Below are 72,089 nucleotides of genomic sequence, written 5' to 3'. Positions count from 1 at the left end.
CGATACATTTTTGGCGATCCTTATATTATATCATACATGATAAATTCTTTTGCAGAATAATTCCCAATTGAATTCTATTCATGTAACTTTAGCTCATTCAATTTCAGTAGATACTGAATCCAGCTAAATTCTTTGACATGTAATATAGGTTAAGAATCTTACTTAGATTCTTTGATGTTTAACTTAGTAAATTCTTATACATAGTTCAAACATTCATTACTTAGATTTATTCACATGGGTCGAATATCTCAAATGGAGTCTTCCGTGTTTGATTTAGTAAATGCCATTACTTAATCTAAAACAATATTATAAGATCTTAAATAGATCTTAATACCCAGTATGTACTAAGTTTCGCCATGGTCCATCATTGATGAATAATTTCAAATCTAAGTCATTAGCATTTGAATGTTATTTCACAATAGAGAGATATTTGTGTGATACACATAGGACCAATTAAGTTTTACGTACTCCCACTAAACTTCTTATATATCTATAAGAATTATGTATATTTTATGAAACTAAAATACTTATTAGCTTCACTAAGATACATTTCCAATTCCCAATTGCTTGCTTAAATATGTACTTAGATTTCATAAGCCAGCTTTCTATTCAAGCATTTCTTTGGATCCACAAATCCTATGACATACCATGTACATAGTTTCTTCCAACATTTGATTGAGGAATACGTTTTGTCATCCAATTGCCATATGTACCAATATGTAATCATTGCTTGATTTATAGACTTGAGCATTAAGATTATGCATGAGGTTTCAACACAATCCATGCCATAAATTTGCTTGTAACCTTTAGCAACTAATCTAGCTTTTTGTGTGAACACAATTTCATGTTTGATGGTTTTTATCCTTAAAAAAAAATTGCAACCAATAGGTGTGAAACTATTCTTGCAAATCAACAAAATTTCAATTTTGTCATCAAAACATTGAGTATGTTTTATGGCCTCTAACCATTTAAAATATTTGAATCTATATATGGCCTCTAACCATTTTAGGGAATATGGGTTTCGTCATAGCTTTCTTACAGGTCACAAACTCATTAATCTACATGATAATAGTTTGACTGCAAGTTGTAGGTTTCTTCATTATCTAATTAGAAGAATCGCATAACTTCAGTGGCCTGAACTCCATGTTTCTTTACTATCTAATAGAAGAATCTCATAGTTTCAGTGACTTGAATTCTATGCCTATTTGGGTATAGAACATCAAACAATAGAATATCAATAGCCACTTGAAAGTTCTTTGAATATTCTGTTCTCCTTGAAGCAGTTGTAAAGTCTTCTAAGAGATGTCTATTCTTTAAAGCCACTTCTAAAGTTCTTAAAGAATACATGTTCGAATTTTCTAAAGAACTTCGAAAAGCCTCCTGAATGTCAGTTTATTGTTGTTCGCCTCGAAGACTTTCGAGGTCTATTTTCTCCCACTTGTCATTTTGGAAACGAATCTCCAAAAGGACATTATTTCGTGCAAAAAAACATTATGTTCTCAAAAATTCGTGGTAGAAACAATACCCTTGTGTCTCGTTTGAATAAATCACAATGAAACATATATCTATACTTGGGCCTTAGTTTGTTGAACAACAAACACTAAGCTCCCACTGAGTTTAACAACTCTCTAGATATATATTATGAAAAGATATTCTGAAATTACTTTTCAATAGCTTTGACGAATTTGGTTTAGTTTGGTGGTAGTTGAGCATTTTGTTTTAGAAATTATAGGAAAAGTCTTTATGATTCATCATATATTGATCGAATCAAGTACTAATTGACTTCGATCATTCAACTTAGATATGCCATATCTTATGGAGCTATATTGTGAATTTACTACACACAATCATTGATGATCATTTTTGGTCTTCAAGTAATCATCAACATGATCTAACCTAGATCTTTGTGATTTCTTGCCAAGTGGGATTTATACTTCTGAATCTTTGAACTAGCCTAACAGATTCAAACTTATATCACATTGAGTAAATAAACCTATATTCACTCAAATCTGTGTGAAATAATAAAGTCATAAAACCTTTCTTTAGCTTTGAACTCTATCGTCTAGGCGTTCTAACAATAGTTCATATCTTTTGTTACTTTCAACAAGTAAGACTAGTTGTCTTAAATTGATCTAGAAATCAATGAACTTTCAAAAGTCCATCAAAATAGAGCTTTTGAATGTTAACTTGTTGATATGGTCTAAGCAACAATGCCAAAGATTAGTGGAACTCAAATCAAGGGGTTGATTTGAACCTAGTAAAGTTCTTATTGTTAAAGAGTTGTTTGTTTTAATCAAGCATATTGACTCAACCCGTAATTGACCATTTCATTCAAATAAACAAACAAACATTGTTTTTGTTTTTCTTGAATGTGAGTCTTTCTGTGTTTGAAAACAGAAATTTAGGTATGCTGATTATGGAACAAAATAGCCATTAAGTTCCAGCCTTGAAAGGACTTAAAACAAACTAGATGACCCTACAACTAATGTAGCATTGCCATGCTTCATTTCCCACTTGTAGGTCATTAGTGTAGCCTAGCTTCCATTGTTTGATTTATTACCGAAGTAAGAACCTCAAGCGGTATATGATACCAAGGATGTTTGATTGTTAGGTCACAACTCTTTAAACATAAACTTATAGGTAGAAACGGAATTGTAAGTTCCTTTCATTTGTTCCTTTGTTTTCCTATTTCTTGTACCCTTTCTAATAGCCTTAAGAATTGAATTCTCTAGTGTTGACTTTTATACTTTGTTTAGACATGTCCAATGTCACTCCAACAAATTTCTTACCATTTATGTTGAATATTCTGTTTCAACTAGACGATCTTACCAGAAGCTTCTAAAGTTCTCTAAGCATCGATCTATTCGAATATCTAAGGACTAGACTCATTCGAGAATTAAATGGACAAGGATATTAGGTTGTTAACCATTGGTAAAGCTGAGCGTTTAAACTCAATGCTTTATGATCTCAAAACTACATTGTATTTTGAATTCACAAGCACCAATCGGTTTGCCATTCGACTTTGATATTCGAAAACAACCATCAAAGTCGCTAAAAGAAACGTACATTTTAAATTGCTCATTTTCTCTCATTTCCGTGAATCGTTCTTGGATTCACTACCAATCGAGGGAATTTATTGTTACCTTTCTAAAAGGGTTTACTGCAGTGCAAGATATTTAATTATAAACAATAATTAAAACATACATTGAAGTATGCAAAGTCTAAACATTTATCATGAGTAATAACTTGAAAATTAAAGCAATCATGCAATTTGAACAAGTTATTGGCATTTTATTCGAATTTATTGTTCCGACAGGTGTGAATAAAATGATTCCAAGACCCTAAAATCATTGAAGAATTAAGCACATTATGTATTTTGACTCAATTCTAAAATATTTTAGGTAAGCAAAAGCCTTTTGCTAATAGTCTAGAAACTGCTCTTGGTTGATAGGTACGTCTAAGAACTTATTAGGTAAACCTATCGATTTTGCCACGACAAAAAAGGAATCCTTACTTATATCGTTGAGTTTCACCAAAACTAACATGTACTCACAATTTTTTGTGTACCTTACCCCTTTAGTATCGATAAGTAACACCTCTCTATGGCGGAAAACTATTACTAAGATCGATAAAAAAAGGATATCCAACTAAGTGTTATTTTGGCATGGCACCTTTTAACTCAATTTTTAAGTTTGGAACTTAAGGCTCTTACTATGTTGGTTAGATTTTAAGTGTACTAAAATCCTTAATCATGCAACATAATCAAGCTTCGATCTCATGCATATTTAAGACATATTTAAAAGCAATAAATAACTTAAAACATGCATAAGATAAATGTGATCTAGTATGGCCCGACTTCATCTTGAAGCTTCAACTTCAAAGTCCGTCTTGAAAATCTCCGTGGGAGGCGCCATTTTCTTCGAATAGAATAAGCTATAATTAAACTAATTACAACTATTTGATCGTACGCATACCATATTTTAATTGAAAAACAAATTTGGTGCTTTAGACCAATTACATTCAAATTAATGGTACGCAGACCATGTTTTCTATCCTATTTGGGTCATACTAGTCACTTCATAACCTGAAAAACAGTACATATACAATATATACCATTCACCCATTCATTATCATGAATGGCCCACATAGCTGGTTAGTAAAACACGTTATGCATCACATAAATATTTGCAGCAATTAATCAAGGGCACCAATAATCTACCAATTATTCAGTCCTTATTAATTCTAATCAAGTTGTTTAACCTTAAAGGATTTGTAGACCTAATCAAGAGTTTATGACTAAAATTGCTCCCACTTAAACCAATAAATTCATATGCTTTACTAATTTTAAACATAAAAATGTATTTCTAGTCTAACCGGAAACATACAAATTTAATTAAAATTTAAAGCTCATATAAATTTATAATTGAATCCATTTTATTTAATTTATTTTCAGTTGAATTAAATGAATATAAATTAATTCAAGGTTTAATTTTAGTAAAATAATTAGTATAAATAGAATTTATAATAATTATAATATTCAAAATTAAAACTCGAGAAAACAATTTAAATTATTAATTTTAAAATTAATTAAAACGTTTCCGAACTGAAAATTCAATATTAAATTTAAGAACGACTCAATCGTAACACGACGAGGCACTTGGGCTTGCGCTCAAGCCCCATCGAGTGCACGAGGCTTAGCGCCCCTTGACTGTTCGTATAGCAATACGCAAGCAGGCCACACGCAACGCAGCAGTGCAGGCCACGCTGCGCGCGCCCGCTCGCTCGTCGCGCATGCTTGCCTCGCGTCTGCTTGCTTGCTGGGCGTGGCTGCGCGCGCTGTGGCGCAGCACGCTTGCTGCCCACACGCGTCTGCCCGAAGGCTTGCGCCTTGGCCCTTCGCCCTTGCCCACTCGCCCATATGCGCACAGCACTCGACACAGGCAGCGTGCTGTCTTGTGCTCGTGTGCCATGGCTCTTGCTCGTTGCATCGTACCGCATGGGCGACGAACTCCCTTGCTCGTCGTCGCATGCCCGCACTATACAACACCCCTTAAGGGTAACACGTAGCGTCCATTGCTTTGTGCGTGCAAGTTTTATGAGCGAATTGCATAAAAAATTAAAAAATTTTAATTTAAAATTAATGACAAATTAATAGATCATATTAATTTCATAATTTTAGGGCGAAAAATCGAAAATTTATTAATCAATTATTTTCCGATTAACATGGATTCAAATCTAGGTCATAAAAATTAAAAATTTAACATAAATTAAAAATTTTTATGGCGGATTTTAATCATGGATACCTAATTAAATTATTAATTAATTATGAAAAATAAATCAATTCTAAATTATTCGAATTTCAACAAATTAATCATAATTACAAATTAGGTTGTATAATTAACAAGTCTAGGCATTCATAATTGTTAAACATATACAGTAGGTCAATCAAAAACTCAAGATTTATCAACAAGAATCGCAAATACTTAATTTAACATGTAAATTTACAAACTTTTGCTTTCGAAAAACTAAAACCTCCGAAAAGTCACAGTTAGGCTTCGAATTTGGGAATCTGGGTTTCGGCGAAAAATACACTTTTTGTCAAATTTTTATAATGCCTTTTACATGCGGAATTGACACAAAAATCACTCCATTTGGATGAGTAACGAAGAAACTGCCGAAAAACTGCGTACATATAATTAAATAAACGCAATTTGCAATTAATTACGAAAATTAATCACCCCTTTAATTCTTTGCAAATTTGTAAAATTTAACCATGTTCATGCAATTTAGATAATGTGTTAGAATTTCTTTCCCAAGAGAATAGAGGTTAAATAAGAGGCTCGTGATACCACTGTTAGGTTATGATACATATGAATAAACATAAATCATGCGGAAAAACTATAAAGCCAGGAAACATATTATTAACACATGATCATTTAGCATAATTCAGATGCATACACTTTGTAGCGTGCCCTCCCTAGCTGCGCCCGAACCGAACAAGAACAAGTCTTTAGGACTCCAAGTATCGTCCCTCCGTAGATAGTCCACAGCACGTCCGGATCCGCCTTAAGCTTGACCAACTAGAATCACCCTTAAGGTTCCTTAGATTTTCGGCTATTTGGGTGCAAGTGTTTGGCTGATTTTTCCTTAAAAATCTTACCTTGAATACTTCAATAATTGTCTGTTAAATATGTGACCCTAGGCCTATATTTATAGAGTTTATGGAAAGGAATTATAATCCTACTAGGATATGGATTTATTAATTAGAATCCTATTTGAACTCTAAATAATAAATTTAATCTATTAGGATTAGGATTTAATCATTACACGAATTCCGATAGGATTAGGATTCGTTACGAACACGAGTGTCGCACGACCACGAGGGACGCATGCACCCGCGCAGGCCTTGCGGCCCACACGAGTGGGCGCTGCCTCACAGCCCACGAGCACACGCTCCAGCGCGCGCGCCTACGGCCTTGCTAGGCCTGGCCTTGCGCTGGGCCTGGCGAGGCTGTGGCCTTCGTGTTGGGCGCTTGGCTTGCTGGGCGCGGGCCTGGCTTCGTGCTGGGCCTTCGTCTGGCAAGCCTCCTCCGATGCTTAATTCGTACGATGCGCTTCCGATTAAATTCCCGGTTCCGGAATTCATTTCCGATACGACCAATATTTAATATTTCCGATTCCGGAATTAATTTCCGTTTCGAACAAATATTTAATATTTCCGTTTCCGGAATTATTTTCCGATTCCGATAATATTTCCGATTCTGACAATATTTCCGTTTCCGGCAATATTTCCGATTCCGGCAATATTTCCATTTCCAATAATATTTTCCGATACGTACCATGTTTCCGTTTCCGGCAACATCTACGACTTGGATAATATTCATATTTCCAATACGATCCATATTTCCGTTTCCGACAATATCATCGTTTCCGGAGTATTCATTTCTTGCTTATGACGATCTTAGCTCCCACTGAAACCAAGATCCGTCGATTCTGAATATCCATAAATGGAGTATTTAATGCCATTAAATACTTGATCCGTTTACGTACTATTTGTGTGACCCTACGGGTTCAGTCAAGAGTAAGCTGTGGATTAATATTATTAATTCCACTTGAACTGAAGCGGCCTCTAGCTAGGCATTCAGCTCACTTGATCTCACTGAATTATTAACTTGTTAATTAATACTGAACCGCATTTATTAGACTTAACATTATATGCATACTTGGACCAAGGGCATTATTTCCTTCACTTTGGGCCTAAACTTTAGCTTGTCTTATGCATAGGGCTGATTCTGCCACTTGGCGTCGATCTGAAAATCAAAGGTTAGTGCGTCTCGAAGCTACATCACCAACACAAGGTCTAGTAACTCCAAGCTCCATCCGTCATTCTCCCTTTCAATGATCTCCGCTTCTCCAACCTCGATTCGCACCCTCAAACACGTCCATGGAAGAATTACGAGACCAAATGGTCCAAATGACCCAACTTATGAATCAATTGAAAATGGAAAACGAATCCTTAGCAGCTGCGCAAGCAAAAAATGACCTCGATAACGAGAAGAAGATCGAAAAAATGGTTCTGCAGCAAACCATAGGGAGCAAGTATTTCTCCCTCGATCCTAAACCTTTTCCCGGCAAACTACCGGAAAAGTTCAGTTCATCTGACTTACCAAAGTTCAAAGCCACGGACAATCCCCGTGATCATCTCTTGAGCTTTGTGAATGCCATTAACTTGAAAGGTGTGGACAAGTCCATGTATTTGCCTTCCTTTCCTTTGTCCTTGGAACCTGTGCCACTCAAATGGTACTACCACCAGGACCCTAAGCTCTTCCCCACTTGGGAGGACTTTGTCAATGTCTTCGTCAAGCAATAATCGTCAAACATGGATTTTCAAGTCACCATGCGCGAGTTGGAAGTCCTCTTCCAAAAGAAAAATGAAGGTTTCAAGACCTATTTTGCTAGATGGAGAGACCAAGCGGCCCAACTAATCAATAGGCCTCCTGAAACTGAATTGGTCCAAAAATTCATTGATAACCTAGACCCAGCTTATAAACAACACCTTAGGTACTTGGGCCTTGATACCTTCAAAAGGGTTTATGATGTAGGAATAAAGATTGAGGATGACCTCGCAAAAACAGTACAAAGCAAGCCTGCATACAAAAGTAACACCTACAACAGGGGCCACACGCCTCAAGCCCAAGAGGTCCACGCCGTAGAAGAAACCCCAACCCGAAGGAGCCTTGGAAGGTGGACCCGAGATCGAAAGTTTGCCCCACTCGGGTCGACTCTGGTACAAGCCTTCCAAAGACTAACCAATCAAGGAAAGCTAAGGCCCATAGGCCCCACACCCGACCCTTCATTCAAAAATAAATATTGGGTCGAGGGCACCTATTGCAAATTCCATCAGGGAAATGGGCACGATACTGAAAAGTGCTGGAATCTAAAAATCACGATCCAGGATATGATAGAGGATGAAGTAATACCTCTCCCTAACGTTGGCAAACCCAACAACAACAAGACCTCTCCCTAACGTTGGCAAACCCAACAACAACAAGAGCCCACTCGGTTCTTGTCACATCTCTCTCGATCAACCACAAAATAAAAACTTTGACCCTACGGTGTATATTACGCCTCAAGGTGCACCACTCGCCATGGTCCCTATGGATCAAATCGAGAGAGAAGTGTGCGGTGTATGGGATGATGATTCTGAAGATGTCTACCTATCTCAAGTATCGAGCCAGGACCTCTTTACTGAAACTTGGCCCGGGCATGCTCCCATTGACACCACCCCTCAAGAGTCGGAAGTTGACAATCTCACTCGGTCCGGAAGGGTATACCAACAGGATATTCGCCCACCTCCCGGGGACAACATCCCAGTCAGACAGACTTCTGAAAACATACGGCACACCACCGTCGCAGAAGTCATCGAAAATCCTCTCTTGAAGCAACTAAAAAGAACTAAAGCCGAGATTACCATCTGGGATCTCATGTGCACTTCAAAGGAACATCGTGAAAAACTTATTCGCTCACTTGACCTCATCTCAGTCCCTACGGATATCACACCTGACTCATTGGTTAACCACGTCACAAGAGATGTTGAGGAAAAAGCAATAGTTTTTACTGACAAAGACTTACCTAAAGAAGGTGGCACCCACAATAAGGCCCTCTATCTAGTGGTTGGATGCAAAGGACAAAACATCCCCCTATCACTCGTAGATATAGGTTCAGCGGTAAATGTTTTCCCATTGCGAACCGCCCATTGCTTGAGGCTAGGAAGCGATGACTTCCAAACCTCCACGCAAGGGATACGAGCTTATGATAACTCTCGAAGGCTTGTGTTGGGAAAAATCAACCTCACAATACAAACCGGGCCCGTGGCACGTACCACGGAGTTTCAAATAATCGACATCAAGCCCACTTTCAACCTCCTCTTAGGACGCCCTTGGCTCCATGACTTGGGAGGTGTGGCTTCTACCTTGCACCAAATGGTTAAACTTAACCATAACGGGATAATTCTGGAAATACGCGCCCCTCCTCTCGACGTCAGTTGTACTATGGTTGGAACGGCCGAAACTGTAGAAGACCTCTACGGTTTTCAAGTGGATGAAGCCATCCAAGTCATTGAGGACTATAATTTAGCATTTCTAGATCCGCGTGCATCCCAGGTCATCCCTAAAATATTGCTAGCTCAAGGCTATTTCCCGGGAACTCCATTGGGCATAAGGAAGAAGAACTACATGTTCCATCCCCTACCCAACAAATATACTCCCTTTGGCCTAGGCTATGAGCCAACGGAGGAAGATATTGCTGACCACTTGTCTAGGCTACGCCTTAAGCCAGCCAAGACAAAACAAACCACCTTTCTTCCCCCATATCAAAGAACCCTTAACGGTATGTTTGTCCGGGAAGGAGAAGAACACCCATGTTGTGACTTCCCTGAACCCTTCGTTCTGGATGGCCTGCTAAAACCCGGATTTGAAAATTTCCATGATTGTCATACTTTGGATGAGGCACCCCACCTCACCAAGACTGAAACAGCTGAAATATTAGACAACCAAGCTCTATGGACATTGTTTAACGAATCGAGGCCTATGGAGGACGAGACTGTGATGACTACCCTAGCCCTACAAGATGAAAGTTTCGATCCAACTTGGTCAATCGCTCCTACATCAACACTAGAAGAGGCCAGGAACGGATGGGTGAAGACATGTCAGTGGGTCAACGCAAAGGGAATAGAGTTCAAGATGAGTACAGGCGAAGGACCAAGATTCTACGAGATAAAACCCAAGGCTTGAGCCGTAGAGAGCACTTTAGCAAAACGCCTAGTAGTTCTTTAGATGATAGAAAGAATAAAGCTCTAGATATCTTCCTAAGAACCCTTAGAATATTGATTAATTTCAGTGTGTTTTCCTTACTTTCCAAATTAATAAAGGCGTAAAATTTCTCCTAAAATATTATTCTAACGCTAAAAAAGCACTAATCATACTTGCAAATATAAAAATCAAAAAATGTAAGGAAGCGGCCCACTGTAGGCCCAATAGCAAGGCCCACTCGGTCTTGAATCATGACATTGAAACCAATTCCCGAAAATCCACAAAATAAACCACACCATGCCATCCATATTTCCAAGACATAAAGGTCAAACCAGTGCAACCCAAAGAAACCAAAAGAAATCAAATCCAAACAATGCAAATGTTGCTCAAAAAAAAATTCATAAAACATAACCCCATCATCCCCATCATTAACAACATGCACTTTAACCTACCCAAAAAGCCTACGCAAAGATCTTCATATCTCCCGCACCCTAACTCCATTTTCAAAGCCGTTTCTAGTCACGAATAGAAAAAATTAATCCGGACGAAAATGCGTCTAACGCTAACAGCCCAAAAAGCTTCCGAAATAGCGTCAAAATTGATTCCTGACGAATAAAAAGTAAAATGAAACAAAAGAAAAAAAGGAATAAATGCAAGAACATGTGAAGGGAAAGAAGCAACTCGCCAAGAAATCTCCCCAGGAATCACTTTCAGCGCCCAGAGCTGGGCGCCGAAATCTTTAACGCCCCAGCCTGGGCGCTGAATCTCTGTGCTTGCCAAATTTTGCCCAGAAGTGCTCGTCATTTTATCCGCACATACACGGAAAAATAACGAACACTTGGGGGGGGGGGGGGTACAGCACGTATTCAGATATACGTACCACCAAAAAATACATGTACTCAAAAAAAATATAAAACAAATTTTTGGCCTACGGCAAAGCAGCAGATTAAAACAATAATAAACTTCACTTATTCTACCGTTTCGAATAATATGTTTCCATCTCAGAATGTACTTATCAAATTCGGCATCCTAGAACTACGCGCGACCTGATTCTAAGTTATTTAACAAGGATACGTAGGCAATCCTATTTATGGATTCGGTCCAATCAAATGAAAATATAATGTGCATAAGTGTTGGAAATGAGCAAATAAAAAAAAAAAAAAAAGGAGAAGCAAAAGGAAAACAAGAAAAATAAAATTACGCCTTTATTAATATTTAAAAATAAATAAGAAGGAAAACAAAAAATGCTAAGGAATGAAAAATAAACACAACTGAAATAAATAAAGGACACCTACACCCTAACAAGAACTACACTACTCGAGTTCTTCCGGATCATCAAATAAAGTTTTGTAGACGGCAATGTTCGTCAGGTCCACCTCCACAGGCTTCTGCGCTGCCCCTATATCAATCTCCATAAGAACAGGCTCCTTGACACTAACTTCCAAGGATGCCAAGGCCTCAGAAACATTTTCAGTTTGAACAGCTATAGCCCGCTCAGCCTCAAGGGCACAAACAATGGTAGGGGAAGGATTATCAACATCAATTGGATTAGCCACTGGTTCTACTAGGGGCTGAACTTTCCTAACCCATACATTATTCCGGCGACGATCTCCGCGAGAGCTTGCATTTCTTTTGTGAACGGCAGGCCCCTTCATGTTAGGCACCTTTTTAGGCCTAGAACTGGAACGGGGAGGAACTTCCTTTCGCTTTCGATCAGGACGAGCTTTTACAGTCTTAATACCATGGTCGCGAGGATTAGCAGAATCACGGCTCTCATACTTAGCCCTACCTCGAGGTATCAAAAGCTCAGCCGGCTCTTCATTTCGAGCCTTAGTTCTCACAGCCTTATCATCGGAGCTCATCCACAACTTGTAGTTTTCGGAAAGACCCACAAAGCCATCTCTAGCCACGGTCCAACGCGGGAGGCCACCATAATACTTAGCCCACGCTTGAACCCGTGCTTCGGAAAAGACCGCTACTTTAGGTGGTACCGTATCGGAAAACGGGATAGTCTGCCTTAAGCCGTACTGTCGCATGACTCGGTAAGGAAAGATGTAAACGGGCCGAGATAGCCCCAACAAAGAAACATAAACTAATGCCTCAGAACCCCCCGTCATATTAGTCAAACCCCACCACGGTACCACCCACTTAATAGAGCGTATGCCATGAGTAAAATAGGAGGCCCACTCGGCCTCGTCCTGGCCTTGGTGCAAATACTTTCGGTTACCCAAGGCTATAGGGCGATAATGTTTAGGATCGGCAGGAGCTTCTAAAAGCCTAAGTCGTTCCATGAGCCAAATCTGCAAAAAACGGGTACGATCAGAAAAATAAAAATAAAAAAATAGTCCTGCCTGGGACGCACTTTCAACGCCCAGGACCAGGCGCCAGAAATTCCGACGCCCAGCTCTGGGCGCTGAAAATCGGCTCCAGACAGGGGGCTGTTGAGGCAAACGAAAAAAGAAAAGAAAAAGAAAAAAAAGTATGTGTATTACTTTGCGCGAATAAACGATCGATTACCTGCAGCAATAGGGGGCTCCCCTTAAAAATTTCAGACTTGGCATCCTTTTTTAACTCATCCGCACTCAGTAAGGTCTCGGCAACAACCAACGGCATAATGGAATAACAACTCTCCATCTGGCTGATCAAGGGGATCAACCTTATGTCACTGAACTCGCCATTGTTATTCGACAGTAAATAGTGGTTCAACAGGCAGAATACAAGTGCTCGAATATTCAATTTCTGTTCGGTCATATTGTTACTAGGTCTAAAGTGATGTTTTATAAGCTTTGCCAAATTAACCTTATCACCCACAACGATCTCAGCGAGCATGTTAACATCTAGTCCTAGGAAAGCCCTTATGGTTGTTTTACCCTCTTCAACAATGCCAGGGGTAGCAAGAGTAGCATTGGTAGGATAACCAAGGATCGCGGCAAATTCATCTGGCAAAGGGCATACTTCATTGCCCCGAAAGACAAAAACATGGTGATCAGAATCCCATAAGTCTAGGGCCGCATATAGAAAATTATAATCAATATTAATTTGTTGTAAGCCTAAGAATGCCTCTAAGTGGTATCCTTTCAACAAAGCCTTTTCTGTGGGATTAATGGCTCTTAGCCAGCGCCTAACAACTCGTTGGAGGGAGAAAGGAGGAATCGACATGGCAAGATCAGGGAAGAATAAAAGCTAAGCAATCGCAAAAGAGAGGAAGATTGAGAGTGGTGAAAAAGAAAGACGTACTTGACCCCTATATATACACGAAAGCATCAAGTGACATCCTGATCCCATTCGGAAACGCGTTAAGAAATCCGGGAACTGCCAAAGTAGAATTTCCAGCGCCCAAGGCTGGGCGCCGAAATTTTAAACGCCTGGCCAGGGGCGCCGGAAATGTAGCCCAAGGCCCGGGTCCTTCAAAACGCGGAGTAGGAAAAGTCTTAAAACCGTGTTAGTAGACACGAGGCCCTGCTGTAATCAAGGTCAACCCCAAAGCACCTTTAGAGCCCGAATAGTGAAAACAAATGTTAAAGCTTGTCGAAACTTAGACTCGTCTCAAGAAAAAATATATGTGTACATTTTCAAAGCAATATAGAAAAAATAATAATCAAGGTCATTCTTCGAAACAAAAAAAAATCAAAAATCAAGTCGTTGGTTTCTCAAATTAAAAAGCGTTTATTTGTCAAAAAGGTCAATCCGGGCCGAAGTAAGCTCGATGTATTAATTATTGAAAAATGAAGCAAAACTTTGTCGCCCGGAAAATGAAGTCGCACTCCACGTAGCATACCACTACAAAGATCGCTCGCACATACGAGCACGATCCCAAACACGATTAAGGACGTTATAAAATACGCACTTCTCTTGGCAAAGAACGACCACCAAGTACAAATGCTTGGGGGCTCGAAAGAAAGAAAATATGCAAAGGGATGCAAGTTGAAGCAACGTTTCCAAGCCACGTCCTTTGCTTGGACAAATTCAAAAAATGAACTCGACCTCAAAACAGAAGGTCTCCCTTAACATTCACATATGGTCCCACCGGTGATTTCACAAGGACCCAAGTAATGGCATAACTAGGCCAGTTCTAAACGGTGACATACATCCTATGAGCCGTAAAGACTCGTTCAAAACCACGAAAGGCAGACGACCACGAAACGATGGTCCGTTTAGACACGTTGCCAACCCACATTCAGGTTGCAACTAAATCCGAGCATCCTTCGAAAGAATTCGCTCTTACAAGAATGAATAAAAAGAAATTCTCAAAAGAAATCACAAGAACAAATAAAATAGGGACTTGCCCACCTTGATCGGGCAAGATCACGGCACGTACCACGCGAGTCCCAAATCGAAAAGACGAATTCAGGTTCGCTCACCTCCAGAGGGCGGGGCGTCCACCCTTAGCGGACAGGGCTCGCCCACCTTCAGCGGGCGGGGTCTACGTCACAAACCACGTAGGTCCTTATTTTCAAAACATCAAAACAGATTCGCCTACTTCTATCGGACGGGGCGTCCACCCTCAGCGGACAGGCTCGCCCACCTTCAGCGGGCGGGGTCTGTAATCGCGTAGGTCCTTAGTCGCTGCAGCGATAACTTTTTCCGGTTTATCCTTTTCCAAAAATCAAAGGATGGTTTCCCTTTTCCAAAAATCAAAGGATGGTTTCCCTTTTCCAAAAATCAAAGGGTTGGTTTTCCGTTTTTCCAAAAAAGAGCGATGTGCTGGATTTTCCTTCGTTTTACGTCCTATAAAAACAAGGGGGTTTTCTCGTTTAGCTAACCCTGAAAATGAGAATCTTTAAAAACTTTTTACCTCGTGATTGGGCTTGGCCAGGCCTAGTTACACTTTATAGCTTTGATTTCGAAAACATCTTTAGACACTTCCAATGACAAAGTGAGGAAGTTTCTATACTATCAGTTAACAAATTCCAATGACGCGTGAGGAATGTGTTAACACTTCAAGTGATGACCCTTAAGTCAAATTTTATCACTTGGGGGCCCGTGAGACCCTCGCAAAACAAGTCACATACACCATGGCTTGTATGACGCACTCCGTCTAGTACTTTGACCATCGTCTCCTCTCGAGACTCAGTCAAAGTGGGGGCTAACTATAGACGTCTACTTTTGTCCCCATTCCCGAAATGGAAGGTTCAATGATGAGAACATAAATCTCCACTTGGCAACGCATCTCCTATAAAATAACGGATCTCAATCACCCTTTCATTTCAGTCAAAACTGCTATTTATAGAAACCTGCTAAGAATAGTAACCACCGTAAAAGATAGTTGTTAAAAGTGGCAAAGTCATAAAGATAGAAACCTGTCAGAATTAGGTGTTGCACTCCAACATAAATCCTAAAAGAGATAGAATTTGCATTCCTGGTATAATTCGAAAATAAGAGTTACGTATTAATTAAATTCCTAACGAACCTAGAGTTCCTAACGGGCCCAGACGCATTCCGTCATAGGTTAATACGCATTAAAAGACTCGGATAAATCTCAAAAGCTCCGTGTTCTAAGATTCCAAATCTGACAAAGAAGTCGGCCCAGATCCCATTTTCAACGCCTGGATCTGGGCGCCGAAATCTTCGGCGCCCAGCCCTGGGCGCTGAAAATGCCTGGGGCCGTTTTACCTCCGGATTCTTTTTGGATTCGTATCTTAAAATCTATCTTTCCACACACCCTTTTCCTATAAATACAGCCTAAAAACCGACGTGAAACAAAACACAATTCCATAACCTGAGTATTGACTCTAACCTTAAGCCTAAGCCTCACGCTGCAAAATTGATCCGGCGTTCTGTCGCAATCGACCCAAAAGTCGAACAGAACGCATCCTGCCCCTTGTAGCTTGATGAATTGAGCCTAAATACTGGAACATTGCTTCAAAACCCGAGATTCGTTAAATAAAAGGAGAAATAGCAAAGCCAAGTGGTTAGTTTTCTGAGAACCACAACGCACCTCTCAAGGGTGCGTTGTAACGTGTCCCTCATATGATTTAATCGCTTTCATCACCCTTTTATAAAATTGTCAAACTACTAATTTGATTGATCTATCACGCCTAATAAGATAATACCTTGGACAATTGAATTATCATGCTAGGTACCTTAAATCAATCTAAATAAGATAATCACGATCGATTTAGTGTTATGTGTTGCATATTGCTAAAATCAATTCAGAATAGTTTAATTGTTTAACGCATGTCCCTTCAATTATTTATGCTGAGCTAGTAAGGATAACCTGCCTCTGGAGTATTATCGATGAGCACTCCTCTCGGTAGCTACAGTCCCCCGAACTCTCAATCTCTGCCCTGCGGGTGTACGTTGAGCGATCCCCACACTAGGGATCACAAGGGAACCTATGTCCGTCGTGGTCGAACATAATTGCACTCCCTTTATGTCACGATAACCGGGTTTTGTCAGTTTTTCTCATTGTCGTTAAAAACTGAATGACGACTCCTATATTACTAGTCGATTGGGTGTAAATTCACAGGAATTCCAATTACACTTGATCTGACGACGTCACGCCCACGAAGGACGAGGTCATGCATTAGCCTCGTGATTTTTTGACCCCCTCACACTTGGACAAACATTTTAGTCGTTCCACCCGCATCTCGGCCGTCTGCAATTTGGTTAAAATGTACACCAATCAATGGAAACACAGTTCGAACGTTTTTAGTTACAGTTTTTCATATAGTTAAATTTCCAAGGAATAATATCGTAAAAAGAGTTGTTACCGTATAGGATATGTAAGGTATATCATCAACGTTTCCATCTTCGATATACTTGATTACATACATGCCACAATCATGTCTGAACAAACAAACATTAAATTATCAATCATCATCAACTAATTGATTAGTGTGAGAATATTAAATAAGATACGACTAGTGTGACATATGAAAATCACAATTCATACCCGTTCAGTTGGATCTTGCATTGAGGTTTATGACAAGCAAAGTGTGGAACATCTTGAAAAAGTGCATTCAACCTATAATTCTTGAATATTTCTGACGCCTTCCTCATCTATTATAATATAGCATTGATTTTTTAGCAATTTTACTAGAGTATTGATTTGATCATGGACCAACATGTAGGTTGGTAAGTTCCTAAAGTATCCCTGTGTGGGAATATATGGCTAAAATTAACCATATCATATGTTTCTCTAAATTGAGAATAGATAAATAATTTGAATGGAAAAGAGATTTTCTAGGAGAGGAAAATGGTTGTGTGATGGAAAAATGCAAAATGAAAGGAGTATATTTTGCAAACAACATGTTACGTTGTTTCTTTAGTGAAATAGTTTCGGCCATTCGTTGTTTAGCATTAATTTATTATATAATGCATAGGTTGTAAGTTGATAAATACAATTCACATCATTAAAGTTTAGTTTTAAGAAAAGATTATTTTTCTTACGTAACATTTATTATTTCCTTCATAAAGGGTTGTTTGTTTATTCACAAAATATTATTTCATTGTGAGGTATCGATTTCATATTATCTAGTAAAGCCAAATTTCCGCTGCGAGCTCTAACAATTGGTATCAGAGCCAACATCAAAATATTAAGTGGTTAAATTTTTTATTTTGAAAATATTTTTATAATGGCTTGTACTAGTGGAACGGTAAAAGTTGGGAAATATGAAATTGAAAAGTTCAATGGAAAAAATGATTTTTCCTATTGGAGGATGCAAATGAAAAATTTACTAATTTCGCAAAAGCTGCACAAAGCGCTAGCGGGAAAAGAACAAAACCCCGGAGATATGAAGGATGAGGATTGGGAAGAGTTAGATCTTGAAGCACGAGCAACCATAATCTCGTGCCTTGAGAGGGATGTTGCATTCTTGGTAAATGAGGAAGCAACGGCTGTTGGCGTGTGGGCAAATTTAGAGACAAATTTCATGACGAAATCTCTAACAAACAGGATCTATCTAAAATCCAAATTGTATACATGCAAGATGGAAGAAGGCGCCTCAATTCGGGAGTATATCAATAAGTTTGATAGGATTATATCAGACTTGAAAGATATTGATGTGAAGGTAGATGAGGAAGACCAAGCACTCATGTTATTGCTTTCATTACCGAAATCCTATGAAAATCTGGTTCAAACATTGATGCTTGTCGGTGATACTCTGACCATGGATGAGACTAGAACATCGCTTTTAGCGGATGACCTTCGAAAGGTTGCTACAAGTGGAATGATGTCTAGTAATGGAAGAGAACACAATGAACAAGCTCATGGATTGTTTACAACTAGAGGAAGGACTAATGAAAGAGGAAGAGGCAAGGGAGGAAAGTTTAGATCAAAATCTAGACCCCTTGCGGAAAGACCATGTTTCAAATGTGGTGAGCTTGGTCATTTTAAAGTAAATTGCCCAAATAAGAGGATTGCATTCAAGAGGCCGGACAACAACAACTCCCGAGGAAAACAACCAGAAAAACAAGAGGCAAGTTTTGTCTCAAATGAAGAGTAAGATTATTGTTACTCCGTATCAAAACAATGCACTGAAATATCTGGTAAGTGGATGCTTGATTCAGGAGCATCACACCATATGTGCCCAAACAGAAAGTGGTTTACAACTTATCAAAGTTTGGACGGTGGCACGGTTTTGATGGGAAATGATCATGCTTGCAAGACTATCGGGTTAGGTACTATCTGAATCAAGATGCATGATGGAACAATAATAACCTTGAAGGATGTGAGACACATCCCAGATTTGCGGAAAAACCTTATTTCTCTAGGGTTATTAGAGAAAAATGGTTGCAAAATATCCATGGAAAATGGAGTATTAAAAGTTGTTCGTGGTTCCTTGGTAGTGATGAAGGGGATTCGTCACGGTAATCTTTATCCTCTTTTGGGCACAACTGTTACAGGTTAGCAGTTGGAATCAGTGGAAGTAAAGACCAAACAGAATGCACTAGGATATGGCACATGCTGTTAGGTTATGATACATATGACAATTCATAAATCATGCGAAAAAACCATTTAGCCAGGAATACATATTATTTACACATAATCATATAGCATAGTTTAGATGCATACTCTTTGTTGTGTGCCTTCCCTAGCTGCGCCCGAACCGAACAAGAACAAGTCTTTAGGACTCCAAGTGTCGTCCCTCCGTAGATAGTCCACAGCACGTCCGGATCCGCCTTAAGATTAACCAACTAGAATTGCCCTTAAGGTACTAAAGATTTTCGGCACTTATGGTCAAGAAATGTGTCTGAATTTTCTCTCAAAAACTCACTTTGAATACTTGAATAATCTATGAAAATATGTGACCCTAGGCACTTATTTATAGAGTTATGGAAAGGGTTTTGGAATCCTATTAGGATACTAATTTATTTAATTATAACCCTACTAGGACTCTAATTAAATAATCATTATCTAATAGTTTTAGGATTTAATCACACTTCGAATCCTGATTGCTTCAGGATTCCCGCCCAAGCAATACACGAGCACCGTACACCCGCGCAAGCCTTGCGGCCCACGCTAGGCGCACAGCGCTCGGCCCACTGCTGTGCTCCGCGCGCGCGCCCAAGGCCTTGGCTGGGCCTGGCCTTGCGCTGGGCCTGGTCGAGGCTTGGCGTGCGCTGGTGCGCGTTGGCTCGCTGGGCGACGGCCTGGCTTCGTGCTGGGCCTTCGTCTAGCGGGCCTCGTCCGATGCTAATTCGTACGATACGCTTCCGGTTAAATTCCCGATTCCGGAATTCATTTCCGATACGAACAATATTTAATATTTCCGATTCCGGAATTAATTTCCGTTTCGAACAAATATTTAATATTTCCGTTTTCGGAATTATTTTCCGATTCCGATAATATTTCCGATTCTGACAATATTTCCGTTTCCCGTAATATTTCCGATTCTGGCAATATTTCCATTTCCGATAATATTTTCCGATACGAACCATGTTTCCGTTTCCGGCAACATCTACGACTTGGATAATATTTATATTTCCGATACGATCCATATTTCCGTTTCCGGCAATATCATCATTTCCGGAGTATTCATTTCTTGCCTGTGACGATCTCAGCTCCCACTGAAACTAAGATCCGTCGATTCCGAATATCCATAGATGGAGTATTTAATGCCATTAAATACTTGATCTGTTTACGTACTATTTGTGTGACCCTACGGGTTCAGTCAAGAGTAAGCTGTGGATTAATATCATTAATTCCACTTGAACTGAAGCGGCCTCTAGCTAGGCATTCAGCTCACTTGATTTCACTGAATTATTGACTTGTTAATTAAGAACCGCATTTATTAGACTTAACATTGAATGCATACTTGGACCAAGGGCATTATTTCCTTCAGTCTCCCACTTGTCCTTAGGGACAAGTGTGCATTTCCTAATTCCTTTGTCGCTCGATGCTTGCTCTTGAACATAAGGTAAGAGTTGTCATCCTTATTATGTCCAGAGGTGTTTCTCGGTTTCAGAGTTCAACTGATCAAAATAAACAGATAATCATAGCCTATGATTCATCCGAGCACGGCCATGCATTTCACAGTTTCTAGCTCTCCGAGTGGCCTTGTACAACTTTTAAGCATCTCATCCCGATTTATGGGAGGACAATCCCAATCTTGCGATCTTGAGATTAGACTTCGTTTGATAGGTGATTACCTGAGCGTTGCCTTTATAGCCTCCTTTTACGGTGCGACGGTTGGTCAACGTCAAAGCAACCAGTTCTCAAACAAGTAATCTCAAATCACTCAGGTATTGAGGATTTAGTGTCTAATAATTTTAATGAAATTTACTTATGACAGATTTTCATCTCTTACAGCAAAGTTTCATAGGTCTTGTCCGATACTAGTCTTCCCAAAGTAAGTATCTATGCAAATGATTATGACATTGCCATGTCCACATAGTTCAAGAAACAGAACTACTAGTTATCTTGCATTCTAATCGTCTAACGTTTTCTATGCGTCCAATTTTATAGAAAACTCCGACTAGGGACCATTTTCAACCTTTGACATTCAAGTTCACTTGATAGACATTTCTTAGTCACAGGACTGGTCCTGACAGTCTATCTTGAATATATCGTCAAATTGAAGGGACTCATCATTTAATAAACCACAAATTAAATGGAAAAATGAATTCTTTTCATTTATTGTGAATGATTAACCAATAATGTTTTACAAAGATTTAAACTCTAAAACTTTAAAACATTAAACAGAGACATCAAAGCCATTCTCCAATATGCTTGATTCCCATAGCTGCAGTGTGCGAGTTGTGCTTCGCCTGCGGCAGAGGTTTAGTTAATGGATCTGATATGTTGTCATCAGTACCAATTTTGCTTATCTCGACTTCTTTTCTTTCAACGAACTCTCGTAGAAGGTGAAATCTACGAAGTACATGCTTGACTCTCTGGTGGTGTCTAGGCTCCTTTGCCTGTGCAATAGCTCCGTTATTATCACAATACAGGGCTATTGGTCCTTTAATGGAGGGGACTACACCAAGTTCACCTATGAACTTCCTTAGCCATATAGCTTCCTTTGCTGCTTCATGTGCAGCAATGTACTCCGCTTCAGTTGTAGAATCCGCAATGGTGCTTTGCTTAGCACTTTTCCAGCTTACTGCTCCTCCGTTGAGGCAGAAGACAAACCCAGACTGTGATCTGAAATCATCTTTGTCGGTTTGGAAACTTGCGTCCGTATAGCCTTTAACAATTAATTCATCATCTCCACCATAGACCAGGAAGTCATCTTTGTGCCTTTTCAGGTACTTCAGAATGTTCTTGGCAGCAGTCCAATGCGCCTCTCCTGGGTCTGACTGGTATCTGCTCGTAGCACTGAGTGCGTACGCAACATCCGGGCGTGTACATATCATAGCATACATTATTGATAGTGAGTGCAGCTGTATTTAGTGCATGTCCCCAAAATTCTAATGGAAGTTCGGCCTGACCCATCATTGACCTGACCATGTCTAGCAAGGTTCTGTTCCTCCGTTCCGACACACCGTTCTATTGTGGTGTTCCAGGAGGAGTCAATTCTGATAGAATTCCACATTCTTTCAGATGGTCATCAAATTCATAGCTCAGATATTCACCGCCTCTATCAGACCGCAGTGCTTTAATCTTCTTTCCTAATTGATTCTCTACTTCACTCTGAAATTCCTTGAATTTGTCAAAGGATTCAGACTTATGCTTCATTAGGTAGACATAACCATACCTACTGAAGTCATCAGTGAAAGTGATAAAGTAGCTGAAACCACCTCTAGCATTTGTACTCATTGGTCCACATACATCTGTATGGATTAAACCCAATAGTTCATTTGCTCTTTCTCCAACTTTAGAGAAAGGTTGCTTTGTCATTTTGCCAAGTAAACATGATTCGCATTTACCATAATCCTCTAAGTCAAATGGTTCTAGAATTTCTAAGCGTTTCAAGTTTATATGGCCTAATCGACAATGCCACAGATAGGTGAGATCTGAATCATCCTTTTTGGCCTTTTTGGTATTTATGTTATATACTTGTTTGTCGTGATCTAATAAATAAAGTCCATTGACTAATCTAGCAGATCCATAAAACATCTCTTTAAAATAAAACGAACAACTATTGTCTTTTATTAAAAAGGAAAATCCCTTAGCATCTAAGCAAGAAACTGAAATGATGTTTTTAGTAAGACTTGGAACATGGAAACATTCTTCCAGTTCCAAAACTAGCCCGGAGGGCAACGACAAATAGTAAGTTCCTACAGCTAATGCAGCAATCCGTGCTCCATTTCCCACTCGTAGGTCGACTTCACCCTTGCTTAACTTTCTACTTCTTCTTAGTCCCTGTGGATTGGAACATAAGTGTGAGCCACAACCTGTATCTAATACCCAAGAAGTTGAATTAGCAAGTATACAGTCTATAACGAAAATACCTGAAGATGGAACGACTGTTCCGTTCTTCTGATCTTCCTTTAGCTTCAAGCAATCTCTCTTCCAATGCCCCTTCTTCTTGCAGTAGAAGCATTCGGATTCAGAAGTGGGTTGACTGACCTTCCTCTTTACAGATTTGGCGCCAGTTTGCTTAGTTGGTCTGGCCTTGTCGCCACCTTTCTTAGCATTCCTCTTCTTTCCAGATTTCTTGAACTTGCCCCCACGCACCATAAGCACATCCTGCTTATCACTTTTGAGCGTCTTTTCAGCGGTCTTCAGCATACCGTGAAGCTCAGTGAGCGTTTTGTCCAGACTATTCATACTGTAGTTCAGTTTGAACTGATCATACCCGCTATGAAGAGAATGGAGGATGGTGTCTATAGCCATTTCCTGAGAAAATTGCTGATCCAGCCGACTCATATTCTCAATGAGTCCAATCATTTTGAGAACATGTGGACTTACGGGCTCGCCTTTCTTAAGCTTGGTCTCAAGAATTTGCCTATGAGTCTCGAATCTTTCGACTCGAGCCAGATCTTGGAACATGTTCTTCAACTCACTGATGATTGTGAAAGCATCTGAGTTGATGAACGTTTTCTGCAGATCCGCACTCATGGTGGCGAGCATTAGACATTTCACATCCTTGTTGGCATCAATCCAACGATTGAGGGCTGCCTGAGTGACCCCGTCGCCTGCGGCTTCGGGCATCGCCTCATCTAGGACATACTCCTTTTCTTCCTGCATAAGAACTATTTGCAAGTTCCTTTGCCAGTCAAGGAAGTTTTTCCCGTTCAACTTTCCTTTTCGAGAATTGATCGAATGTTGAATGAATTGTTGTTTGCCATATTAAAAACTACAATTGAAAAGAATAAACAAATAAATAACCATTCACAGTTTCTCTTAATAAACTTAAATTCTAGCATACATGCATAATTCAATGTTTATTAAGCATTTTATTCAAGTTATGTGTTCCGGCAGGTGTGAATAAAATGATTCCAAGATCCTAAAATCATTGAAGAACTAAGCACAGTTTGTCGACTTAATCCTAAAACATCTTAGGTAAGCAAAAGCCTTTTGCTAATAGTCTAGAAACTATTCTTGGTTGATAGGTACGTCTAAGAACTTATTAGGTAAACCTATCGATTTTGCCACGACATAAAAGGACTCCTTACTTATATCGTTGAGTTTCACCAAAACTAACATGTACTCACAATTATTTGTGTACCTTGCCCCTTTAGGACCAATAAGTAACACCTCTCTGAGCGAAAACTATTACTAGATTGATGTAAAGGATATCCAAGCAAGTGTATATTTTGGCATGGCACCTTTTAACTCAATTTTTAAGTTTGGAACTTAAGGCTCTTACTATGTTGGTTAGATTTTAAGTGAACTAAAATCCTTAATCATGCAACATAATCAAGCCACAATCTCATGCATAATTAAGACATATTTAAAGCAATAAATAACTTAAAGCATGCATAAGATAAATGTGATCTAGTATGGCCCGACTTCATCTTGAAGCTTTGACTTCAAAGTCCGTCTTGAAAATCTCCGTGGGAGTCACCATTTTCTTCAAATAGGATAAGCTATAACTAATTACAACTATTTGATGGTACGCAGACCATATTTGAATTGAAAAATAACTTTGGTACTTTAGACCAATTACATTCAAATTAATGGTGCGCAGACCATATTTTCTATCCTATTTGGGCCATACTAGTCACTTTATAACCTGCAAAACAGTACATATACAATATATACCATTCACCCATTCATTATCATGAATGGCCCACATAGCTGGTTAGTAAAACACATTATGCATCACGTAAACATTTGCAGCAATTAATCAAGGGCACCAATAATCTACCAATTATTCAGTCCTTATTAATTCTAATCAAGTTGTTTTAACCTTAAGGATTTGTAGACCTAATCAAGAGTTTATGACTAAAAGGGCTCCCACTTAAACCAATAAATTCGTATGCTTTACTAATTTTAAACATAAAAATGTATTTCTAGTCTAACCGGAAACATACAAATTTAATTAAAATTTAAAGCTCATATGAATTTATAATTGAATCCAAAAAGTTTAATTTAATTTCAGTCGTATTTAAATTAATTCATGATTTTAATTTTAGTAAAATAATTAGAATAAATAAAATTTATTATAATTACAATATTCAAAATTAAAATCCAAGAAAATAATTTAAATTATTAATTTTTAAAATTAATTAAAATTACGTAAACTGAAAATTTCAACTTAAACATTCAAAACGATCTAATCGCAACGCAAACACCCTACGCATCGCACGCCCATGGGCCACACGCACACAGCCATCGCTGGCCATGTGCGCGCAGCCCATGCGCTCGTCGCATAGCTGCTGCATCTTCCCATCGCAAGCCATCGCACAAGTGGTGCTCGCTGCGCGCGCGCCAGCGCTCGACGCACGCGAGCCATCGCTCGCTGTGCGCGCTCGCCAGCGCTTGCTGCGCGCGCTACAGCACTTGATGCACGCGAGCCATCGCTCGCTGTGCGCTAGCAATTGCGCGCTGCGCGCGATCAGCGCTGGGCGCAGCGCTCGTGGCACGCGAGCTTGCGCGCGAGGCTGCGCGCGCTTGCGCGAGGCAGTGCGCGTTGTGGCGCAGCTCGCTTGCTGCCCACACGCGACTGCCATGCCTTGCCTTCGCCCATGCCCATTCATCCATAGCTCGTGGCCCACGACACAAGGCAGGGCTGCTGCCTTGTGCTCGTGCACCATGCCCCTGCTCATTGCATTCGTGCCGCACGGGCAACGAGCTCCCTTGCTCGTCGTCGCATGCCCGCACTATACAACACCCCTTAAGGGTAATACGAAGCGTCCATTGCTTTGTGCGTGCAAGTTATATGAACGAATCGCATAAAAATTTAAAATTTATATTTAAAATTAATGACAAATTAATAAATAATATTAATTTCATAATTTTAGGGCGAAAAATCGAAAATTTATTATTCAATTGATTTCCGATTATCATGGATTCAAGCCTAGGTCATAAAAAATTAAAATTTATCATAAATTTACAATTTTTATGGTGGTTTTTAATCATAGGTTTCTAATTAAATTATAATTAATTATGAAAATCAAATTAATTCTAAATTATTCTAATTTTCAACAAATTAATCATAATTACAAATTAGATTGCATAATTAACAAGGCTAGGCATTCAAACTTGTTAAACATATAAAGTAGGTCAATCAAAAATTCAAGATTTATCAACAAGAATCGCAAATATTTAATTTAACATCTTAAATTTACGAAATTTGCATTCGAAAAACTAAAACCTTCGAAAAGTCATAGTTAGGCTTCGAATTTGAGAATTCTGGGTTCGGCAGAAAAATACTATTTTTGTCAAAATTTTAGAATGCCTTTTACATGCGGAATTGACACAAAAATCACTCGATTTGGATGAGTAACGAAGAAACTGCCGAAAAACTGCGTACGTATAATTAAATAAACGCAATTTGCAATTAATTAACAATTACGAAAATTAATCACCCCTTTTAATTCTTGCAAATTTGTAATATTTAACCATGTTCATGCAATTTAGATTATGAAAATAATAAGAGGCTCGTGATACCACTGTTAGGTTATGATACATATGACAATTCATAAATCATGTGGAAAAACCATTTAGCCAGGAATACATATTATTTACACATAATCATATAGCATAGTTTAGATGCATACTCTTTGTTGCGTGCCTTCCCTAGCTGCGCCCGAACCGAACAAGAACAAGTCTTTAGGACTCCAAGTGTCGTCCCTCCGTAGATAGTCCACAGCACGTCCGGATCCGCCTTAAGATTAACCAACTAGAATTGCCCTTAAGGTACTAAAGATTTTCGGCACTTATGGTCAAGAAATGTGTCTGAATTTTCTCTCAAAAACTCACTTTGAATACTTGAATAATCTATGAAAATATGTGACCCTAGGCACTTATTTATAGAGTTATGGAAAGGGTTTTGGAATCCTATTAGGATACTAATTTATTTAATTATAACCCTACTAGGACTCTAATTAAATAATCATTATCTAATAGTTTTAGGATTTAATCACACTTCGAATCCTGATTGCTTCAGGATTCCCGCACAAGCAATGCACGAGCACCGTACACCCGCGCAAGCCTTGCGGCCCACGCTAGGCGCACAGCGCTCGACCCACTGCTGTGCTCCGCGCGCGCGCCCAAGGCCTTGGCTGGGCCTGGCCTTGCGCTGGGCCTGGTCGAGGCTTGGTGTGCGCTGGTGCGCGTTGGCTCGCTGGGCGACGGCCTGGCTTCGTGGTGGGCCTTCGTCTAGCGGGCCTCGTCCGATGCTAATTCGTACGATACGCTTCCGATTAAATTCCCGATTCCGGAATTCATTTCCGATACGAACAATATTTAATATTTCCGATTCCGGAATTAATTTCCGTTTCGAACAAATATTTAATATTTCCGTTTCCGGAATTATTTTCCGATTCCGATAATATTTCCGCTTCTGACGATATTTCCGTTTCCGGTAATATTTCCGATTCTGGCAATATTTCCATTTCCGATAATATTTTCCGATACGTACCATGTTTCCGTTTCCGGCATCATCTACGACTTGGATAATATTTATATTTCCGATACGATCCATATTTCCGTTTTCGGCAATATCATCGTTTCCGGAGTATTCATTTCTTGCCTGTGACGATCTCAGCTCCCACTGAAACTAAGATCCGTCGATTCCGAATATCCATAGATGGAGTATTTAATGCCATTAAATACTTGATCCGTTTACGTACTATTTGTGTGACCCTACGGGTTCAGTCAAGAGTAAGTTGTGGATTAATATCATTAATTCCACTTGAACTGAAGCGGCCTCTAGCTAGGCATTCAGCTCACTTGATCTCACTGAATTATTAACTTGTTAATTAATACTGAACCGCATTTATTAGACTTAACATTGAATGCATACTTGGACCAAGGGCATTATTTCCTTCACATGCGCCTTGGGCATATGTCGGAAAAAGGTCTATCGTTGCTTTGCGGACAAGGTTTGTTGAAGAACATGAAGAAACCACAAATGGAATTTTGTGAACATTGTGTGTATGGAAAAGCACACATGATAAAGTTCTCTACAAGCAAGCACAAAAGCAGAGGGTTGTTAGACTATGTGCATACGGATGTTTGGGGTCCGGCTAAAGTCTCTTCCAAGGGTGGTTCTAGGTACTTTGTTACATTTGTTGATGATTATTCTATATATGCTTGGATTTATTTTCTGAAGCATAAGAATGAGGTATTCGACATTTTCAAGCGGTGGAGAGCAATGGTTGAGAACAGAACGGGTCGAAAGCTAAAAACTGTACGGTCTGATAACGGTACAGAGTACACAGAGGGAGCTTTCAAGGAGTTTTGTGATCAGGAAGGCATTGTAAGACACTGGACAGTCAGAGACACACCACAACAGAATGGAGTCGCGGAAAGACTGAATCGTACACTACTTGAGAAGGCTAGGTGTATGCACTCTAATTCTGGTTTAGGCAAGGAATGGTGGGCAGAGTCGGTTGCTACAGCTTGTTATATAGTGAATCGATCACCACATTCTTACTTAGATGGAGACACACCTCATAGGGTGTGGTCAGGGGAACATGCAGATTACAAGAGACTTAGAGTCTTTGGGTCCACAGCTTATTATCATGTCAAAAATAACAAGCTTGATGAAAGAGCCAAGAAAGAAATATTCTTGGGGTATCCCAAAGACGTTAATGGCTATCGTCTTTGGAGTATAGAGGATTCTAAATTCGTAATCAGCAGGGATGTGACATTTGATGAAAGATCTATGATAGCTTTACCCAAAGTTATGGTGTCAAATAATGGTGATGTCGGGACTACTTCAAATAATCAAGTGGTGGAGATAGAATCTAGAGACCAAACAGATTCTATTCATGTTCAGGTGGAGCATCCTGGTGTTAATCATAATGATGAGGAGGATGATCTTGAACATGAGGAGATTCAACGGAAAAATGTACATGTGTTACAACAACAGCAGCAGGAATCTTTGGCAACCACTAGGCCAAAGAGAAATTATAAATTAGTTCAGAAGTTTGGGTCAGACAAACCTCTGAGGCATTACGGGCAGGTTAACTTGGTAGAATATGCACTCTCGGTGGAGGATGATGAGCCGATCACCTTCAAACAAGCTATCAAAGTAAAGGATAGAGAGTGTTGGTTGGTTGCTATGGAGGAAGAGATGCAATCTCTTCATAAAAACAAGACATGGGAGGTAGTCCCATTACCCGTGGGAAGACTGCTATTGGTTGTAAGTGGGTGTATAAAAGAAAAGAGGATCCTTCCAAGACCGATGGTATAAGATATAAGGCTAGACTAGTGGCCAAGGTATTTGCACAGAAAGAGGGTGTTGATTACAATGAGATATTTTCTCCGGTGGTAAAACACACTTCTATTCGGGTGCTATTAAGTCTTGTTGCTCATGGTGATCTTGAGCTAGAACAACTTGATGTGAAGACAGCCTTCTTACACGGTGATTTGGATGAGGAAATCTATATGTATCAACCTAAGGGATACAAGGTTGAGGGTAAAGAGAGTCAGGTATGTCGTTTGAGGAAATCACTTTATGGATTGAAACAATCTCCTCGGCAGTGGTACAAGCGATTTGATTCCTTTATGTTAAAGCAAGGGTTTTCTAGAAGTAATTATGATTGTTGCGTATACATTCGTAAACTTCGTGGAGATGATTATATTTATCTTTTATTGTATGTGGACGACATGCTTATTGCTTCAAAAAGCAAGGTGGAGATAAATATTTTAAAAGCTCAACTTGGTGAAGAGTTTGAGACAAAAGATTTGGGCGCTGCAAAGAAAATACTGGGTATGGAGATTAGAAGAGAGAGGTCAAACCGAAAATTGTTCTTGAGCCAAAAAGGCTACATTGAGCGGGTTATTGAAAGGTTTGGGATGAAAGGTGCTAAGTCAGTGGTGACTCCATTGGCTCCACATTTAAGGCTCTCTAGTAAACAATCTCCCACTACAGTGGAAGATAAGGCATACATGGATAATATACCTTATGCTAGTGCAGTTGGCAGCTTAATGTACGCCATGGTGTGTACACGTCCAGATATTTCACAAGCAGTCAGTGTTGTTAGTAGGTTCATGGCGAACCCAGGTAAAGAACACTGGGAAGCAGTGAAATGGATTTTACGGTACTTGAAAGGTACCACTGCATAGGTTTATGCTTTGGTGGATATACATGTCAAATAAGTGGCTTTGTTGACTCGGATTATGCTGGAGATTTAGATAGAAGACGATCTACTACTGGTTATGTGTTTAAAATACATGGTGCTCCAGTTAGTTGGCGATCAATGTTACAGGCTACAGTGGCTCTATCTACGACAGAAGCCGAGTATATGGCTATGGCAGAAGGAGTTAAGGAAGCATTGTGGTTGCGGGGACTTTTAGATAATTTGGGGTTAACGCAGGATAGTGTGAATCTAAACTGTGACAGCCAAAGTGCTATTCACTTGGCCAAGAACCAGGTTCATCACGCTCGTACCAAACATATAGATGTAAGGTATCATTTAGTACGGGATGTCATAGAGAAAGGAAGTATTTCTCTTGTGAAAGTGCATACAAATGAGAACCCTGCAGACATGTTAACGAAAGTTGTGTCAGGAAGCAAGTTCCAACATTGTTTGGAATTGCTTAATATTATCTCATGTTAGGTAATACATGGAGAAATAAATTGAACTACGATGGGTTTGATCCCGGTCGAGGGTACGTAGGCAATCATTGTTAAAATGGTGCAACCGGATAAGGATTACGAAATTTGTTCGTCCAAAATTTGAATGTTTTCAAATTATGAACGAGGTGGGGAATTGTGGGAATATATGGCTAAAATTAACCATATCATACGTTTCTCTAAATTGAGTAAAGATAAATAATTTGAATGGAAAAGAGATTTTCTAGGAGAGGAAAATGGTTGTGTGATGGCAAAATGCAAAATGAAAGGAGTATATTTTGCAAACAACATGTTACGTTGTTTCTTTAGTTAAATAGTTTCGGCCATTCGTTGTTTAGCATTAATTTATTATATAATGCATAGGTTGTAAGTTGATAAATACAATTCACATCATTAAAGTTTAGTTTTAAGAAAAGATTATTTTTCTTACGTAACATTTATTATTTCCTTCATAAAGGGTTGTTTGTTTATTCCCAAAATATTATTTCATTGTGAGGTATCGATTTCATATTATCTAGTAAAGCCAAATTTCCGCTGCGAGCTCTAACACCCTGGTACTCACTAAAGAAACAATTTCAATTGTTCTAAACAACTCCAGAAAAATGTAAACAAGGCAAATTTTATTTCTTACTGACCAAATCTAATGCGAGAGTGAATCGTGAACTCGAAACACCAATAGAATCCATAATCCACACCTCTTTATCATGTATTTTGACGACCAACAAAAACCAATGCTCACAGGATTCATTTTGAAAATCATATGCAGGAACGTACACCTACAATCACCAAACAAACAAAATTATTACAATAACTAATTGCAATTTAAGGAAAGGCATTGAACAATTGTACAAACCGTGCTAATCTGAGTCAAATCATCAGGTAGATATGAAGCGGTACGTTCCCAAGCATGTTGAATTAAGTTTTCGTTAGCCACATACGCGTTACGTACATCATTTTTCAGATCAACAGCCTATAAGAAACGTTTGGTTTGTTGGTCAATAGAACTCACGCCTAAATAAAACGACCCAAATATAGTATTCTTAATAGATTGTTTACAGATTTTACTACCTGGAATAAAGTCGGCAAAATCAACTTCGTATTCCCTTCATGCGTTGCGCGACGTTCCAGATCATACAAGTACATGTCAATAAACTGCAATTAAGAAATTATGTTAACAAACAATTTGATACTATTAGATTATGCAACGCCAATAGTAATACTTACGTGGCCTGTAACTCTTGAGTCTGGGTACACAACATGCGATTCTCCAAATGTGAGGTACATTTGGTAACCTGGGGGCCAGTATGCATGGTAGCCGGTGTCCTCTCGAGCTATATGTTGGCATATTTGTCTTTCCAATGGAGTTAGGGAACTCAAGCAGTCTAGGTAAATAGGACTTGGGCCTTCCGCTGATATGTTGGTGTGATCACTTGTATGAAGAACCTGGTTCACCTGCTTCATTTGTTGCAGAGTTTAAATGGGAGTTGATGCTTCCTGAACATCATTGTTGTTGTCCCAATTAAAGCGTATAAAAAGAGACTGTTAAATAAAATCCACATTCTCTAGGTGATGACCAAGTATGTTCACGGATATTACCATATCTGGATCTCTCAAATCTACCTGGGGTGATGAGAATACTTCACTAAGTCGTGGCCCATCCTGCACAACTCAAAAAGAAGCACATCAAATGGCCAAACAGTGTTCCTTATCTATTAGATGGTGATCAAAATTACAAGAAAAAATCACAACGTTTACTGTGAAGATAAAACAGGGATATACCTCCTCTCTAGGGTTAATAACACCAGGACTTTTTGGTGGTCTTCCCCTCTTTGGTTTTTCTAGAGGTAGACCTTCCTTCGTAACTGCAGGACTTTTGGGTGGTCTGCCCCTCTTTGGTTTTTCTGGAGGTACACGTTCCATAATGACTTCATTTTCTCCTGATCGCTCTGAACCAACATTAGTCTCCTCTTCCTATTCTCCCGCACATATTAAACGACCAAGAGTCATTTCTCTTTTACATTAATCAAATGCCAACAATGTAATTCATAGAGAACGTTTGGTCATATCCACCTCATAATAGGTTGGCATATAAATATTAAGTGATGGCCAATACCCTCTTATAACTACGAAAGATGAACATAGTGCACAAGTGAGTAAGTTACCAGTTGTTTATCTTTGTTACAAAGACGAGTTCCTCTTCTTTTTGTAATTTTTCTCTCTGGCTGATTAGCATCGTACGTTATGCCGCCTGTACTGTCAGGACTCTTCTTAGTTGGAGCCTTCTCGTTTGTTTTCTTTTCCACCGGACTCGTCACAAGATCTTTTTTCTTTTTATTGACCACATCAAGAATTGGGAATTCCATTAAAGTGTCCATCCTATCAGGGAACTGGGATGCCGTGAAGCGAATATCTCTAATGTTGATTGTTGGACCATCATCATCATCATCCGGGACTACTCCGCTTTCATCCTGGTCAATAATCAATTTCCTTTTCACAGAATTCCCGACTGGAGTTAAGAACGGAGAGTTTCCTCGATTACCCTTTAGGCTGTTATCGTTGATAGAGAATGGGGAATTCGGACAACATCCTCGATTACCCTTTAGGTTGTCGTCGTTGATAAAGAATGGGGAACTCGGAGAACATCCTCGATTACCATCCCCTGTTTTCATCGACTTAATTATGAGGTCCTTCACTTCTTTCAATGTATACTCCAAGTTTCCAACCCTCCAATTGAGTTGATTGACATGGTTTTCTATAACACTCATTCGCTATTCAAGCAACCATGACATAGGAGAAGAGAAAAAAAATAAGCAATTATCCAAACCCAGAAACAAATGAAAGACTTTTGTAATTCTAAATTAAATCTACTTATATCTAAAACAATTTCAAGGAAACCTTTTCCATTTGTATCTTGTATCCCTTCGGACATGACCAACACCGTAGTTCGCCGTTACTAACCTGTATTTGGGAAGTGACCCGGATAACTCCGCCTGCATTTACAAAGAAACAAGGACCCATAATCATTATAAATTCTACAAATTATAAATTATATGTACAATTCATTTAGGGTTTAGTGCCCAATTCACCTGAGAAAGGGCTTAAATTGAAATTAAAGAGAGAGAATTTAAGTTTTAGAAGAATAGAATTTAGGATTATCCTTTAATGTACAATTCCGGGAGTGAGTTGAAGAGACCGAAATTAGGTTTAAAAAGAATAGAATTTAGGGTTTGAATGTACAATTCTAGGAGAAAGCAAGAAAGTGTAGGGGAGAAAGCGGGAAACAGAGAAGAAGGGTTTCACTGTTGGGAGAAAAAAGGGGGAAATTACGGACACGTTTCACTAAATCATCATTTTGAATTGTGTTTGGGTACTACCCTTGATTGATGTTGGCAATTTCTGTAATACCTTAAGAGAGGTAGCTACCAACCATGTTTACGGATACTATCCTTGCAGATGTTAGTAAATTCATAAAGACATAAGGATGGTAATCGCCACAAAAGAGTTTGGATACTAGCCGTAAACGATGTTAAAGAACATAAGGATATTCGGTAAAAAACCTCGGTTCCTTCCTTCTCCCATGGCAGCGGCAGACCTGCAACTTTTGCCAAGCAAATTCCAGGCATGATAACCATCATTAAATCGACGGAAATTCCAGATTTAACACTAAAACATTATTATTATTCAACATATTTAACACTCCCGACGAATTGCCAAACTTCCGTCGGCACTCCATTGTTTCCGGCGGCCACCAAAGTCTGTCATTTCTCATTTCTACGGCTATGGCTACCGATAATTGTTGCAAATTCTATGGAACAAGCACCGACATTCATTGCTCTTTAACACCTCCCTCTTTTGATTTCCGGATCTAACAACCCAAAACCCAGAATTTCATATCTAACAACCCAAAACCCAGAATTTCGTGGTAAGATACAAGGACGAAACTATGAGAATATAAAAGAACTCCGGTGATACCCATGAACGATGAACGGCGAACGATGAACGACGAACGAGCTTTGTGAGGTCCATCACTGATTTTCCAGCAATCAGAACTCCGGCGAAAAATTGGGTCAGCTTAAGCAAGAGGAGAGAGAAATAAACTTAATTGTTAATTAATAAACTTAATTGTTAATTAAGTTTCCTAATTATTTTATTTATTAATTTCAGATAATACAAAAGGTATTTTTGGAAAATTCAGAAATTACAAAAGGTATTTTCATAAAAACAAATTGTGTAATTAAATTTAAAGATAAAAGAAATAAATTGATTAAAATATATTATTTTCATTAAATTTAAAGATAAAAGAAAAGAATTTTGTGTGGCCCATATTAATTCTAAACAATGGTCATTTTTAAGATGACCATGATAGAAACATCCATGAAATTTTTATTTTAAATTACTACCTTAAAGTTTCAATTTTTTTTGTTTACTACCACTTGACAGTTTCCGTCCAACATTCCGTTAATTATTGCCCACTAACAACTAATTTTTTATTTCACTTCTTATATTGTTTCACCCAACCACGATTTTGCTCATATTTCCCCTAATTTCCCAAAATTTCCAATCACTTCCAATCTTGTAATTAGTTTATGTGTTTTGTTGTAAATCGTCCAATTTGTGTTTATATCAAGGATAAATCTGCTCAGAAAAGGTATCAATTGAATGTTTTTGTTCTTCAATTTGGGTTTAAATCCAATTTTGGAGTTTTTCTTCTTCGAACTTAAAACCCCTCCTTTCTCATTTTGTCACCTCCCAGAAGGTTGCAAGCCTGCAACAACGTTGTTCTTGACCGGGTCGATCTGAAACGCGCCGTTTCTAAGTGGGTAGTCTCAAGATTTTGCCTGTTACTGGCAATGTACGTTACCTGCTCGACGAATTAAATATTCCAGACAAGGATAGAGAAATAATTAGTAAAATTGGAGAGAGAAAGAGAAGGGAAAAAAACGAGAGCGAAGGTGAACCACAACCAACAAACTAGGGTGGTTTTGAGGTATCTTTTCCAGCCACAAAGGCGGTGGCAATTAACAGAGATGGTGGTGGTGTTTGGTGGTTGATTGGTGCCCAGAGGTGGAATTGAACAAAGGGGAAGATGTGAAGGAAATAATGCCCTTGGTCCAAGTATGCATTTAATGTTAAGTCTAATAAATGCGGTTCAGTATTAATTAACAAGTTAATAATTCAGTGAGATCAAGTGAGCTGAATGCCTAGCTAGAGGTCGCTTCAGTTCAAGTGGAATTAATGATATTAATCCACAGCTTACTCTTGACTGAACCCGTAGGGTCACACAAATAGTACGTAAACGGATCAAGTATTTAATGGCATTAAATACTCCATCTATGGATATTCGGAATCGACGGATCTTGGTTTCAGTGGGAGCTGAGATCGTCAAAGGCAAGTAAATGAATACTCCGGAAACGATGATATTGCCGGAAACGGAAATACGGATCGTATCGGAAATATAAATATTATCCAAGTCGTAGATGTTGCCGGAAACGGAAACATGGTACGTATCGGAAAATATTATCGGAAGTGGAAATATTGCCGGAATCGGAAATATTGCCAGAAACGGAAATATTGTCAGAATCGGAAATATTATCGGAATCGGAAAATAATTCCGGAAACGGAAATATTAAATATTTGTTCGAAACGGAAATTAATTCCGGAATCGGAAATGTTAAATATTGTTCGTATCGGAAATGAATTCCGGAATCGGGAATTTAATCGGAAGCGTATCGTACGAATTAGCATCGGACGAGACTTGCTAGACGAAGGCCCAGCACGAAGCCAGGCCCTCGCCCAGCAAGCCATACGCATCAAACCACACGCCAAAGCCTCGCCAGGCCCAGCAAGGCGTGGGGCGCGCGCGGAGCAAGTGGGCTGCGAAGCAATGGGCTGGGCGCCGTGCAGTTCGTGTGGGCCGGGAGGCGTGCGCGCGGCCTGTGCTGTGCTCGTGCTCGTGTGCGTGCTATACGAATCCTAAAGCTATTGGAATTCGTTCTATGATTAAATCCTAATCCTAGTAGATAGAATTTATTTAATAGAGTCCTAAAGGGATTCTAATTAAACTAATTAGTATTCTAATAGGATTCTAAATTCTTTTCCATACTCAATAAATATGTGCCTAGGGTCACAAATTTATGCGCGAGATTTTTCAAGTATTCAAAGCTAGGATTTTTAAGCAGAAAAATCAGTCAAAACTCTTGCCTTATTTAGCCGAAAATAATAGTACCTTAAGGGCGATTCTAGTTGGTCAATCTTAAGGCGGATCTGGACGTGCTGTGGACTGTCTACGGAGGGACGACACTTGGAGTTCTAAAGACTTGTTCTTGTTCGGTTCGGGCGCAGCTAGGGAGGGCACGCTACAAAGTGTATGCATCCTAGACTAATTATATGATTATGTGCAATTAATATGTATCCTGGCACTAAGGTTTTTCCGCATGATTTATGTTGTTCATATGTATCATAACCTAACAAGATGAGAACTACGAAATTTTAGATCTGAACTAATAATACAGAGTATTATTTTGGAGTCCTACCTATTGCAAAATTCATTAATTCAAAGATTTATACGAAGTACTATGTATTGTTGTCTTCAAAACTAAGGAAATTGTTTGAGAAATAATGGGTTTACAAAAGAAGAAGAAAAAAAAAAGGAGGAAAGAGTTAAAATAGTGACCAGGTGTTTGTTTGAGAATTAATTAAAAATTTATAAGAAGATAGAGAAAATTACAGAGGTTGAAGAAATGAACATCGAAAGAGAAGAGAAAAATCGTGCTTATGTATTCTTGAGTTCTAAAGAAATCGTGAAAGAAATTGAAAGCAATGAGGGAAATGAGAATTAAAGTCATTAGTGGGCGCCATTTGACGAGTTTTAAGACGGAAACTGTCAAATGGTAGTAAACAAAAAAAAATTGAAACTTTAAGGTACTAATTTAAAATAAAAATTTCATAAGGTAGTAATTACAAAAGTGGGATATTTTTAAGGTAGTAAATACCAAATTATCCTATGCAATTTGATACTTCCTATTTTAGTATGTCAGTATGTGTTGACAATGTTCTACCATCCCATTATTTACCCATTACCTTAGTCAAAAAGGGTCATCAAGTCGGGTCGGGGTCGGGTCACCTCGGGTCGTGTTGGGTCACTTTATTACTCGAGTCCAGGTCGGGCTAGTTTTCGGTCATGTTATGTCGGTTTTTCCCCATTTTGGATACAAGTCGGGTTTTGGCCGAGTTATGTTTGGGTCGGGTTTAATTTCGGGTTAGGGTTTTATATAGTCGGGTTTTAGTCGGGTTTGTAGCAGTTAATCTCGGGTTTGGGGTCAAGTTCGGATCAGATATTTTTCGGGTCGGGTTTACTCTCAGACACAGGTTAAGATCGAGTCAATAATTGATTTGGTCATCTCAAAATATTCAAGCGTAAAATATTTACTCCACAGGTCGAGTCACTAACAGGTTATGTGATAAAAATCGGGTTAAGGTTATTGTCGCGTCGGGTTTGGAATCGGGTTCGGATCATTGTTCGGTCGGGTCAGTTCGGTTATCAGTCATCTTTCGGTCGGGTTCGGGTCGTACAACATCCGGTTAAAAACGGTTGCCGATTTTTTCGGGTCGGGTTTCGGGTTACCTGTTTTACCAAAATCTCGGGTCATGGTCGGTTACGAGTACGGTCGGTTCAGGTTGGGTTTTCGGGTCGGGTTAGTTTTTGACAGCTCTAAATTACCTAGTAAGAGTACTCCACTTTTGAAATTTTATATTGGTCGGGATCATAGGTGATAAGTTTTACGATTTTTTCATGATCGAATGCTCTTGAGCTTTAAAGGACTGTACGAAGTATTCTCAACTTTTTACAAATGTACCAACCCCTGTGGTTTTGTAAAAATGCACAAAATTTTCTTAATGACCATTTTCCGTCAATTATGTTAACATTAACCTCTTTTTCTTCTCATGAATGGACTACAGAGTATGGTTCTACATATGGAGATCTATATATTTGTTTCGTATACCTTTCATTTTAAAATTGTAAAAAATTCATTGAAAAAAATCAATCAAAATATACTACTTGTAGCCCCAAAGGGGTAACTAGTAATTAAACTAAAATTAAAAGTCTTTTAAGGGGTAAAAGAAGGTTCAAGTAACTTTTTAGTCATTGGCTATGTATTTAGATTTTTAAAATAAGTGCACCACACTTTACATAAAAACATTTATGTTAAAACAGAAAAAATGAGTTAATGACCTGTCGCTGAAAGAGACAGGGGAAAAAATTAGAAAATTTGGAGTTTTCTCTCTTCTCTATTCAATATACTATATATGTTCCTGAAAGTTCTTTACGCTTTGAATATGTGTCCAAATTATGAAAACTTTGACCATAAATTTATACTCATTTCGTCCCAATTTAATCATCACACTTTCCATTTACGTCCGTCCCAATTTAATTTTACTATTCCTTTTATGGAATGGACACACTAATATTTTATTACATATCTCTTCCCACTATCAAGCGTTATGGTCCCATATCCCCTCACATTCAATTAAAAAATTCCTACACTATCTCCCATCTCATCTACTTTTTTTTTTTATTAAAGTATACTCTGTAAAAGATAAGCATGTATGGAGTAACTACTTATCACATGAAATTCCGTGAAACCTTAGTACGACGATTAAATTGAGACGTTGGGAGTACATCAAAACATTATCATGTACGATCTTGTTAGACCGGTCTCGCCATACATTTTCAGAATTAAAAATTTTTATATTTTTGCATATACGTAATTGAATATATAATGGTTACATTTTTTTCATGAAATGCCCTGATCGAGGTTCAACGAAATGCACCAAATACGTTCAACTTTTTTGAAATGCACCGGAAAGTACGAGTTTACGAGTCAAAAATAGTATTTTGGTGTATTTTCCCAAACCTCAAGAGTATTAGGTGCATTTTGAAAAAGATGGGGATATTTGGTGCATTTCGTTAAAACTTATGGGGGCATTTTAGAAAAAAACCCGTAATGATTAAAGGTTCCTTGGAGTCTGTGCAAATAGTAAGCGAAAATAACTTCATGCAACGGAGGTGAGAGTAATGTAAGTTTCTACTCCCTCCGTATTTATTTAAGAGATACACTTGGCTGAGAACGAGTATTAAGAAAAAGAATTGAATAAAATAAAATAATAAATCAAGTGGGTTGGTTAGATATTTTAATAAGTAAATAAATGGGGACCATGTCATTTTGGGAGGTGGGAGGTGGGAGGTGGGGTGGGTTTCTGATATTATTTGTTTAATAGGATGGTGGGTCATAGGATAAATTAGATGTATTATTTAATTAGATGGTGGGGTTGATAAGTTATTAAATAAGGCAAGTGTATCTCTTAAATAAATACGACCGGAAAAAGCAAGTGTATCTCTTAAATAAATACAGATGGAGTAACTGTTAGGGAGACATTAAAATCACATTGTTTTGGCCTTTTTTAAATATTACTTGGCAACAATTGGAGCCTTATAACATAAGGGGCTATGCTTGTCATGGCTAGGCCGCTAGCGTGCGCCTTTTGAAAGGTGCCTAAACCGGTCATAGTAAGATGCCAGGACCTACGCCTTGCGCAGAAGCTTTTGAGGGAAATGAATGAATTTGGTTGGGTCAGGTAGGGGAGCAAGTCAAGCTGGGAACGGGCTGAGACTAATAAGCATATATGGACTACGAAGTATGGTTCTACCTATGGAGATGTATAGGTTTGTTTCGTGTACCTTTCATTTTCAAAAATGTAAGAGCATCAGCAATGGAGAGGATATATGTCCTCCCTTACACTCTCTCTCCTCTAAATTAGGATCCTCTTTGTTGTAGGAGTAGAAGAGATAATCCTCTCTTAGTAGAGGAATACAATATATCCTCCATATGAAGAGGATATATTGGATTAGAGAGAGGATATATTAAGCCACTTGTCATTTAATAATTGAGTAAACAATTTTGCATATGGTTATAATTTTATAACGACAATAAATAAAAAACGGTAACTTATTTGTACACAAAAAAAAACCAATGAATATATTTTTTTCCTATAAAATGAACCTAATTTTAACCATATTTCATACATCTCATCTTTTTCATGATGAACTTGAAGCATACATGTGTACCTGAAACTGATAGATGAGTTGAGTAGTAGATTTTTGCTTTGAATTATTAGTAGTAACTACGATTTTTATTATTATTGTCACCGTTAGGGTTTATCACTATCATTGTTTTTTATTTACTGTCACTTTTTTTTAATTACGGTCAGTGTATTGCATTAATTAATGTTAGTAGTAATATTTTTATGCTGGTCAATGTTATGGTTTGTTCTTGTCATGGTTAGTTAATTACTGTCATTATATTGTAATATTTTTAATTATTATTAATATTATTTTAACAAATTTTATTATTGTCAAGGTTACAAATCGATTTATTTTATCAATAGTAATGGAAAAATAATTAATTAGGCTAATTTAATTTTTAAACACTTGAAATTATCATTATTCTTAAACTAAATGTTTTAATAAGAAAGATAACATGTGTTGGGGTATGTAAACTAAGAGAGAGGAAACAAGAGAGGATCCTCTTTGATGTGTGGAAAAGAATAAAAATAGAAAACTGAAGAGGAAAAAGATAATGGAAAATAATGTGGAAGAAAGAGAATGTGACGTGTCAAAAGGAGAAAAGGAGAGAGAGCATATATATCCTCTCCAATAATCCTGCTCTAAAAACATTCACCGAAAAAATAGAATAGAAAGTTAATGATACAAATAAATTACAACAGAACATTAATTTACTAATCCCAAAAAAATACATGATGAACATGAATACAACATACTCCCTCTGCCCCTTAATACTCGACCTGTTTTGACCGAACACGCTTGCCAATGCACAACTTTGACCACCAATTTCTTTAATTACATATTATAAAAACTTACTCCCTCCGTATTTATTTAAGGGATACACTTGCCTTTTCCGGCCGTATTTATTTAAGAGATACACTTGCCATTTGTAGTAACTTGTCAACCCTACCATCTAATTAAATAATCTATCTAATATATCTTATGTCCCACCACCCTATTAAACAAATAATTTTAGAACTACATCCCACCCCCCACCCCCTAAAATTTCATGATCCCCACTTGTTTTACCTATTAAAATATCAACACAACCCCACTTGTTTTATTACTTTATTTCATTCAATTCTTTTTCTTAAAACCCGTGCCCGGCCAAGTGTATCTCTTAAATAAATACGGAGAGAGTATAAAATATTAATATTTTGAAAATATATATTAAGATGAATCCAACAATATATTATTTACTAACATTTGTTTTTCATATACTAGAAATAAAATAAGGTCAAAGTGAATTATGTGAATAGTGCAAAAACTCAAAACAGGTCGAGTATTAAGGGATGGAGGGAGTAGCACATTACTCTCTACAATAGTAGAAAAGCACATAGCACATAGCACATAGCACATAGCACATAGCACATAGCACACAAGTTTACAACTATACAAGTGCATAACAAGATAATTAATGCCTATAGCACTGTAGCAGCATATCCCCAGCATTCACGTACGTACTAGACTACTAAGCTAGGTAGCTAGTAGTAGTAAACTAGTAACGGAAATGACGTGCGTACCAAGTTAACGGAATACAGCATCACGTACAACTGTAGAAGCCATGTCGAACGTGATTCATTTCCTGTCCTTAACCTTAACTGCATTACCATTGAATTTACGGTTTTTTCATGAAATGCCCCCGAGGTTTTAAAAAACGCACCAAATACTCTCGCCTGTTTCGATTCACATAATATACCCCTATTTATCCGTACTGTTCATGACATGCACCTGTCAGCTAACGCCGTTAGTCTGCCGTTAGTGGTGTTTTACTTATTTGCCCTTAATTTTGGTTTAGCACCATTGACTTCCTTCACTTTCACAGAAAGACCAAAAAAAAAAAACCGTTCAAATTTTTCTCTTTCTCTCTCCTCTCCCCTGTTCTTCTTCAAGCTCTAATCCTACTCAAACCCTAGAAATTCTGGGTAGATCTTCAATATTTTTGTGAATTTTGCTGCGCACCTTAAAGGCGAGTTCGTGGGTTGTGATTTTGCTTCAATCGCGACAAAAAGGGGAGAAACTTGAGGCAATTTCCAGCTGAGTTAGTGTTGAAGAGGAAACGGGAATTTTAAAGTTGGTTAGTCTACTTCCAGGTAATAATCTCTTCTCCTCTGTTTAATTTTGCTGGTAAACTTGTTTTTTTTTTCACGAAATCGATTAGGGTTAGGGTTTGTGAAATTGTCAGTTTTTTTTTTTAAAATTGCGCAAATTTCTTGTTGGTTATTGGTCAATTGTGGTTGTTGGAATGAAAATTGATGTTAGTTTCATTATTTTTTCCCTTTAGGATGAGTGCTATTTGGTTGTTACTACGTTATGGGTCACATAGTTATGGCTTCTGTGGGGATGGAATTAGGGTAAAGACACTGCTGAAATTTGGGTTGAGGGAACAGATAAACCAGGATTGGTGTTTAGGAATGCTGTTGCAACAATTGAGAATCATAGAAAGGAAAAAGAGAGACAACTTAAGGAGAGACAAGAGGAACTGTTGAGGGCTCAAAGAGAGGAGGAAGAGGCAATGAGGAAACAACAGGAAAGGGAGGACATTTTGAGGGAAATACAGGAACAAATGGAGTACACTGTGGCTATGGAGGTCCCTGTTGTTGATTGTGAGGACATGAAGGTTGAGTATGTGAGAGTCATTAGCAAAGATGATGCTGATGAGGTGTTTCCAGGTTGCTCTCAACCACAACAAACACAAGAATCCCCAAAGAAACAACCCACCCCACCCAAACACACAAATCATGTTGCTTCTAAGTCAAAAGGCAAGGATAAGCCTGCTTCTAAGAAACTAACCCCCAAAAGGAGGGCATCAGCTAAACAACCCACCCCACAGAAACAACCCACCCCACCTAAACAACCCACCAAACAACCTACACCACCACCTCCACCACCCCCACCACAGAAAGAACCCACCCAACCAAAACAACAACAACACACACCACCACCAGAACATCCCACCTCTCCACCACAACAACAACAACACACACCACCACCAGAACATCCCACCTCTCCACCACAACATCACACCCCTCCACCACCACCACAAAATCCCACTCCACCACAGAACAACCAAACTGATGAGCCTAACAATCAAGCACCACCTGATCAAGCTCAGCCAGTGAAAAAGAAGGGGGGCAGAGCTAGACCTGAGGGGTTTAGGGTTAACAAAGTCACTGCTAAGAAGGCTGGAACTTGGGTTTCCAAGGGAAAGGGAAAAGGGAGAAAGGGTACAGGAAGGTCTAAGACACCAGGGGTTTTTGCTGATGTTGGTGAGATATGTTCAGAAGAGGAGAGTGAGGATTCTGATTATGAGGAATCAGATTCTGAACAAGAGGATGTTCTGAATGATTGGATTGATTCTGATGTTGATGATGAGGTGATTCCTGATGATATTCCTGATTTGGGGTTTGAGGATTGTCTAAATGGTTCCTCAAAGATGGATAAGGCCTATAAAAATGGCAAAATATGGACTGATCAACCATATGGGTCCATTAAGTTAGAACCCTGGTTGATCTTTCATGATAAGGCCACATTTCTTGAAGTGTTGAGAAGTTACTGCATACAGGAGGGGTTTGGGCTTAGTGTTGAGAGGGCTGACAATAGGAGGTACACAGCAGTGTGTGCAGTGGAGTCATGTGACTGGAGGATACATGCCAGTAGGTTGTTTGACAATGTTAGCTGGGCCATTAAGGTGATCAGTGGGTCCCACAGAACTTGTGGGAGGCTTGAGGAGAATCCAGTGGTGACCTCTGAGTGGTTGTGTAAGCATATGTTGGGGGAAATAGAGGCAAATCCAGAGATTTCAGTGGAGACATTGAGGAGGTATGCACAGGAGAAGTTTCAGTTGAGGGTGAAAAAGAGGCTATTGTACAAGGTCAGGAGTATGGCAAAGGAAAAGCTGCATGGTGGTTGGGCTGAAGCATATGAGCTGTTGCCTAGATATGCTGAGATGATTAAGCAAACAAACCCAGGGAGTCATGCACTTATAACATGGGGGGCCAATAGTGGGGATGTGAACCCAAAATTCAGAGCTTGCTTCTTCTCATTTGCTGCACAAGTCAGGGGGTTTCTAAGGGGTTGTAGGCCCATAATTGGAAAAGATGGGGCTCATTTAAGTGGTTTCTACAAGGGCATTCTACTGACAGCAGTTGGCATAGATGGGAACAATGAAATTTTTGTTCTTGCCTATGGGATAGTAGACACTGAGAGTTGTGACAGTTGGACCTACTTCATGAGATGTTTGAGGCAAATGTTTGAGCAGGAGGGTTGCAACAGAGATGATTGGACCTTCATCAGTGATAGGATGAAGGTATGTGTACTGATCTGATATTTACTCTTTTCTGATCTTTACTTTTTCTTATGTTTATGTTTCTATATTAATGAACCTGTTTTTGTTGTTTGCTGATGTGTAGGGTGTTGAGTTGGCAGTTAGAGAAACTTTTCCTAGAGCAACTAGGAGAGTTTGCTGCCAACACCTATATATGAATTGTAAGAACAATGGCTTCAGTGGATCTGCATTCCACAAGCTCTTTTGGATAGCTGCTAATGCATACAATGAGTATGTGTTTGGTAAGGCCATGGAAAAGATCAGTGAGTACAATGCAAATGCCACTGCATACTTGAACAGCTGCATTGAGCAGTGGTCTAGGCATAAGTTTGACTCTACTGTTTGTTGTGATCACAACACAACAAACTTTGTGGAGTCATTCAATGCATGCACAAAGCCCTTCGGAGACATGCCTGTCTTCTCATTATTGGAAGGTATAACTCTTCTAATCATATTCATGCATAATATACCCCTGAACTTGTTGTTTGTTGTTTAATCATATTCATGCATAATATACCCCTGAACTTGTTGTTTGTTGTTTAATGTCTGGTGTACAGCAATCAGAAGTTGGTGTATGCAGAGGGTGGGGGCTAGATTTGACAAGGCAGTTGACATGGAGGAAGGTCAGCTCACTGCATATGCATTGAAAGAGTTAGAGGAGAGGACAGCTGAGTCCAGTTTATGTTATGCCACAGCATGTGGAGGGGGTGAATTTGAGGTTAGGGATGGACATGTCAACTTCCCAATTAGGCTTGCAACAAGAAGTTGTGCCTGTGGGAAGTGGCAGATCTGTGGAATCCCCTGCAAGCATGCACTGAGGGTCATATATGACCAAAGGATGAACCCCCATGATTTCATATCCCCATGGTTCAAGGCTGCTGCATACAAGCTAACCTATGCAGAACATATTCATCCTATGGCAGATCCATCTCAGTGGCCTGACTTTGGCCTTCCTTCCATTCAGCCTCCAACCATCAAAAGACCATCTGGCAGACCTGCTAAGAAGAGAAAGAGAGGGGCAAATGAACCAAAGAAAGGGAAGAGGAACACAAATGTGAAATGTGGAAAATGTAGAGAGTTTGGTCACAACTCAAGAACATGCAAGAGTGGAGGAACAAGTGCCACTGGACCAAGCACTTCAAAGAGTGGTGCAGCAGGAGCAAGTACATCAAATGGGGGACCAAACACAAGGAAGAGGTCAAAGGCAGCTGCATAGTCACCTCAGTTGGCTATATTTTGTGAATTGTAGTGCACAAAGCTAAACTAACTTAGTCAAATCAGTTTAGTCAGAATCAGTTTAGTTAGAATCAGTTTTTGGAAACAGTTGTGCAGAGATCATTTTTTGGAAACAGTGAAATGCTTAGAACACCTCTTTTTGTGCAGTTCAGTGGTGTTTGTCCACTTAAAGTTCAGTTTATGTAAAGCTTATTTGCTTGAACAAGTATTTATGGAACAAAGTCTCTTTATTTCATGAAATTTGTTACAACTTTACTTCATTGCTATCCAAATCAGAAATGCAAACATTAATACACCAATTTTTATTGCAAAATTGATTTGCTGTTTCTGTTGTTTGATCTTCTTCTTCAATAGCTTCAACTCTTCATGCATTCCCCTGCTCTGTTCTTGCATTCCCCAGCTTTGTTCTTGCATTCCCCTGTTTTCATCATCTCTGTTTCCCTTGCTCTGAACTTCATCACTTGTGTGCTCAAGAAAACCTTTGCACCATTTGAAATTATCACAAGGATCACACTTGTAGTAAAGCTTTTGCGGATTTTTTGCCGTTTCCGAGCTCCTAATTGCAAATCTTCTCCCGCAATAGCAATTTTTATTAGGAACTCTAATGTATGCTAAATTTGGGATGGAAGAAGATTCGGTTTTTGAATGAGAGCTCATGGCTAATTTGGAGAGGGGAAAGTATGCAAGTGAGGTGAACACTAGTAGCATTTATAGGCAGCAAGAACATAACGGCTATATTTTGCTTCCTAGGTTTAAAAACTAGCCGTTAAATTCAAATTCCTGCAATTTGGGTATCTAGTGCAACTTAATTTTAAAATAGGTGTATATTATGCATTAAGTTTATAAAAAGGGGTATACTGTGAATTATAAACACGACTTAACGGAGGACTAACGGAAGGTCAGTTAAGGGGTATTTGGTGCAAACTTGGAAAAAAATAGGGGTATTTTATGTGAATCGAAACAGGCGAGGGTATTTGGTGCGTTTTTTAAAACCTCAGGGGCATTTCATTAAAAAACCGTTGAATTTATCCCCATTATAAAATGGAATTCCGACGTGAAACCACGGTTTTGGAACAAAATGTTGTCTGAATAAATTATTACCAAAGCCAAAATGTGAGCATCATCAATAATTTCCATAACAATTCTGCATTAGTGAATCAATCATTTCTATCAGCGGCCAGAGAAAGTACATCATTGCAAAGCTTAGATGTAAAATGGTGGTGCAAAATTACTGATACCTGCAGCCAACTTATTGAAGTAGATCTACTCTTCTGAAACTTAAAGCTGCTAAGATACTCTGTAATTCTGATCTGGGACATTTGCATCTCGTGTTTAGCTTTTATATGCTATAAATCTCGCCATATCATGGAGACCAGCAACTTTGTAGCATTCACTTATGCGATCCACAAAATCATCCCAATTCCCCTCGACAGAAGCCAAATCTAGTAAAAAAGCAGCTTGATCCAATGCAATCTGCAGGCATAATGCAGCATATCAAATGCACATAAGTTCTTCAAGCAAGAAAGAGTATACGTCATCTGTTCTTATTTACATGACACAATTATTTAGTCACGTTTGTCAATGCAATATTTCAAACATTAATATTCAATTATGGATAAGAAAAAATTATAAAAAAAGTTGATATTTAAATATTATTTATTGAGACGAATCTAACAAGACCCCACACGACTATGTTTTTTCTTAAGAGTAAATCACAAAAGGAAGTTAAAGGAGCTTGCCTGAATAGTGTCCAAAACCCAATTGTGTTATGTAAATAAGAATGAATGAAGTATAACACAAACCTGAGCAAGCTCCTTTCCCCTGCTCAAATCCTCACGCTTTCCTTCATCTGTCAACTTTTTCTTAACATAACAAATTTGCTCGTCCTTCCATTTGGCTATCTCAGCAACTTCCTGTCACAACAGGCTTGAAAATCATAACATATTCTTTAAATGAAAATAAAAGAAAAGGCAGCAGATCATGCAATGAGTAACAAATTGCATACCTGGTATTTGTATCCCAAAGTCCACCACGGTGATTTCAGCGCGCCTCTTGCAGCATCTTTAGCCTCCAAATCACGCCCAACCCTGTTACAATTAAAGAACCAATTACACATGGAAATAATGTGCTTTACATAATAACACAAGTTTGTGGACAAAAGAGACGAACCTCATCAAAATATGTGCATTAAATGCAACAGGACGTCCAAAGCCAGGAAAATGCTGCTTCTTTGCATAAAATTCCCCCGTTATTAAAGCTGAAACCTTGCACAAGGATGCATGAGAATTTTTTATTAAAAAAATATCTACCCAAGAGAAAAAAAAATTGACATTGGAAAGCCAAGTCCAATATAAAGGTCTTACTCGGTTCCCTTTCTCAAGGTGTTTGTTAATCTTGCGTTCTAAAATATCAGGGAACACACCAACCTGAGGAAAAATGCTTCAAGCAGCAAGTTAATTGAGAATGCCATAAAATAGAAATAACTACGATATTTATATTACAAACTTTTATATAAAGCGGTCTTACACAAAAGACCACCTTGGTGTCATGTAAGTTAAGCACCAGAACTAATTAGTTAGCACTGAAACTAATTACTTAAGCACTAGAACTAATTAGTTAACCAATGGAACCAATTAGTTAAGCAATCAAAGTGGTCTTTTCGGTAAGGCGGTCTTACACAAAAGTTGCCGTATTTATATTACCTTTCTTAGATGGTAGGTATCTAAGTTGGGCAATTGTGAATCTATGAAGCTCCCCTCTCTATACAGTTTTCCAGCATTTGCTGAAACATGAAGTAGTTCTCTGTTCCTGTCTTTAGGGCTACAGGCATCTTCTTCCACCAACATTCTATGAATATACTGGTCAACCTGGATTAACAAAGGTGCAACATTTTGAGGTGGTATAAACAAAATAGTTCTACAAGCAGATTGATTATGGCTACGTAAATCTAGTTATGTCATTGAACCAACATGCTCCATTCTGCACTTACATTCTTGGCTAATGGAAACACACCATGCTTATAGACTTGCACAACCGGCATATCTATCCTAGAGGCACAGGAATATATAAGCAAGCTGAACCATATGAAATGCACAATAAAATCATCAGATAGAAAATAAGACAGAACAACGAAAAAAATTTACCCAGATGGTGCTGTTGGCCACCGTAACAGAGAAATCATAGCACCTATCAACAAAAACATATTTTGAGGAAGGCAATCAGTTTAAGTTCCCTAAAAAGTGACGTATTCTAAGCAGAACCACTATACCTGAGCTGTTTCTTGACAAAGGTATTGCAAGGGGGAAAATGCCATGTTTGTCTCCAGGCGAAATAATAGAATCCCCTAAAATACAAGCAGTCAAGAAGAGTGATTTAAGATAACTTAAATGGATAGTAACGTGATTATTTGGAGACATGTTAAAGGAAACTTGGAAATTTTCAAGAATAAAATCACACAACATGGTTACCTCTTGTCTGAAGCATATTCAGCAAATCGGTCAAATGCTCAGGAACGCAAGTTGCAGCTACATCTTTGATGAATGATATGTGTTCTGTACACCAGACTATCAGAGTACATCAAGATTATTTATTGTAGGAAAAAAATTAACTCACAGCACTCACATTCACATCCCTTGTGTATGCTTATGCAAGTTAGTGAATAGTTTTTCACTCAAACAAATAAGAGCATGAAAGTGATGAACAATCACAAGATAATGTAATCTTTGGAGGAAGTAAGGTTGTTCCTAGCATCAGGCAAGACATCAATTCTTTCCATGTGAGACATATGTTCACATTCACAAGCATCCCACAACAAGAAATGTCAGTGGCCATTCTAAAATACGACATCAATTCAGCGACGGAAGAATCTTATTCATTCCTCCCTAGCCAGGGGAAAGATGGTCGATACTCCATTCTGAATTTCTAACCTTTAGATTTTGGGTGTCCTAAAGTTACTTTCCACGTTGTTCTAAAGTTATACCCGATATGCTCATGACATAAAGAAGGAATGAACAAATTCCTAGGCTCAAAGCTACAGCACCTGCGCAGTTTCTGTAGCCTACAGGTCTTCCCTTGATACAGAATCTGGACACTCGGAGTGAAGTTCAAGACACTTGGTTGTCTAACAGTGCGGTCGTGGGAGCATTTTTAAGCGACAATTATGCTGTTTTCCATATAGTTTTAACTTGTAAGGTATCAATTATGCTGTTTTCCGACAAATATAAAGGTTTCTGTGGTAAACTGGCAGCTGCACCATCCAAGGATGTTTTCAAGAGGTTAAATATCTCGGCAAGACAATAACTGTTAACTAGGCATGGTAATTAGGTATTACAAACTTTAGAGTTGATCAATACGAAGCATATGAAGAAAACCTAAAGGAGGTCTTCCAAATAAAGTATCAACCTCAATAAGGTCTTAAAAAAAGTACTTGTATAAGCTTAAGGTCTTCCAAGAAACATGTCTAATTCTTGGCTTTCTGTCTCTGAGCCTCATGCACGGGATAACAGATACTAGTCTTACAATTGGAGTGTAGGCTCTCAATAGTTAGCCACAATCATCAGTTGGTATTTGGGTGGTAACCTTCAAGACTATGTTCTTAGGAAGTAAACCGTCAAGACTCGAGAAATAGGTGTCATATTGCTTCAACCCCACATAAATTAAGCATATGAGTTTTCCAAAAAAACCATTATACTCCCTGGTTTGATTGGTCACAATGACGATCTCCTATAACGATTCATGTTAGTCGACCCCAAAACACTTTGGGACTAAGACTTTGTTATTGTTGTTGTTTTTGACAGGGAACCATTATACATTTATACTCCCTCGGTGTCTTTTTAATTGTTGCTTTAACTAACTTAATCCTTTCCTTTTAATTCCCGCTTTTGGAATATCAATACAATTTGCACATTAAGTTGCACAAAAATACTAAGAATTATTATGAAATTGTGTGGGAACTATAGAAATATGCACAGGAAAATGTGACCCCAAGAGAAATTTATGAGGAATAACATTTCTGGCCAATAGAACTTCAACCATTATGATTCATTGGAATACATGTCTTCAATTGATAATTTTAGTTAACAGACAAAGTAAACATCTCATTTTCCTCCCATAAATTACCGTGCAAATGTTAAAGCGACACTTATTTTGGAACGGAGTAGTGTATTGTCTACAACAATGCCATAGTGAAAACCCTAAAATTGCTCCAAATTTCAAGTTTTATGAGACTATTTCATCCAACTTTTCAAATTACAATGCAAGTTTTCTTCTTCCCTTCATTCATATTCGATTACACTTACAAATTGAACTAAATAAACCCTGAAACTAGCAAAATCTGGTAAATTAATTTTCAGAACAAGCAGCATTTCACAGAAACAAAAAAAAATTAGAAAAAGGAAAGAGATTGAGATAGAGATAGAGGTTACTGAAGGATGAGGAACAAAAGAACCGTAAAAAAGTTGAAGTGGGATAGAATGTGGTGGAAATGAATCGCCGCCGGTGATGAAACGCTACGCCGCCAATTTTCATGTTTCGCCGCCGGTTACTTCAGCACAGAGAATAGAACGTGGGAAATGGAGTCAAAAGAAGAACCAGTCTTTTCCCAGGCCCAGGGCTTCTTTTAATTACCGAAACGAAGGCCCAAAGAATTTACGGGTTTTTCTCCTTGATCAATAGATTCAATAAGTGGCATTATGAATCTATGATACATTGGTACAATGATACCCTCTCTCAAAGTCTAGCCCCTTTTAACCAATTGTCTGTTGGTTCAGTGGTGATTGTGGCTGAACTTGGTAGGGAGGACTCGTGTTCGATCCCCCACAATAACAATTGGGAGGGGAATGAAACCTATCCACCCCGAACTCGCCCCGAGCATAAAAGTGTGTAGTGCATTTTTAGTTACGCCCCCTCTAAAATTTGTATATAATTGTAAAAAAATGCACATTGTATTGCTTAATTCTTCTATTGGCCCCTCATAACAGTGTCCAAGATCCACCATTGTACGTAGTATCATTTTTGAGTAATTGTGTTCATCCTTTTTGGGTTGTTCATATTTGTAAATCATATTTAATATCTAATTAATGTCTTTTATATATGTTATGATCCATATATATGCTAAAATATTGGTTGACTAATGAATGTAAAAACATGCTCTATTATGTGTGAAAGATGGACAAATTAAAGATGTAGTAATTATTCGAAACCAATTTCAACAATGGTAACAAAATTACATTTTCTTACAATCTCTATGTTGTAAAAATTAGCAAATAACCTAAACCATGTGAACAAATATTACAAATACACACTAATCCTATACAACTTAAATATATTTAAGTAGAGTAAAAAGGCATATATAATACTTGGCTAAGATGGTAAGCTTCCTACTATAATTCTTGTTGGTCTTGTGTTTGAACCCTAACAAAAACATTAATTTTGTTTATAAATGTTAAAAGCACACTCTACATGCCATTGTCGATGTGGCACCTTGTCATAATTTAAGAAGGTGACATATGATTACTATTTTTCTTAGGTAGGATTACAAAAAATGAACAATAGTGTGAATAATGTAAAAAGCAAGATGGTGCGATATTTATAAAACGAAGGAAGATTTGTGTAGTTTCACATGATGTCAGTTCTACGTTTACAATCAATTGAATATGATTAGGAGATTTTTAGGAGATTTTTTCTTGGGTTAGAAGATCTAGATTTATGGGGGAGAATATTATTTAATTTGAAGAAGAAATTGATTCCTTGATGAAGATTTGTGTGGTTTCACAACATGTCATTTCTACGTCTACAATTAATTGAATCTGATTTAATTTAATTCCAAAACTACAATAGATCAAAAGATCCCCTCGTTGAAGGTTGTATCAAAAAGCGATGTGCAAGAGGGTGTACGAGATGTTCGACGTGCAATGATCGTAATTTTACAGAAAATTAAAGTGTTTTATTTGATTCGATTTGTTATGTATTTAATAGATTCATGTATCTTCTCTAGGTGTCGTATTATTTTTTATCAATGAATTAATTATAACTTTTTTTATTAAGAAAAAAACAGTGACATTATGATAATAAAATCAACAAAATATTCTTCAAATGTATCGTCATCATGGTTTTTTTGTATACCGCTAAACACAAGCAAGTATACATTTAATGTCTATCCGTCCTATCTTCTCTCCCTCATTTTTCTAACCCTAGCCCTCCAAAAACATATTTTGAAGGAGTTCTCATTGGTTTATACCGGTGGAAAGCCCAAACTTTAATAACGATAAGATTGTCGATAAAATTGTTAATAAAATATCATTTGTATGAGACTAGACTTCTATTTATGTTCAATTTTTTGTGATACTTTAACAACTATTAAATGATAGTATTTTTAAACTCATAAGACATACACAATCACATCTTGTACTTCTATATTATTTTAGCATTATCGTAACTTTTGCTCATCAATGGCTACTCTTCAATCCATGAATTAAATTCAAGTAGAAACAACTAGAAAATAACATTTTGTATTTCTCGCTTGATTGATGTGTTGAACTTGCAGACAAAACAGTTTAATCATCTTTAGAATCCGAACTAACTTATTTTCACGTCAAGTGTACTATCATAAATTGGCTACACAAATTCTTAACTACGTCCAGTGTACAATAAATATTGTTAGATGGATGTAATGTTACACCAAAATATTTAAAAGTTACCCCGGTTAATGTAAAACTTATTTATTTTTAATAAAAAATATTCCTCTAACAACACTTATCTCTATTATTTCATTTTAGTAAATGGCCTTTTGGTGCCCCTAAAGAATAGACTATAATACCCCTTAGCAAGTTTACAATTTAACTAAATTAATTTAAAAAATCGAATTGTAATAATACTAAAAAATACTTCCTCTGTTCTTTTTTAAATGACACAATTATTTATGCACGTTTGTCGATGTACGATTTCAAACGTTAATATCTTCAATTATGAATAAGAAAAAATTATAAAAAGTTGATATATAAAAATATTTATTGAGACGAATCTAACAAGACCCCACACGACTATGTTTTTTCTTAAGTATAAATCACAAAAGGAAGTCAAAGGAACTTGTGTGAATAGTGTACAAAACGCCATTGTGTCATGTAAATAAGAGCGGAGGAAGTAGTTATTTAATGTCAAATTGCAAATAAGGAAATAAAATAGTTCGTATTTTAGTACATGAAAGACATTTGCAATTTGACAGCCAAAAGTCAATAGCAAATTTAAAATACTGTTCAACCATCTTAAATTCGAATCCTTAAATTCTCTCATTCGTAATTTATGAAAATTTCTAATCCCTTGATTATCTCCTTAATTCTTACGATGTACAATCTTTATTAATTTGCTATCAGCTATCAAACACCATTTCCCTGATATTAACCCTCTACTTACAGAGTCACAACATCCTAGATTGTTTCATACCTGCTTCCTATCGTGGTTTCTTGCCGTCGCTATAGCATTTTCCCCCCGTTATATAAACTTTATAGATCGCTGAGCAGGAGAATGATCGTCGTCATAAGACATTTTATAAAAGCTCATATTATTTCAGGTTAAGATATAATAAACGTAAATATTTTTTTTCTTATATTTGCACGCATTACGTGCGTACAAATCTTTGGAAATTTTATCCATCACAAATTACTTGATCTATTGAATTTGCTATTTTTCAAAAGAAATATCAAATTAAATTGTATGTTGGTTTAATTTGTTTATCTGACTTTAAGAGAAATAAAGGGACCTATATCATGGTCCAGTGGTCGACGTAACAAAATTTGTATGGATCAACTACTTCAACTTTAATAATTTTTCCATGGACATCCTTAAAAAGGCATGTATGTAGTACGATTAAGTTGTCATCAAAACCTTTCATTTCAATACTTTTGTTGTTGAAATTTAAATCTATACTATTATTAAATCTCCAAGGCAAGAAATGACACGTTGCCACGTGTCACTGTGATTTGGCAAGTGAAATGATGATGTGTCATGTAATGCGCGTGCACACATGCATTATTCAATTTTATTATCACAAAAAATGTTATTATCAATGTTCGAACCCATGACCTCTTAATCATAATGTAAAGTTATAACCATCTCTACAAAGATATAATGTATGACTCTAAAGTAATGAAAAAAGACAAAAGTCATTCTTATAAATATTAAAACTTTAATACCAAATATATATACTTCGTATTTGAGTGACAACATATTATAAACTTTTTTACTTAATCTTTTTTAGTTACTCAGATAATACGCAACTATATTTTTTGTTATTCAATTTATAATAATTGATACTTTAATAAATTTCTTATGTTTATAAGTGAATTATAAAAAATAAAGTTTTATACGGAGTACTAATCAAGTAAGACTTGAAAAAAACAAAGTATCTGAACATATGAACTATTCTGAAGAATCTCGTATATTTAAAGGAAATAATGTAATATGGCAAGAAAATTAAATAAAACAAATACAAAAAGTTTTGCAAGGAAAGCAATCACTAACCGGACAAAGAACAAATAACAAAAAAAAAAAAAAAAAAACCGGGGCATCGCCCGGGTCACTAACCAGTTAATTCATTAAATTAGAATGTTGCACCACGTCTACAATATTAATAAATATTGTTAGAGTACGAGTAACATATACATAATTAAATACCATTTTAAGAAAGTCATGGTAAATGAAATACATAGTATGAGATAAAAATATCAAACATTAAATTTAAGTTCGTAAATGCAATATGATTTTGATTAAACTATTGTATGGCAGGGACAGACCTACATGGTTTTTGAGGGGACCAAAGGGACCCCATTTTTCTAGAAGAAAAAAAAAACTAGAAAACTATATTTATTTATAACTAGCTTTTGAGCCCGTTCATAGAACGGGTGGTTGTATAGTGGTTGTTCAGGTGTCTTTTGAAGTTTTAATTAGTGAGTACTTCTGATTTTTGGTAATATATGAATTAAATAGAGGTGTAATTTGAAGGTTGGAAAAATATAAAAGTTATATGTTGAATAAGTATTGGATGTTAAAGGGGTGGAGTGGAAGAGAATAATGAGTATAATAGACTATTAATAACTTGATGTTGAATAAGGTAAATGGAGTTTTAATTAGTGACTATTAATAACTTGATGTTGAATAAGGAAAATGGAGTGGAAGAGGCATTAGAAGTTGTAAATCATAGAAACAATAAAGAAAAACTGAAAAAAAAATGATGGATGAAAAGAGAGATGCCACATGGGTTCTAATAATGAGATGCCACATGGCTTCTAATAATGTATGGTGTTCCTTTTTATAGACTAGGTATAGATAAATATCTGCTTAGGAGTTGGAACAATAATGAATTGATGCAGCTCAATTTGTTAGTGGACTTGCTCAAATTCTATACCTTGTTGCCTTGCAACGTGGAGGTCCTGTGTTCGAATCCCAACAATTGCTCTCTTCAAGGCTATTTCATGTTTTTTCTTTACCCTTGACCATTCATATTCATGGTTTCTTGTAAGATATTTTAGCTTCATTTTTTTTCCTATACCATTGTCTGATGTCTTCATAATTTATTCTTTGCTTTTTTTTTGTTTTTGTTTTCTTACAATAAGATGTTTTTTTAAATATAACTAAACTTGCTTATTCTCATTGATATACAACTAAATATATAATACACAATGTTCTCCTAATTCTAGTCTGTCACATAATTCAAATTCTACATATATTAGGATATTAGTATTAGTAGTATAGTGTGACTCTAACTAATTTAATTCTATCTTAATATCCCCCTTTAGGTGGAGCTGAAGATCTCGAATGCCCATATTGCTAAAAAAAACTCGAACTGTGCCTTTCAATTGCACCTTTGTTGACACATATGATGGGAAGATTATCCCCTTCTTAATTGCATCTCGAATAAATTGACAATTTGTCTCAATATTTTTGGGCCCCCACTCCTTTAGCTATGGCGAACCCGATCCTGCTGAAAATGTGGGCAGCTGCCCGTGCCCCAATGTCTTGAGCCCTGGAGTACGTCTGGACCTGCTTCAGCAACGAAACAACCCCTTTCTCTACTTCCCCAAAAGAAGAGAAGGAAAAAGGAAAGAAACCGTAACCCAAAGCCCTACAACGTGCCGCATACTTATCCTGCTTCCGCTGCGCTGCAACCGCCACAACCCGACCCGGAACGAAGTCTGGCAACCCTGATTGCGTCATAGGGGAAGACCCAGTCAAGTCAACACATACATCTAGACCGTCATCCCATGAATACAACAATATATCTGCAGGACGAAGAGCTCCATCACTCTCACTAGTCAACCCAACATCAACCTCCTTGCGAGCAGAAATCCCCGACCGATAGCAAATATCCAAAAGGGTATCACGAACAACATTATGTCGATGTTTAATACCCACAATCCCAGCACAAGACACGGCATGATCCCCATAAATTTCCCCATCGAAAACCCGAGAGCAAGCAGACACGGCGTTGAACCAGAGAATAACGGAATACCCAACCGATAGCAAAGAACCGAACGATAAGTCTTACCGTTCATAGTCTGGCCTAAACCCGAGATAGGGACTGCCCACAACCAAGCTGAGGAGTGATCCCCCTGCTGTGATTTCCATAGGGCAACATGACGTGAAGATAAGGAGTAGGTGGATTCCGCATCAGCAGTAACCTTCGTGAAATATATGTCTGCCAATTTCTTCATGAGTGTGGGGGCAGCAATCTCACTAGGGCTACTCATAAGGTCGGTCTCCACGGTCCTATTGAAAAGACCAAGAGCATCATCAAAGGCCGGCCCCGGACCATCAACACCTGAAAGCCGAAGAAGCGAATCGTGCAAACCAGAAGACTGCAAACGGGATGCAAGAAAAGCATAATGCCGAACATCACCAGCTGAATAAACACCAAATCCTCCATAAGAATAAGGTAAGGTGGCAAGACGCCATTGCCAGTCACCGAACCCAGGTCCCGAATGTTAGGTTATGATACATATGACATTACATAGATCATGCGGAAACAACCATTAACCCAGGACAACATATTATTTACACATAATCATATAGCATAATTTAGATGCATACTCTTTGTTGCGTGCCCTCCCTAGCTGCGCCCGAACCGAACAAGAACAAGTCTTTAGGACTCCAAGTGTCGTCCCTCCGTAGATAGTCCACAGCACGTCCGGATCCGCCTTAAGATTGACCAACTAGAATCGCCCTTAAGGTACTAGAAAATTTCGGCAATTTGAGCAAGATGTGTGTTTGATTTTTCTCTCAAAAACTCACTTTGAATACTTTGAAAACTTGTTATAAATTGTGAGCCCTAGCCTCATATTTATAGGGGTATGGAAAGGGAATCGAAATCCTATTCAGATACAAATTAATTAAACCTAGAATCCTACAAGAACTCTAATTTAATTAATTTATCAAATAGAAATAGGAATTTAATCATTAACCGAACTCTGCATGTTTTAGGAAACGTGCACGAACACAAACACTTGCACACACACGCACGGCTGCCACGATGGGCCCCATGCGTGCGCGCGAGCAGCAGCCCACACAGCGCCCGCGCGCGCTGTGCAGCCTGCTGGGCCTGGCCTTGCGCTGGGCCTGGCGTGGCTGTTTGTGCGGCGCGCTTGGCTTGCTGGGCGATGGCCTGGCTTCGTGCTGGGCCTCGTCCGGCAGGCCTCGTCCGATGCTTATTCGTACGATGCGCTTCCGATTAAATTTTCCGATTCCGGAATTCATTTCCGATACGAACAATATTTAATATTTCCGATTCCGGAATTAATTTCCGTTTCGAACAAATATTTAATATTTCCGTTTCCGGAATTATTTTCCGATTCCGGTAATATTTCCGATTCTGACAATATTTCCGTTTCCGGCAATATTTCCGATTCTGGCAATATTTCCATTTCCGATAATATTTTCCGATACGTACCATGTTTCCGTTTCCGGCAACATCTACGACTTGGATAATATTTATATTTCCGATACGATCCATATTTCCGTTTCCGGCAATATCATCGTTTCCGGAGTATTCATTTCTTGCCTGTGACGATCTTAGCTCCCACTGAAACCAAGATCCGTCGGTTCCGAATATTCATAGATGGAGTATTTAATGCCATTAAATACTTGATCCGTTTACGTACTATTTGTGTGACCCTACGGGTTCAGTCAAGAGTAAGCTGTGGATTAATATCATTAATTCCACTTGAACTGAAGCGGCCTCTAGCTAGGCATTCAGCTCACTTGATCTCACTGAATTATTAACTTGTTAATTAATACTGAACCGCATTTATTAGACTTAACATAGAATGCATACTTGGACCAAGGGCATTATTTCCTTCAGTCTCCCACTTGTCCTTAGGGACAAGTGTGCATTTCCTAATTCCTTTGTCGCTCGATGCTTGCTCTTGAACATAAGGTAAGAGTTGTCATCCTTATTATGTCAAGAGGTGTTCCTCGGTTTCAGAGTTCAACTGATCAAATAAACAGATAATCATAGCCTATGATTCATCCGAGCACGGCCATGCATTTCACAGTTTCTAGCTCTCCGAGTGGCCTTGTACAACTTTTAAGCATCTCATCCCGATTTATGGGAGGACAATCCCAATCTTGCGATCTTGAGATTAGACTTCGTTTGATAGGTGATTACCTGAGCGTTGCCTTTATAGCCTCCTTTTACGGTGCGACGGTTGGTCAACGTCAAAGCAACCAGTTCTCAAACAAGTAATCTCAAATCACTCAGGTATTGAGGATTTAGTGTCTAATAATTCAATGAAATTTACTCATGACAGATTTTCATCTCTTACAGTAAAGTTTCATAGGTCTTGTCCGATACTAGTCTTCCCAAAGTAAGTATCTATGCAAATGATTATGACATTGCCATGTCCACATAGTTCAAGAAACAGAACTACTAGTCATCTTGCATTCTAATCGTCTAACGTTTTCTATGCGTCCAATTTTATAGAAAACTCCGATTAGGGACCATTTTCAACCTTTGACATTCAAGTTCACTTGATAGACATTTCTTAGTCACAGGACTGGTCCTGACAGTCTATCTTGAATATATCGTCAAATTGAAGGGACTCATCATTTAATAAACCACAAATTAAATGGAAAAATGAATTCATTTCATTTATTGTGAATGATTAACCAATAATGTTTTACAAAGATTTAAACTCTAAAACTTTAAAACATTAAACAGAGACATCAAAGCCATTCTCCAATATGCTTGATTCCCATAGCTGCAGTGTGCGAGTTGTGCTTCGCCTGCGGCAGAGGTTTAGTTAATGGATCTGATATGTTGTCATCAGTTCCAATTTTGCTTATCTCGACTTCTTTTCTTTCAACGAACTCTCGTAGAAGGTGAAATCTACGAAGTACATGCTTGACTCTCTGGTGGTGTCTAGGCTCTTTTGCCTGTGCAATAGCTCCGTTATTATCACAATACAGGGCTATTGGTCCTTTAATGGAGGGGACTACACCAAGTTCTCCTATGAACTTCCTTAGCCATATAGCTTCCTTTGCTGCTTCATGTGCAGCAATGTACTCCGCTTCAGTTGTAGAATCCGCAATGGTGCTTTGCTTAGCACTTTTCCAGCTTACTGCTCCTCCGTTGAGGCAGAAGACAAACCCAGACTGTGATCTAAAATCATCTTTGTCGGTTTGGAAACTTGCGTCCGTATAGCCTTTAACAATTAATTCATCATCTCCACCATAGACCAGGAAGTCATCTTTGTGCCTTTTCAGGTACTTCAGAATATTCTTGGCAGCAGTCCAATGTGCCTCTCCTGGGTCTGACTGGTATCTGCTCGTAGCACTGAGTGCGTACGCAACATCCGGGCGTGTACATATCATAGCATACATTATTGAACCAATCAATGATGCATATGGAATCCCATTCATTCGTCTACGCTCATCAAGTGTTTTTGGGCACTGAGTCTTGCTTAGAGTCATTCCATGAGACATGGGTAGGTAGCCTCGCTTGGAGTCCGCCATCTTGAACCTATCAAGCACCTTATTGATATAAGTGCTTTGACTAAGTCCAATCATCTTTTTAGATCTATCTCTGTAAATCTTGATGCCCAATATGTACTGTGCTTCTCCTATATCCTTCATCGAAAAACATTTCCCAAGCCAAATCTTGACAGAGTTCAACATAGGAATGTCATTTCCGATAAGCAATATGTCGTCGACATATAATACTAGGAAAGCAATTTTGCTCCCACTGACCTTCTTGTATACACAAGATTCGTCTGCGTTTTTGATTAAACCAAAGTCACTGACTGCTTCATCAAAACGTATATTCCAGCTCCTGGATGCATGCTTCAATCCGTAGATTGACTTCTTTAGCTTGCATACCTTTTTAGCATTCTTTGGATCCTCAAAACCTTCAGGCTGTGTCATAAACACAGTTTCTGTTAAAACGCCGTTTAAGAAAGCAGTTTTGACATCCATCTGCCATATTTCGTAATCGTAATATGCAGCGATTGCTAACATTATTCGAATAGACTTTAGCATTGCAACTGGTGAAAAGGTTTCATCGTAATCCACACCGTGGACTTGCCTGTAACCTTTTGCGACCAATCTAGCTTTGAAAACTTCAAGTTTCCCATCCTTGTCCTTTTTCAGTTTGAAAACCCATTTGCTTCCAATGGCTTGGTAGCCATCTGGCAAATCGACCAAATCCCATACTTGGTTTTCAGACATGGAGTCTAATTCAGATTGCATGGCTTCTTGCCACTGCTTGGAGCTAGGGCTCGTCATAGCTTGTTTGTAAGTCGCAGGTTCATCACTTTCAAGTAATAGAACGTCATAGTTCTCGTTCGTCAAAATACCTAAGTACCTTTCCGGTTGAGATCTATATCTTTGCGATCTACGCGGGGTAACATTTCTAGATTGACCATGATTCTCACCAGATTCTTCTAAAGATCTCTGAGTTTCATCCTGAATGTCATCTTGAGCATTCTCTAGAGTTTGTTGTTCGACTCGAATTTCTTCGAGGTCTACTTTTCTCCCACTTGTCATTTTGGAAATGTGATCCTTCTCCAAAAAGACACCATCTCGAGCAACAAACACTTTGTTCTCAGATGTATTGTAGAAGTAATACCCCTTTGTTTCCTTTGGATAGCCCACAAGGATACATTTGTCAGATTTTGGATGAAGTTTGTCTGAAATTAATCGTTTGACGTATACTTCACATCCCCAAATCTTAAGAAAAGACACATTTGGAGGCTTTCCAAACCATAATTCGTATGGAGTCTTTTCGACAGCTTTAGACGGAGCTCTATTTATAGTGAGTGCAGCTGTATTTAGTGCATGTCCCCAAAATTCTAATGGAAGTTCGGCCTGACCCATCATTGACCTGACCATGTCTAGCAAGGTTCTGTTCCTCCGTTCCGACACACCGTTCCATTGTGGTGTTCCAGGAGGAGTCAATTCTGATAGAATTCCACATTCTTTCAGATGGTCATCAAATTCATAGCTCAGATATTCACCGCCTCTATCAGACCGCAGTGCCTTAATCTTCTTGCCTAATTGATTCTCTACTTCACTCTGAAATTCCTTGAATTTGTCAAAGGATTCAGACTTATGCTTCATTAGGTAGACGTAACCATACCTACTGAAGTCATCAGTGAAAGTGATAAAGTAGTTGAAACCACCTCTAGCATTTGTACTCATTGGTCCACATACATCTGTATGGATTAAACCCAATAGTTCATTTGCTCTTTCTCCAACTTTAGAGAAAGGTTGCTTTGTCATTTTGCCAAGTAAACATGATTCGCATTTACCATAATCCTCTAAGTCAAATGGTTCTAGAATTCCTTCCCTTTGAAGTCTTTCTAAGCGTTTCAAGTTTATATGGCCTAATCGACAATGCCACAGATAGGTGAGATCTGAATCATCCTTTTTGGCCTTTTTGGTATTTATGTTATATACTTGTTTGTCGTGATCTAATAAATAAAGTCCATTGACTAATCTAGCAGATCCATAAAACATCTCTTTAAAATAAAACGAACAACTATTGTCTTTTATTAAAAAGGAAAATCCCTTAGCATCTAAGCAAGAAACTGAAATGATGTTTTTAGTAAGACTTGGAACATGGAAACATTCTTCCAGTTCCAAAACTAGCCCGGAGGGCAACGACAAATAGTAAGTTCCTACGGCTAATGCAGCAATCCGTGCTCCATTTCCCACTCGTAGGTCGACTTCACCCTTGCTTAACTTTCTACTTCTTCTTAGTCCCTGTGGATTGGAACATAAGTGTGAGCCACAACCTGTATCGAATACCCAAGAAGTTGAATTAGCAAGTATACAGTCTATAACGAAAATACCTGAAGATGGAACGACTGTTCCGTTCTTCTGATCTTCCTTTAGCTTCAAGCAATCTCTCTTCCAATGCCCCTTCTTCTTGCAGTAGAAGCATTCGGATTCAGAAGTGGGTTGACTGACCTTCCTCTTTGCAGATTTGGCGCCAGTTTGCTTAGTTGGGCTGGCCTTGTTGCCACCTTTCTTAGCATTCCTCTTCTTTCCAGATTTCTTGAACTTGCCCCCACGCACCATAAGCACATCCTGCTTATCACTTTTGAGCGTCTTTTCAGCGGTCTTCAGCATACCGTGAAGCTCAGTGAGCGTTTTGTCCAGACTATTCATACTGTAGTTCAGTTTGAACTGATCATACCCTCTATGAAGAGAATGGAGGATGGTGTCTATAGCCATTTCCTGAGAAAATTGCTGATCCAGCCGACTCATATTCTCAATGAGTCCAATCATTTTGAGAACATGTGGACTTACGGGCTCGCCTTTCTTAAGCTTGGTCTCAAGAATTTGCCTATGAGTCTCGAATCTTTCGACTCGAGCCAGATCTTGGAACATGTTCTTCAACTCACTGATGATTGTGAAAGCATATGAGTTGATGAACGTTTTCTGCAGATCCGCACTCATGGTGGCGAGCATTAGACATTTCACATCCTTGTTGGCATCAATCCAACGATTGAGGGCTGCCTGAGTGACCCCGTCGCCTGCAGCTTCGGGCATCGCCTCATCTAGGACATACTCCTTTTCTTCCTGCATAAGAACTATTTGCAAGTTCCTTTGCCAGTCAAGGAAGTTTTTCCCGTTCAACTTCTCCTTTTCGAGAATTGATCGAATGTTGAATGAATTGTTGTTTGCCATATTAAAAACTACAATTGAAAAGAATAAACAAATAAATAACCATTCACAGTTTCTCTTAATAAACTTAAATTCTAGCATACATGCATAATTCAATGTTTATTAAGCATTTTATTCAAATTATGTGTTCCGGCAGGTGTGAATAAAATGATTCCAAGATCCTAAAATCATTGAAGAACTAAGCACAGTTTGTCGACTTAATCCTAGAACATCTTAGGTAAGCAAAAGCCTTTTGCTAATAGTCTAGAAACTATTCTTGGTTGATAGGTACGTCTAAGAACTTATTAGGTAAACCTATCGAATTTGCCACGACATAAAAGGACTCCTTACTTATATCGTTGAGTTTCACCAAAACTAACATGTACTCACAATTATTTGTGTACCTTGCCCCTTTAGGACCAATAAGTAACACCTCGCTGAGCGAAAACTATTACTAGATTGATGTAAAGGATATCCAAGCAAGTGTATATTTTGGCATGGCACCTTTTAACTCAATTTTTAAGTTTGGAACTTAAGGCTCTTACTATGTTGGTTAGATTTTAAGTGAACTAAAATCCTTAATCATGCAACATAATCAAGCTTTTGATCTCATGCATTTTAAGACATATTTAAAAGCAATAAATAACTTAAAACATGCATAAGATATTTGTGATCTAGTATGGCCCGACTTCATCTTGAAGCTTTGACTTCAAAGTCCGTCTTGAAAATCTCCGTGGGAGGCACCATTTTCTTCAAATAGGATAAGCTATAACTAATTACAACTATTTGATGGTTCGCAGACCATATTTGAATTGAAAAATAACTTTGGTACTTTAGACCAATTACATTCAAATTAATGGTACGCAGACCATATTTTCTATCCTATTTGGGCCATACTAGTCACTTCATAACCTGCAAAACAGTACATATACAATATATACCATTCACCCATTCATTATCATGAATGGCCCACATAGCTGGTTAGTAAAACACATTATGCATCACGTAAACATTTGCAGCAATTAATCAAGGGCACCAATAATCTACCAATTATTCAGTCCTTATTAATTCTAATCAAGTTGTTTTAACCTTAAGGATTTGTAGACCTAATCAAGAGTTTATGACTAAAAAGCGCTCCCACTTAAACCAATAAATTCATATGCTTTACTAATTTTAAACATAAAAATGTATTTCTAGTCTAACCGGAAACATACAAATTTAAAGCTCATATAAATTTATAATTGAATCCAAAAAGTTTAATTTAATTTCAGTCGTATTTAAATTAATTCATGATTTTAATTTTAGTAAAATAATTAGAATAAATAACATTTATTATAATTACAATATTCAAAATTAAAATCCAAGAAAATAATTTAAATTATTAATTTTAAAATTAATTAAAATTACGTGAACTGAAATTTTCAAATTAAACATTCAAAACGATCTAATCGTAACGCAAACACCCTACGCATTGCACGCCCATGGGCCGCTCGCACACAGCCATCGCTGGCCATGTGCGCGCAGCCCATGCGCTCGTTGCATAGCTGCTGCATTTCCATCGCAAGCCCTCGCACGCTGCGCGCGCGCCAGCGCTCGTCGCACGCGAGCCATCGCTCGCAGTGCGCGCGAGCCATCGCTCGCTGTGCGCGCGACATCGCTCGCTGGGCGCGCGATATCGCTCGCTGTGCGTGCGAGCCATCGCTCGCTGGGCGCGCGACATCGCTCGCTGGGCGCGCGACATCGCTCGCTGGGCGCTCGACATCGCTCGCTGTGCGCGCGACATCGCTCGCTGGGCGCGCGACATCGCTCGCTGTGCGCGCGAGCAACGCTGGGTGCAGCGCTCGTGGCACGCGAGCTTGCGCTCGCTGCGCGCGAGGCTGCGCGCTCTTGCGCGAGGCAGCGCGCGTTGTGGCGCAGCTCGCTTGCTGCCCACACGCGACTGCCTTGGCTCGCCCTTCCCCCATGCCCATTCGTCCATTGCTCGTGGCATACGACACAAGGCAGGGCTGCTGCCTTGTGCTCGTGCACTACGCCCTTGCTCATTGCATTCGTGCCGCACGGGCGACGAGCTCCCTTGCTCGTCGTCGCATGCCCGCATTATACAACACCCCTTAAGGGTAACACGAAGCGTCCATTGCTTCGTGCGTGCAAGTTTTAAGAACGAATCGCATAAAAATTTAAAATTTATATTTAAAATTAATGACAAATTAATAAATAATATTAATTTCATAATTTTAGGGCGAAAAATCGAAAATTTATTATCCAATTGATTTCCGATAGTTATGGATTCAAGTCTAGGTCATAAAAATTTAAAATTTATCATAAATTTACAATTTTTATGGTGGTTTTTAATCATAGGTTTCTAATTAAATTACAATTAATTATGAAAATCAAATTAATTCTAAATTATTCTAATTTTCAACAAATTAATCATAATTACAAATTAGATTGCATAATTAACAAGACTAGGCATTCAAACTTGTTAAACATATGCAGTAGGTCAATCAAAAATTCAAGATTTATCAACAAGAATCGCAAATATTTAATTTAACATCTTAAATTTACGAAATTTTGCATTCGAAAAACTAAAACCTTCGAAAAGTCATAGTTAAGCTTCGAATTTGAGAATTCTGGGTTCGGCAGAAAAAAACTATTTTTGTCAAAATTTTAGAATGCCTTTTACATGCGGAATTGACACAAAAATCACTCAATTCGGATGAGTAACGAAGAAACTGCCGAAAAACTGCGTACGTATAATTAAATAAACGCAATTTGCAATTAATTAACAATTACGAAAATTAATCACCCCTTTTAATTCTTGCAAATTTGTAATATTTAACCATGTTCATGCAATTTAGATTATGAAAATAATAAGGGGCTCGTGATACCACTGTTAGGTTATGATACATATGACATTACATAGATCATGCGGAAATAACCATTAACCCAGGACAACATATTATTTACACATAATCATATAGCATAATTTAGATGCATACTCTTTGTTGCGTGCCCTCCCTAGCTGCGCCCGAACCGAACAAGAACAAGTCTTTAGGACTCCAAGTGTCGTCCCTCCGTAGATAGTCCACAGCACGTCCGGATCCGCCTTAAGATTGACCAACTAGAATCGCCCTTAAGGTACTAGAAAATTTCGGCAATTTGAGCAAGATGTGTGTTTGATTTTTCTCTCAAAAACTCACTTTGAATACTTTGAAAACTTGTTATAAATTGTGAGCCCTAGCCTCATATTTATAGGGGTATGGAAAGGGAATCGAAATCCTATTCAGATACAAATTAATTAAACCTAGAATCCTACAAGAACTCTAATTTAATTAATTTATCAAATAGAAATAGGAATTTAATCATTAACCGAACTCTGCATGTTTTAGGAAACGTGCACGAACACAAACACTTGCACACACACGCACGGCTGCCACGATGGGCCCCATGCGTGCGCGCGAGCAGCAGCCCACACAGCGCCCGCGCGCGCTGCGCGCTGCGCGTGCTGTGCGCGCTGTGCGCGCTGTGCAGCCTGCTGGGCCTGGCCTTGCGCTGGGCCTGGCGTGGCTGTTTGTGCGGCGCGCTTGGCTTGCTGGGCGATGGCCTGGCTTCGTGCTGGGCCTCGTCCGGCAGGCCTCGTCCGATGCTTATTCGTACGATGCGCTTCCGATTAAATTTTCCGATTCCGGAATTCATTTCCGATACGAACAATATTTAATATTTCCGATTCCGGAATTAATTTCCGTTTCGAACAAATATTTAATATTTCCGTTTCCGGAATTATTTTCCGATTCCGGTAATATTTCCGATTCTGACAATATTTCCGTTTCCGGCAATATTACCGATTCTGGCAATATTTCCATTTCCGATAATATTTTCCGATACGTACCATGTTTCCGTTTCCGGCAACATCTACGACTTGGATAATATTTATATTTCCGATACGATCCATATTTCCGTTTCCGGCAATATCATCGTTTCCGGAGTATTCATTTCTTGCCTGTGACGATCTTAGCTCCCACTGAAACCAAGATCCGTCGGTTCCGAATATTCATAGATGGAGTATTTAATGCCATTAAATACTTGATCCGTTTACGTACTATTTGTGTGACCCTACGGGTTCAGTCAAGAGTAAGCTGTGGATTAATATCATTAATTCCACTTGAACTGAAGCGGCCTCTAGCTAGGCATTCAGCTCACTTGATCTCACTGAATTATTAACTTGTTAATTAATACTGAACCGCATTTATTAGACTTAACATAGAATGCATACTTGGACCAAGGGCATTATTTCCTTCACCGAAGCAGTTACGATACGCTATAAAGAATCCCGAAGAGCCACATTATTATTATTATTATTATTATTATTATTATTATTATTATTATTATTATTATTATTATTATTATTATTATTATTATTATTATTATTATTATTATTACTCCGTATTATTATTATTATTATTATTATTATTATTAATATTATTATTATTATTATTATTATTATTATTATTATTATTATTATTATTATAACTATTATTATTATTATAAATCACGTGTAAACATATTACATAAAGTTAGATGGGAGTCTAGAAACAAGCTGTGCTCCCACCCCTTTCTAAATGCAAAAGCTCAATCTATGAAAAATAAATGCCCCACTCTTAACATTGTTGGAGTGACTAATAGAAAGAGACTTGATACGTGAAAGTGTATCCAAGGCCTCCTTATCCAACTCCCCGAATGTAGAGAACGCAAATGGGATGAACTTGTATCCGTTGTCCTCACATTTGGACGAATACTTCTTCCTTTTCTTCTCCACAGCATTATGCAAGGCCACTCCGGGAGCCCAAGAACTCACACCCAAACCTGCAAATGGACGATTATTATTATTATTATTATTATTATTATTATTATTATTGGTGTTTATTTGTATCATTGTTATTATTACTATTATTTTATTACTATTATTGCTTTAATAAAAAGAATGTTGTTGTTGGTGCAATTAAAATCTATTATTTAAGTCAAAAACATTAACAAAACATTCAAATTCATCATGTCTAAATTAAAAACATTAAGTCCAGACCAGAAACGATATGATCAGATCATGTCCATATCAGAACTGATTTTTACAAATCAGAACCATTATATATCCAGACCAGAACCGGTATTATCACATAATATCCAAATCATAACTAATCTGTCAAAATCATGTCCAGATCTTGTCTAGATCATAACCGATCCTTACAAATCGTGTCCGGTCCTTACATAACCAATATGTTCAGATCAAAAACAATTTTTACATATCATGTCAAGATCAAAATCGATGTATTCAGATTAGAAATGGTCTAGATGTCGACTCTGTACAGATTATGTTCAGATCAGAATTGATCTGAAAAGATCATGTCCATATCAGAATTGATTTGTACAGATCATGTCCAGATCAAAACTAGTCTGTAAAGATCATGACCAGATCAGAACTGTTTTGTACAGATCATGTCCAGATCAGAACTGATATGTACAAATCATGTTCATATCAGAATTGATCTGTATAGATCATGTCTAGATTAGAATTGATATACAAAGATCATGTCCAGATCAGAATCGATCTGTACAGATCAGAACCCATACGTGTAGATCAGAACCCAATATTCAGATTGATTTATCTAGATCATGCCTAAATCTGTACTGATTTGTCAAGATCAAGTCCATATCAAAACACATATGTCCAGATCATGTCCAAATTTGAATCGATCTATTTCGATCAAACGCGATCTGTCCAGATCATGTCCAAATCAGAACTTGTCTTTACAGTTCATGTCCAGATCAAAAATTCTTTGTATAAATCATGTCAAGATCTTTACTGATCATGTCCATATTAGAACTGATTTGTCCAAATCATATCCAGATCAGAACCAAATTTGTACATATCATCCCCAAATCAGAACTGATCAGTACAGGTCATATCCAGATCCTAACTGATATGTCCAGATCATAACCCCTATATCTAGATCATGTCTAGGTCTCTCTAATATAAGGAATAGTTAAATCATGAGCAAAGTCAAATAAATAATTACAATATTATAAATTTGTGTAACATTTATTTTACATGTAAGTCGTTTAATATTAATAAATGTAGATTTTTGTTTAAACTTAATTCTGAAAAATTAGATTGGATCAGATCAGATCAGCCCATATCAGATCAGATCAGAAAAAATAAGTTCCAATCAGATCAGACCAGATTAGGAGAAATTAGGTAAGCTAAACGGGGCCTAAATAAGCACACTCAATTACAGATCACCCTTTGACACTGTAAAGAGGGAGTAGTCTGAATACGGTTGTTGAAAACCGTAATGTTTTAATGATGTAGACAATTCTCGAACCAACACCGAGGAGCTTGTTTCAAGCCATGCATACAAAGACTTTTTCATCCTACAAACTTTGTTAGTATTATCAGATTGAAAGCCTGGAGGAATACACATATAGATCTCTTCCTCCAGGTCACCATATAGGACAACATTATGAACATCCATCTAGTGCAACTCCCAATTCTTAACTTTTACGAACTGTTTCCATTTTCCACCGCAGCGAACATTTCATTATAATCTAACCCTTCATGTTGGTGATTTCCTAGAAATACTAACCTTCCTTAAGTCTAAGCAAGTTCCCATCTTCGTCCCTTGTTTCAGTATAAACCCATTTGCTCCCTAGTGCTTTCTTCCCTTTGGATAATTCTTCCAAACCCCATATACCTTGTTCCTCAAGAGCTTCATTTTCTGCTGCCATCGTGTCCCTCCATCCTGTATTTTTCATGTCCTTAATTTATGAATGACTTTGGAGCTTTTCCCTCGGTTATAGCTGCAATGTAATTTTTTGTTTTGTAGAAAAATGTTCATAATTAACAAAATATGTTATAGAATAGCGAGTACTTGAGGAGGATGATGTTACAGGTGATTGTGCACGCGGATTCTTATTTTTCTTTTTGTATTGTATGTATCACGCATTCTCTGTATTTTGATGAAGGAAATTTATACGATGTCCTCGACCCAATTCCTCCGTACTACTCTACTGCTCCGACATACCAACAATCTCGACTTCTGCACCATCACTCTCACCCACTGCATATTTACTCACACCCCCTGTTGTGCTGTGCTTTGCAGTTATTGCATCAGATCCCCCCTCACTCGTACTTGCAATGTTGTGCGCTAGCGGGCCCTTACTCGCACTGATAGTGTTTTATGCTGGAGCAGGAGACAACAATGCTTCCTGCAGCGCCCTATGCAACGCCTCAAAGCTTTCCTCCCTTGTCTTGTGCTGCACCTCACTTTGCTCACTTACTATAGCACCTCTTACCGCGCCTCTTC

At 38.2% G+C, this 72,089-nt stretch overlaps 4 protein-coding genes across 7 annotated transcripts; 1 reads left to right on the top strand and 3 right to left on the bottom strand.

Moving 5' to 3' along the window:
• Positions 1–31,412: 31,412 nt before the first annotated feature.
• Positions 31,413–32,041, bottom strand: LOC130469775 (uncharacterized). Its single transcript, XM_056839242.1, has 3 exons — positions 31,961–32,041; positions 31,746–31,862; positions 31,413–31,668 (listed from the first exon to the last, which is right to left on the bottom strand). The coding sequence occupies exons 1-3, from the start codon at positions 32,033–32,035 to the stop codon at positions 31,513–31,515; spliced, it is 348 nt and encodes a 115-aa protein (XP_056695220.1). The 5' UTR covers positions 32,036–32,041; the 3' UTR covers positions 31,413–31,512.
• Positions 32,042–32,125: 84 nt separating this feature from the next.
• Positions 32,126–32,980, bottom strand: LOC130469598 (uncharacterized). Its single transcript, XM_056838977.1, has 3 exons — positions 32,672–32,980; positions 32,489–32,551; positions 32,126–32,386 (listed from the first exon to the last, which is right to left on the bottom strand). The coding sequence occupies exons 1-3, from the start codon at positions 32,810–32,812 to the stop codon at positions 32,366–32,368; spliced, it is 225 nt and encodes a 74-aa protein (XP_056694955.1). The 5' UTR covers positions 32,813–32,980; the 3' UTR covers positions 32,126–32,365.
• A 10,280-nt stretch (positions 32,981–43,260) lies between these two features.
• LOC110804212 (uncharacterized) lies at positions 43,261–46,833 on the top strand. The gene is made up of 4 exons (XM_056839748.1): positions 43,261–43,272; positions 43,369–45,324; positions 45,428–45,776; positions 45,900–46,833. The coding sequence occupies exons 1-4, from the start codon at positions 43,261–43,263 to the stop codon at positions 46,556–46,558; spliced, it is 2,976 nt and encodes a 991-aa protein (XP_056695726.1). The 3' UTR covers positions 46,559–46,833.
• Positions 46,834–46,893: 60 nt separating this feature from the next.
• Positions 46,894–52,221, bottom strand: LOC110780042 (protein IN CHLOROPLAST ATPASE BIOGENESIS, chloroplastic-like). Of its 4 annotated transcripts, none has more exons than XR_008931202.1 (12): positions 52,002–52,221; positions 50,046–50,141; positions 49,847–49,921; positions 49,722–49,764; positions 49,568–49,625; positions 49,281–49,445; positions 48,942–49,004; positions 48,748–48,842; positions 48,584–48,665; positions 48,381–48,491; positions 47,817–48,051; positions 46,894–47,146 (listed from the first exon to the last, which is right to left on the bottom strand). XR_008931202.1 is itself a non-coding variant. In XM_021984472.2 (11 exons), exons 1-11 carry the CDS (start codon positions 52,102–52,104, stop codon positions 47,911–47,913), a joined length of 1,032 nt encoding a protein of 343 aa, XP_021840164.1. In that variant the 5' UTR covers positions 52,105–52,220; the 3' UTR covers positions 47,645–47,910. The 4 variants fall into 4 exon arrangements, 2 of the variants coding, with proteins under 2 accessions (XP_021840164.1, XP_021840165.1); XR_002531334.2 differs by lacking the exon at positions 46,894–47,146 and adding an exon at positions 47,645–47,722; XM_021984472.2 differs by lacking the exon at positions 46,894–47,146 and having other exon boundaries at positions 47,645–48,051; positions 52,002–52,220.
• Between the last annotated feature and the right edge of the window lie 19,868 nt (positions 52,222–72,089).

The sequence above is a fragment of the Spinacia oleracea genome, chromosome 3 (assembly GCF_020520425.1).
Source record: "Spinacia oleracea cultivar Varoflay chromosome 3, BTI_SOV_V1, whole genome shotgun sequence".
NCBI classification, from domain to species: Eukaryota; Viridiplantae; Streptophyta; class Magnoliopsida; order Caryophyllales; family Amaranthaceae; genus Spinacia; species Spinacia oleracea.
The sequence above is the reverse complement of the archived record's forward strand: the minus strand, read 5'-3'. Positions and strand labels throughout refer to the sequence as shown.

What these genes read in the sequence shown, in the direction of transcription:
- LOC130469598 (XM_056838977.1), bottom strand. Translation starts at nt 32,812, where the DNA reads ATGGAACGTGTACCTCCAGAAAAACCAAAGAGGGGCAGACCACCCAAA. An exon ending in TTATTAACCCTAGAGAGGAG is followed by an intron (nt 32,552 to 32,671) that starts GTATATCCCTGT and finishes TGAGTTGTGCAG; the next exon opens with GATGGGCCACGACTTAGTGA. An exon ending in ATTTGAGAGATCCAGATATG is followed by an intron (nt 32,387 to 32,488) that starts GTAATATCCGTG and finishes AATGATGTTCAG; the next exon opens with GAAGCATCAACTCCCATTTA.
- LOC110804212 (XM_056839748.1), top strand. An exon ending in TCATCAGTGATAGGATGAAG is followed by an intron (nt 45,325 to 45,427) that starts GTATGTGTACTG and finishes GCTGATGTGTAG; the next exon opens with GGTGTTGAGTTGGCAGTTAG. An exon ending in TGTCTTCTCATTATTGGAAG is followed by an intron (nt 45,777 to 45,899) that starts GTATAACTCTTC and finishes TCTGGTGTACAG; the next exon opens with CAATCAGAAGTTGGTGTATG.
- LOC130469775 (XM_056839242.1), bottom strand. Translation starts at nt 32,035, where the DNA reads ATGTACTTGTATGATCTGGAACGTCGCGCAACGCATGAAGGGAATACG. An exon ending in TTTTGCCGACTTTATTCCAG is followed by an intron (nt 31,863 to 31,960) that starts GTAGTAAAATCT and finishes CGTTTCTTATAG; the next exon opens with GCTGTTGATCTGAAAAATGA. An exon ending in ATTTGACTCAGATTAGCACG is followed by an intron (nt 31,669 to 31,745) that starts GTTTGTACAATT and finishes TGGTGATTGTAG; the next exon opens with GTGTACGTTCCTGCATATGA.
- LOC110780042 (XM_021984472.2), bottom strand. Translation starts at nt 52,104, where the DNA reads ATGAAAATTGGCGGCGTAGCGTTTCATCACCGGCGGCGATTCATTTCC. An exon ending in AATGCACATATTTTGATGAG is followed by an intron (nt 48,666 to 48,747) that starts GTTCGTCTCTTT and finishes TAATTGTAACAG; the next exon opens with GGTTGGGCGTGATTTGGAGG. An exon ending in CTTTGGGATACAAATACCAG is followed by an intron (nt 48,492 to 48,583) that starts GTATGCAATTTG and finishes CTGTTGTGACAG; the next exon opens with GAAGTTGCTGAGATAGCCAA.